The sequence below is a fragment of the Scyliorhinus canicula genome, unplaced genomic scaffold, assembly GCF_902713615.1.
Source record: "Scyliorhinus canicula unplaced genomic scaffold, sScyCan1.1, whole genome shotgun sequence".
In the NCBI taxonomy this organism is placed as follows: domain Eukaryota; kingdom Metazoa; phylum Chordata; class Chondrichthyes; order Carcharhiniformes; family Scyliorhinidae; genus Scyliorhinus; species Scyliorhinus canicula.
In genome coordinates this window covers 54283-120681 of record NW_024056025.1, presented here as the reverse complement: position 1 = coordinate 120681, position 66399 = coordinate 54283, and the positions used below count along the sequence as shown (strand labels likewise).

Sequence of the window (66399 nt, the reverse complement as noted above, 5' to 3'; positions counted from 1 at the left end):
TCTAAAAAACTCTCCTGGATGCTCCTTACAAACTCTGCTGCATACTCGCCTCCAACACTACACGAATCCCATTCAATGTTGGGGAAGTTAAAATCCCATCACAACCACCCTATTGCTCCTACATTTTTCTATAATCTGTCTGCATATTTGTACCTCTACTTCATGCTTACTTTTGGGAGGCCTGTAGTAAAGTCTGTTGGTCGTTCTAAGTTAGTGTGATTAACACGCCTCCAATAAAGGACGTGTGCTTAACATTGGCTTGGCTCTGTATCTGTATCTATGCTCTGGAGTCGCCAGGTGCCGTTATAGACACCGTCACAAGTGTATCAAGGTCAAGTTCAAGTCAATAAAGTCATACACCGATTAGTAAGTCCAAAACAATAGAGTTTATTATAACAATTATAATAATACTCATGCGCACGCTAAAAGACTAACTACTTCTACTATTAACGACTAATACTTATCTAAGTAGGAACAAGCAAGGTCAGGAGAACAAGGCCTTTGTTCCTTTGGACTGTAACTTCTGTTCGCTAATAGTCAACAGAGTACAAGCAATGCCTGGGTCACGTAGCGATCGTCGTTGGCACTTACTGATCGATGGCTGCTACTCGTGGCTGGTGTAAGACAAGGGTCTGGAGGCTGAAGACAAACAGGAGACAGCAGACCGGAGACAGCAGGCCGAAGACAGCAGCAGGCCGGACCATGTGCGGGACCTTCTTTTTATAGGTCCCCAGAGGTCCGTGCCCCTTGGGGCGGGCTCTCTCACCTGCTGGGATCGATTGGGTCTTTCCCAATCGATATGATTCGAACCCCTATCCTAGGGTCCTTCCTTGATGGCTGGGGCGGTTCTTGGGGCTCATTGTTCTGGTTTCTCTGGCGCCATCCTGGCTGGGTAGCTATGAAAAGTATCGATTGATACTTAAAATGTTTCTATTGTATCTGGGACTGGGCCGGTATCACCTCATTAGTATGCAGATCGTTTTCCTATTGCACCTTTGGCTGAGTTTCTGCAGCTGCCTTGAAACCGGTTTTTGTACGTGCTAAATGCTAAATGCTTCTGCAAGCTGTGTGTCCTTACTAGGCTGTTTTTCCCTGTATTCTTTGTGGTTCTCCATTTTGTAGACTGGTGTCCATCTTAGATGGCTACAGTCCCAACAATGTTACTGCACACTTCCTTTCTTAGCCCACCCATATTGCCTCAGTGCTCGAATCCTCTATCGTGCCCTCCTTACTCACAGCTGCGAAATCATCTCTGACGAGAATGCAACTCCTCACCCTTCTACTCCCTCTCTATCCTCCTGAAGCATCTATACCTTGGGATATTCAATTGCCAGTCCTGCCCTTCCCTCAACCAAGTCTCAGTAATACCAATAACATCATATTCCAGGTACTGATCCAAGCCCTAAGTTCATCTGCCTTACCTGCTACACTTCTCGCATTAAAACAAATGCACGACAGACCACCTTCCCTTTGCGTTCATCATCTCTTCCCTGTCGACTCTTCCCCTTAGTCACATGGAGTTTATTATCTCGTACCTTACGAGCTTTAGTTGCTGCTTCTTTACTGACCTCTAACTTCCTAAATCTGGTTCCTATCCCCTGCCACATTAGTTTAAAACCTCCCCAACAGTGTTAGCAAAAGCACCCCTAGGACATTGGTTCCAGTCCTGCCCAGGTGCAGACCATCGGTTTGTAATGGTCCCAACACCCCCAGAACCGGTTCCAATGTCCCAAAAATCTGAACCCCTCCCTCTGCACCATCTCTCAAGCCACTATTCATACTTACTATTCTTGAATTTCTACTCTGACTGTCCCATGGCACTGGTAGCAATCCTGAGATTACTACCTTTGAGGTCTTACTTTTTAAACTTGTCTCCTAACTCCCTAAATTCTGATTGTAGGACCTCATCCTTTTTTACCTATATCGTTGGTGCCTATATGCACCACGACAACTGGCTGTTCACCACCCCCTTTAGTATGTCCTGCGGAGACATCCCTGACCCGAGCACCCGGGAGGCAACATACCATTCGGGAATCTCGTTTCAACCACAGAAACGCCTGTCTACTCCCCTTACAATTGAATCCCCTATGACTATAACCCTGCCAGTCTTTTTCCCGCCCTTCTGTGCAGCAGAGCTAGCCACGGCGCCATGAGCCTGGCTACTACTGCCTTCCCCTGGTGAGTCATCTCCCCCAAAAGTGTCCAAAACGGTATACCTGTTTTGGAGGGAGATGACCGCAGGGGACCCTGCACTGCCTTCCTGCTCTTTCTCTGCCTTTTGGTCACCCATTCCCTGTCTCCCTCACCAATCCTAATCTGCGGTGTGACCAACTCACTGAACGTGCTATCCACGACTCCTCAGCATCGCGGATGCTCCAAAGTGAGTCCACCCGCAGCTCCAGAGCCATGCGGTCTAACAGGCGCTGCAGCTGGACACACTTCGCGCACATGAAGGAGTCAGGGACATCGGCCGCATCCCTGAACTCCCACATTGAGCACCAGGAGCATAACACGGATCTGGGATCTCTTGCCGTTTTTACCCTTTACCTTAACTGACTACAAACTATACTATCTAATTAATAAGTGAAAGGAACGATTTTACCGACAATCACAATACTTCCCAAACACACGAAGAGTTAATTTCTCCCAGCTGCTGCTAATTGGAGCACTTTCCTTACCAGCCAATCAGATCTCTGCTTTGCTGTGATGTCGTTCTCCAGGTAAGTTTTTAAAGTTTTAAAGAGGTAAACTTACCTTTGCAAAGACCACTCGCCACTGCTCCCGCCGAGAATCTGGTGTCCGCTGCTCCTTTTCAAGTCTTTTTTTTGGTTAGAGGAGGGCGGGTGGGGACACTACACGGGTAGTGTCTCAGGTTTAGCCGCTGCCCAAATATATCAATTCACTCACCTTCCCAGAGCGCAATTTGCTCCTCCCACTCACTGCAAACTGCAAGTTAAGTTTTTTTTTAAAGTAGGGAATCTTACCGCTCCCTTTCAGCTCCTCCCACGCACAGGTTGGCCAGGTTAGGTGGATTGGCCAGGTTAGGTGGATTGGCCAGGTTAGGTGGATTGGCCAGGTTAGGTGGATTGGCCTGGTTAGGTGGATTAGCCATGCCAAATTGCCACTTCGTCTCCAAGGACTTGGATGTTGGATGGGGTTATGAGGATGGAGTGAGCATGGGTGGGGTGGGCCTGGGTGGGGTGAAGAAAATCTTCTATCCTTACCTGGTCTGGCCTACCATGTGACTCCAGATCCACAGTCAGCGGTTGACCCTTAAAATGCTCTGACATGCCCTCAGTTCAAGGGCAATTAGGGATGGGCAGTGAATGCTGGCCCAGCCAGCGACACCCACATCCCGAGAATGAACAGAAAAGAAAATCTGCCATCCTTACCTGGTCTGGCCGAGTGCAGACGGAGGCCATTCAGCCCATCGAGTCAGCACCGACCCACCTTAAGCCCTCATTTCTACCCTATCCCAGTAACCCAATAACCCCTCCTAACCTTTTGGACAATAACGGCAATTTAGCATGGCCAATCCACCTAACATGCACATCTTTGGACAGTAGGAAGGAAACCGGAGCACCCGGAGGAAACCCACGTAGACACGGGGGGAGAACGTGCAGACTCCGCACAGGCAGTGACCCAGCGGGGAATCGAACCTCGGACTCTGGTGCTGTGAAGCCACAGTGCTATCGATTTGTGCTACCCAATCCATTCTCTTATTTCCTCTAGATCCAACTATCCTAACGTACCCTCAGATGACCTCCCACATTCAACCTCCCTGTAATATTGAGTTAATCCAGTGGCTCAGTGAACCTATAACATTTCCTGTTTAAGAAGCACCTTTTCTCACCAGGGTTGTGTCTCCCTACTCTGTCATCTCATCCAGCCACCGAGATGTTTGCTCTCATCTAATTCTGGACTCAGACTGAGATAGACAATTGCATAATCAGGAAGGGAATCAAGGAAATTATGGGATAAGACGGGAAAGGTGGAATTGAGGATGTCAGATCAGCCACCATTTTCATGGAATGGCAGGGCAAGACTCGATGGGCCGAATGGCCTACTATGCTCTACATCTTACATGTTATGGTCATGAGCATTCTCAATATTTTTTGCTTTAAAAAAATAAATTTAGAGTACCCAATTCATTTTTTCCAATTAAGGGGCAATTTAACGTGGCCAATCCACCAAAGATGGGTTATGGGGGCGAAACCCACGCAAACACGGGGAGGAGAGAATGTGCAAATTCTACACGGACAGTGACCCAGAGTTGGGATCGAACCTGGGACTCGGCCGCTGTGAGGCAGCAGGGTTAACCCACTGGGCCACAATGCTGTATTTAGCATTTGCAATATTAATCGCTTTGACTGGTGCCTGTTTTTTCAGTTGCCTGAAAGCCAAGCTGTGGAAATTCTTCCTTAAACCTCTCCTGCTCACTCCTTCACTTTCCTATTTTCAGAATCTCTTTAAAACCTACCTTGCAGACAAGCTTTTGTCCACCTGCTCTGATATTCCCCTATGTGGCTCAGTGACAAATGTTGCTGAGAATTGAGCGACACCGCGATGCCTCATAACAAAAATGCATCGAATTGGGACATGTTTCTCGCTTTCAAATCCTCGACATGTTGCATAATTACTCTCGGTGGCTGAGGATGCACCAGGATGCCCATCACCACCTGAACCAGTGTCGCCTCTGCGTCCACCTGAATCCAGCTTGAGAACAGAAATGTCCCAAAGGAAACTCTTCCCTGGTCACCTTGACCCTGAGGCCCCGCCCACACTATTGCGTCACATAACGGCGGATGCGCGTCACTCCCCACTGATCCAAGGTGGCGGCCGGTCGTTTGGGCCTGTTCATGGGGAAAAGCCTCGGTGTTACAAACTCGGGGCTTCAGGTTCCTATTGAGGTTGTGAGACCTGCACTGGGTGTTTATGAAGCCTCGGCTCCTCCCCACCCCCACTCCCGGCTCCATTCCGCCCTCCGGCCCACCAACTCTCACCCGTTCAGAAAAGCGTCTCCCGCACGCACAGGGCCCTGAGCAAAGTGACACTGCGCATGCTCCACATACAGCCCAGCATTGCGCCTGAGCGGTTTGCTCCTGTGTAGCGAATAGGGCACTTGCACATACGAAGGGAATACTGGGTAATTACAGCGCCATTGAACCGTGACACTGCAGTGAAAATAAATTTGTTACCCAATTGAGATCAATTGCTTTTCAAAAAAAAGTCACACCCATTTTTGTAAATAGGTGCTCGCTATATACATTTTTCCAATTAAGGGCAATTTAACGTGGCCAATCCAGTTACCCTACATATTCTGGGATGTGGGGGTAAGACCCATGCAGACACTGGGAGAATGTGACCTGGGGCCGGGATTGAACCCAGGATCTGGGAACAATGAGGCAGCAGTACTAACTGCCGCACCATCATGCCGTCCCAGTACTCTCTTATATTTCATTTCTGGGAATAAGGAGAGATTTTTAAGCGTTTCCAACCTTGCTTTCAGCTCCCCGGATTCTATTTGGACTGGGTTCTGTCTCAGAATCATTGCTTTCCCTCTCTTTTTCTCTCTATTCCCCTCTCTTTTTCTCTCTATTCCCTGAAATTGACTGTTCATTCCATTATCGATGGAAATAATTTGGCCCTTCATCCCTGTGCTTGCTGATGATACGACCATAGTGGGCCGGATCTCAAATGACGATGAATATAGAAGGGAGATCGAGAGTCTAGAGGACTGGTGCAGCTGCAACAATCTCTCCTTCAATGCCAGCAAAACGAAAGAGCTGGTCATTGACTTCAGGAAGCAAACTACTGTACACACCCCTGTCAGCATCAACGGGCCGAGGTGGAGATGGTTAGCAGTTCCAAATTCCCAGGGTACACATCTCCAAAAATCTGTCCTGGTCTACCTACGTAGACGCTACCACCAAGAAAGCACAACAGCGCCTATACTTCCTCCCGAAACTATGGAAATTCGGCATGTCCACATTAACTCCTACCAGGTTTTACCCGATGCCGGTGTTTATGTAGTTACATTGTGTACCTTGTGTTGCCCTATTATGTATTTTCTTTTACTTCCTTTTCTTTTCATGTACTTAATCATCTTTTGAGCAGCTTGCAGAAAAATACTTTTCACTGTACCTCGGTACACATGACAATAAACAAAATCCAATCCAATCTTTGGACATTCAATCAAATTATTTACACCAGGTGGCACTGTCAGAACAATATCTATCTGATATATCAGGAAATGAAATGAAATGAAAAATGAAATGAAAATCGCTTATTGTCACGAGTAGGCTTCAAATGAAGTTACTGTAAAAGGCCCCTAGTCGCCACATTCGGCGCCTGTTCAGGGAAGCTGTTACGGGAATCGAACCATGCTGCTGGCCAGCTTTCAAAGTCAGCGATTAGCCCTGTACTAAACAGCCCCAGGATGTGAACAGGATGTGAAGATGCCGGCATTGCACTGGGGTGGGCACAGTAAGAAGTCTTACAACACCAGGTTAAAGTCCAACAGTTTAGTTTCGAAATCAGCAGCTTTCAGAGCGCAACTCCTTTACCAGGGCAAAAGGTGAATGGATCGCGGGGGCCAGACCCCTTTTGAGCCCACCCCTGGTGCTGTATCCCCCCCCCCCCCCTCCCCCCGCTGTTCCCGCCGGCAGCAAACAGGTGTGGACTGCACCAGCGGGAACTCGTCGTATTGGGCCGGCCGTTCGGCCCAACCGGGCTGGAGAATCGCCGCTCGCTCATTACAAAAGGCGAGCTGCGATTCTCCCAGCGGCCAGCCGTAAATCGCGCCACGCCGGTTTTGGGGGGCTGGGAGAATCATGTGCGGGTGCCGGGGTGGGACTCACGTGGCACCCCCGCGATTCCCCCACCCTGTGTGGGGGGAGGGGGGGGGGGAGAATTCCGCCTATTATTCTGGCAATAGTATTAAAGACTTGTACCATACTCCTAGCCATGCTGTTCTAGTACAGCTAGAACACTGACATCTACCCGGCAACTGGAGGATAGCCCAGTGGTTAGCACTGTTGCTTCACAATGTCAGGGTCCCAGGTTTGATTCCCGCTTGCAGCACTGTCTGTGTGGAGTCTGCAGGTGCTCCCGTATCTGCGTGGATTTCCTCCGGGAGCTCCAGTTTTCTCCCACAAGTCCTGAAAGATGTGCTGTTAGGTAATTTTGCATTTCTGAATTCTTCATCTGTGCGCCCGAACAGGCTCTGGAATGTGGCGGATCGGGGTTTTTCAAAGTAACTTCATTGTAATATTAATGTAAGCCTAAGTTGGTATGAAGTGTGTCGTGAGGAGTGATGACTGAATGAATTTTTTTACCACAGATGGAACAGGTGAATGGCCTCTCTCCAGTGTGAGCTTGCCTGTGTGTCCGAAGATCAGATGAATTTGTGAAACCTTTCCCACAAATAGACCAGGTCTACGGTCTTTCCCCAGTGTGAAGTCGCTTGTGTATCAGCAGGTGTGATATGCGAGCTGGAGGAGCATGCTCCACACTCCAAACACACTCAGAGCAGATAAATGGTCTCTCCCCTATGTGAACTCGCTGGTGTGTCAGAAAATCAGATGAATTAGTGAATCCCTTCCCACATACAGAGCAGGTGAACTGTCTTTCGCCAGTGTGATTGTGTTGATGAATTTGCAGTGTGAATGGATAACTGAATACCTTCCCACAGTCCCTACATTTCCACGGTTTATCCATGCTGCAGGTGTCTCTCCAGTTTGGATGATCACCTTGATTCTTGTTACAGATGAAGAATTCAGAAATTTGAAATTACCTAACAGCACATCTTTTGGGACTTGTGGGAGAAAACTGGATCACCTGTACGATTTCTCCCCACTGTAAATGGTGCAATGTTTGTTTCAGGCTGTGTAACTGGTTAAAGCTCATTCCACAGTCAGTTCACTGGGACACTCACACTTGGTCTGTATGTATCTCGGTGCTTTTCCATTCACACTAATGTTTAAGATCCCTTCCCACAGACAGAACAAACATTCTCCTTCCACATTCAAAGGCTGATGATAGTCAGGTCCTGGTGTCAGATTTCCTGTCTGCAAATTACACAGAATATACAGAACATTGATAGATCTACCATGCGGTTTTAGCAGCACTTTGCGATTACTAGAACTCGGTAGAAATTTAAGTTAAAACTTCTCAGGTGCAAATAAGAATCGTTTAATTTGTCTTCTATTGATTACAATTGAGAGTCATTTAAAAGGCAACTTGTAGACAATTGAAACTTTCAAAGAATCACATAAATGATTTTCTTGCTTAGGCAAATAGCTGGCAATAATTTCAAAAGTCAAGTCAAGTGAAATATGAAAGACAGCGAATAGTTAAGTCAAAGAATAGATTGAGTCCGGAAAGAGAGAGTAATCCAGCTAAAAATGGCCGAACAAAACTTCACAGTTATACTGTATCATATCTGTCTTTAGCCATCTAATTAAACCCTAATGTAATCCTAATTGGTTTAGGTTAACATCAAATAAATTTGATTCGAGGGTTAGTTGTCACTCATTTAATAGAAAACATTCTTATCTGTATTGGCTGTTAGCCACCTCGTTGCCATGGAGCTTCCCCTTGCCCTTGGAGAAATGTATTCATTAAAGCACATGCTTTATCAGAAACTATGTATTTAAAGTTGTGTTAGAACAATGGCATGCTATCTTGTAAGCTGTATGTTTTAAAATGAATTGTGCTGAATGTGTGTTTTGCTATGAGTGAGTTTAAAAATGGTATTTAATTCTAGGGTATTAATGCTCACTTTTACCCATCATAGATTATCAGGTGCACTAGAAAATAGCTGGCTTCTACAATTCGGCCCTTTGATAGTTTGGGGCAGCAGGGTAGCATGGTGGTTAGCATAAATGCTTCACAGCTCCAGGGTCCCAGGTTCGATTCCCGGCTGGGTCACTGTCTGTGTGGAGTCTGCACGTCGTCCCCCTGTGTGCGTGGGTTTCCTCCAGGTGCTCCGGTTTCCTCCCACAGTCCAAAGATGTGCGGGTTAGGTGGATTGGCCATGATAAATTGCCCGTAGTGTCCTAATAAAAGTAAGGTTGGGGGGGGTTGTTGGGTTACGGGTATAGGGTGGATACGTGGGTTTGAGTAGGGTGATCATGGATCGGCACAACATTGAGGGCCGAAGGGCCTGTTCTGTGCTGTACTGTTCTATGTTCTAAGTGAGATATTATCACAATAAGATAAATGCGATAGGATAGGTAAAAGCGCAATGATTAACTCATTGTCATTGCAGTTTTAAGCATTGTATCAGGCATTTCAGCAATAATCATTATAATTCTCAAGAATAACAATTAATAAATTAATCAAATTTGATACGACTGATTCAGTATTAATAAATTGTACAATATGTTAATATAGTCAAATAATAATTTCCGTGTACAAATAAAATGATTATACAGTAAAATGTTGAGTATATGATTTAGTAATAATGGTAAAATTATCAAAGTTGATAATGTGATTTAGTAATAAATTATTAATAATAATTCACTAATAAATGAATAATAATGCAGTAAATAATACTTCAGCAAAACCTTCCATTTTGATGTTATTGGCTAGTGGTGTATTTGAATAAATATGAACCATGTGGATTGGTGGGGCACTATGGGTAGGCATGCATTAGCTAAAGTATCTGATCAGCAGCAATAGTAAGTAAATGATAAGTCCAAATATGCAAAATAGGAAAAGTCCCTAAATGATGTTAATTCCTGTGCTACCCAACCAATTGGAAAGTCAACCCCAACAAGTGTAATCAAAGGGTTGGTCAAGTTTTTTTAAAACTTTGTATTGGATGTGAATTGCTAAGTCTTTGACATCTTCTGGATTATACACAAAAGCTTGTTGAAAGGGTTAATTTTCCTGCAGAGACAAAAAGGGCGGACAGTGGGTGGATAAATTGGAATGATGCCATTTGCATCTCTAAACGTTTTTCATATATGTCACTCAAATGGACTGGGAGTAAAAGTTGGATTGCTGCCAAATTCCCGTTATCAAATGTTCTAGAATGATGTGTTCTTTTGGAATATAGATTTGCTTTTAATCAGAGTTTTGTTTTTAACAAAACAACTTCCTCATTGTCTGAAGTTTTAATTTCCAGGCTAATTTTAAACATTTATTTTAAAATATCAAATACAATAACATATTGAATATATGACTGAACCAATCTTGCGCTGAATCTTGGTTTTCTGCAGATGAATTCATCGATTCTGTTAAAGGAGGCACAACTAACAAGATATGTTAATTTCTTAATTTTCTTTTATAAATTTAGATTACCCAATTATTTTTTCCAATTAAGAGGCAATTTTAGTGTGGCCAATCCACGTAATCTGCACATTTTTGGGTTGTGGAGGCGAAACCCACGCAGACACGGGGAGAATGTGTAAACTCCACACAGACAGTGACCCAGAGCCGGGATCGAACCTGGGACCTCAGCGCCGTGAGGCAGTTGTGCTAACCACTAGGCCACCGTGCTGCCCTTAATTTCTTAAAATTAATAAAGCAACATTCAAAATAATGACAGTTTTCTCAAGTTGACAGTTCTTGGCAACTTTTTAGCGATACGTGACTTATCCCATATCCCTGTAGCCAGGAGGCGGGCCTTCATCGTAAGAGTCCAGTGTGTAATCATGAAATCGGAAACTCGCTAAATGGTCGTCTTCGCAAAATAGTCGTCTTCAACACGAGAAAGGAATCTTCTGGATTTATTTTTTTAAGTGAGTGTAAGGGCTGGATTTGTCATTAATGGAGGAGGAGAGGCAACAATTAACGTGTCTTTGTTAGCAGTTTAGGTTTCGGACTGAGGTCAGGGTAGGATCAAGTTTAAAGCTGCAGACAGTTCTGGTTTTAAACCAGTGACAAAAACAACTCCAAGCTGTTTGGTGCCTAATGGGCTAAGTTGTATTACACTTTGTTTGCCATTAGGCTCGTCGCTAACTGAACAGGCTTTTCTTGTTTAAAAATCTCACAGTCTATTAAAACTGCCATGAGAGGCTTTTGGATCGGGGCCAGCAGCATTTTGTGGTCGGTCTCAGAATAAGATAACGGTTTGTTCTGGGGTTTACAAGTTTGAACTTCTCTCCAAATTTCATCATCATACGGTTGAATACATGATTCTAACCATGTCCATTTTTCTTCCATTGTACAAACATCCTGCATTTCACATAAATCATGTAATAAGGTGGTTACTCCCAATTTGTAAATGTGACTGAATTCTTGATGCCATTGAAAGGCACAAAGGGAGGCAGCTTCCCTTGCTGCTTGGTCCGTAACAGCATTTCCTCTTGTTTCCATAGTGTCCTCATGAGTAGGGGCTTTACATTTTAGAACTGATACTTCTTTGGGCAAGGTCATAGCTTCTAGAAGATCTCGTACTTCCTTTGCATTTCGCATAGGTGTACCCGCTGTTGTGAAAAATCCTCTTTTTCTCCCCAGATGGCCAAAATCATATGCTACTCCAGAACCATATCTGGAGTCAGTATAGATGTTAGCAGTTCTATCTCTTGCCATATGGCATGCTTCTGTTAGTGCTTTTAATTCGGCCTGCTGAGCTGATGTACCTGGGTTCAAACTTCCTTTAGCTAATACTTTGTGTGGGCTTGTGACTACCCACCCAGCTTTTCTGATACCCTTGTCAATAAAAGAGGAACCATCAGTGAACAGGATTAAATCTAGGTTCTGCAGTGGCTCTTCTTCTACTAAGCATATTTCTTCCATTTCCTCGATTATTTTCACACAGTCATGCCCTTCTCCCTCCCCTCCCTTTTGTTCCTCGGGAAGCAGGAGCAAAGATGATGGGTTTACAGGACTGGCTTTGCATAAATGTAGGTTGGGAGCTTCCAGAACTGCTGTCCATCTAGCTCATGTAACTTGTGACACTGTTCATGGATAGTAGAGAATGGATTGAGTGTGCACATTTAATGGTTAACTTTTAGTTCAGGACAAGCCCTGATGTTGCCATTACAGCTCGATATGTGGCTTCCATGGCTCGTAAACAACTGCCAAATGCTAGTGCCACATTGTCAAGTTTAGTATCCAACCGGTCTTAACTGATCACCATGTTCCTGAGCTAGTACTGCAGTAATGTAACCATCTCTTTCATGAACAAACATGGTAAAAGGTTTTCCGTTGTTTGGAATACCTCAGGCTGGTGCTGAACACGGGGTCTTTTTCAAATTCAGAAATGATTGTTTTTGTTCAGAATTGAGTTTAACTCGATCTTTTGATTTTCTGTGTCTTTTTAAAAGATCATTCAATGGCTGGCATAACTGAGTATAAGAATCAATCCAATTTCTGTTAAAATTACAGAGTCCCAAGAAAGATCTGACTTCCTGTACAGTTGAGGGTTCTTTAGCTGCTTTGATGGCAGCTGTTCTATCCTGAATAAGTTCCCTTTTGCCTTTGGAAATTTTCTGACCCAAGTAAACAACTTCTTGATGGGCAATTTGTACTTTGGTAAAGCTAAGTTTGTGACCATTAGTACTGAGGTGGTCCAAAACCACCCGTAGATCTTTCTCATGATCATCTTTATTGATGGAGGCTATCAGAACATCACCTACATACAGGATAATGGTGGAAGGCAGATCAGGCAGTTCCCCGAGATGATTCTGCAGAGCCATGTGGTAGATAGATGGGCTATTGTGAAAACCTTGCGGTAGTCTAGTCCATGTCTAGTCCACTGTTGCTGATTAACTGTAAAAGCAAACCATGGTTGTACTTGCTTAGCTAGTGGTACTGACCAGAAGCCATTTGCCATATCAATGACTGAAAACCATTGAAGGTCAGGAGTTAAAGAGTTAAAAATTGTAGATGGATCTGCCACTAAAGGAGCTTTTCTGACAATGAATTGATTTGCTTTTCTGTAGTCAATAGTAAGGCGCCATGTGCCATTAGCCTTTTTTACAGGCCTGTTTGATGAACTGTGAATGCACACTAAAATACCCCTTTCTTCAAGTTGTTTTATTATAGGTAGAAAGCCTTGAATTGAAGTTCTATTAATAGGGTATTGTTTGGTATAAGATGGAGCAGATCCCATAAAAGTGACTGGTTCCATTTTCAAAAGACCACAATAATTTTTGTCAATTGCCCAAATTGGATGATTCTGTATTTCATTTTTTGATGTGTCTAATGGACCAGGTGATTTTTCCATTATTGAAATTGAGTGAAGAATTTATTGTGATAAGATGTCCATACCTAGAAGTGTTTGTGTTACTGGACCTACCCATATTGATGTCATCAGTCGATGTGGTCCAAATTCTAAAATCAGTGGTTTAGTCTTCCGAAGAGTAATAGAATCTCCTCCTGCAGCAAAAGCTTCAATTTTTCTGCAGTTAGGGGAAAGAAAGCAGCATTCTGTTCAGTAACACAGGTAAGTTCAGCTCCAGTGTCAAATAATAAATCGATATGAATACCTCCCACTCTTAGTGAAATATATAGTCCATAATTTTTCTGTTCCACGAGTGCATGTAGAGAAAAATGGAGAGAATCATCAAGAGTGGGGTCGAGTAGTTTTTTGAATTATCATACAGAGAACGTCTTTGAACTGGAGGACTGTTGTTTAACATTTCATTCACAGCATTGTCGTCATCGTGTATGTCCCTACGTGGGTAAGGCTCCCCCTACATGGAAACAGCTGGGAGGGTCTAGAATCCCTGTACGCAAGTCTGGGTGCATCTTGTTTGTGTGCGTTACGTGATTGACCACGAGGTGGAAACGTATTGTAGTGAACATTGTCTACTTCATTATCATCTCGCGAATCCATCCGTTGTTTGATAGCATGTAGCCATCCAGTGTCCGACTCTACCGCAGAAAATACATTGTGGTATTTTCTTATGCGATTTTAATGGAGCAAGGGTACATGTTTACCCTGACACTTGTGGTGAAATTAGTTATTGCTGATATTCCTGTAGGTGCTGCAGCAGCCGCCGCTGGAGCAGCGGGTAGAGCAACAGTCGCTGCTGGAGCAGCAGATAACACAGGCTGAAATTGAGCAATGGGTAACATCGGCTGAACTTGAGCAAAAGGTACCATGGGCTGCATTTGAGCAGCTGCAGTGTTTAAGATTGCCTGGTTGTGCAAATCACGATCTATCTGAATGCATCGCTCAACTATGTCGCGATATGTACCAGCTGTGGCCCAAGCCGGTAAAACCAAATTCAAGGCAGCAGAAACTTCAGGTTAACACCGGCTAGAAAAGCCGTTTTAAATGGACTTAAAGTGCTTGTGTCCGATGTGTCAGTTTCATTCCGGAGTGTTCTATCCAAGTTTGTAAAAATCTTTCTTCGAAATCCTGAACATCTTCATTATATTTTGAACGCAAGATGTGATCTTAGACCAATCAATTCTCGAGGAGTGAAATTTTAATAGCCAATTTTTGATTGCCAGTCAACCAGCTTCTAAATTTTGCAAATCCTGTCCGAGGGCAATTTCTACGTCGAGTCCAAGAGTTGCACTGGCACGAATGCCTACTACAACAGTCAGAATTTGTACTCCATCAAATGGGTGGAGATGATAAACGGATTGTAATCTGTGAAGTTGATCCCATGTCGTCATACCACCCTTTTTAGGGTGTTGAAGATCTTTGGACCAATTGTCAGTTTTTTCAGGGTCTGCTGGTTCATGAATCCAATGGTGGTCAAATATGTTTTTAGTGACAGTTTCACCTTCCTCTTCTACTTTCTTGCTTCCAACTCTAATCCGTTTGCGTTTTAATGGGGCTAGTCAAATTAATTTAGTATTTTGCATTGTAGGAAAACGTGTTGCATCACTATTTTCATCTGATTCAACTGGCAAATGAATTTTAGATTTTAATTTAGTCCTGACACTTGATCTCGGCTGTGCTATTGCCAATTGTGCCACTGGGGCTGCTTGCTGAATTTGAACTGTTTGTTCAGCTGCTTGTTGAATCTGAGCTGTGCTTTGGTTTAAATTATGAGCTGCAAGACTGTCAATCAGGATTTTGCAGTGTCCTTTTAAATTGTTCATTTCTCCTTCTAAAACACACCTTTCTTCGATTAACTTGCAATTTTCAATTTCAATTCGCTCAGTTTTGATGGCAACTGTTGGTATTTTGACTTAATTTCAAGAACTGTATGTTGCAATTCTTCAATTTGAAAAGATAGTTGCTGGACTTTAAAGGATTTGTTTTCAAATCTTGTTCTAATTTCATCATAATGCTCAAGTTTGGATTTTGCATCTCGTAATTCCTCAACAACTCCAATCAGTTGATCTTTAATGGACTTAAGCTCATGATCACTTTTATTTTTAATAGTTATTTCTTGCTGTCTGCATATTTGTCCCATAATTGCCAGGGACCATTTTCCACGTTCTGCACCATGCAATCGTGTGTATTTTCCCCATGCCCTCTTGATATTATCAAGGGACCACTGTCCTCTGGGGATATCATATTTTGATTCAATTTTTCTTGAGATTTCACATGGTCTAAATTGTCTATGAATGAAAGATCCAAAATCTCCCAATATATCTTCAATAGAAACATCTGGTACAGCACTACCTCACTTGGACGTTGTGGGGAGTAGTTCTCCACCATTTGAAGGTCTTGAATCTATTTTGGGACTCATGTCCAACATAAACGCAGCCTTACACCCAATTTTTTGGTGGTCAATTTCCTTTGTGTATCTGTGTACACTACCGTGACTATTTTTTTTTCCAGTCCCTTTTTATTTCAGTTTCAACGACCGGTACCTGATTGATTTAGCACAGTCTATGAAAATATTCTTTCCAGGGGTCGAAGCACTGATTGATGCGGCTTTAAGACTTTTAATGGGTGAAAAAGATGTTTATTACCCCAGTCTAGCCCTTTGTCCTTGGATCTTCTGTCCTCGTGGGCCTCCTCCGATTATTCCCGAAGGTTCCTGAACCTCTCCGATTTTGTCCGATCTCCTTTCAGAGCTCCTCCCCTTTTGCCGAACTACGCCAGGTTGTTAGATCTACCATGCGGTTTTAGCAGCACATTGCGATTACTAAAACTCAGTAGAAATTTAAGTTAAAACTTCTCAGGTGCAAATAAGAATCTGCTTTATTTGTCTCTATTGATTACAATTGAGAGTAATTTAAAGTCTTATTCACTAATAAGTCCAGGCAGCATAGGACTCACAGGGAGGCAATCTGTAGACAATTCAACTTTCAAACAATCACAGAAATGATTTTCTTGTTTAGACAAACATCTCGCAATAACTTCAGAAGTCAAACTCAGAAAGTGAAATATGAAAAAAAAACAGAGACAGCGAATAGTTAAGTCAAAGTATAGATTGATTCCGGAAAGAGAGAGAGATGGCCGAAAATCCATCACGGTTATGCCAAATCATATCAGACTTTAGCCATCTATCTACATCCCAATGTAATTCTAATTGGTTTGGATTAACATCAAATGAGTTTGATTTGAGGGTTAGTTGTCATTCATTAATAGGCAACATTACCCTAAAATGCATTCTTGTATGAGCTTATGGAATGCGATTCGGCTTCCTTATCGAAAGCTGCTTGAACTGGATTCTTGCTGCGGACAATAGCACCTTTAGGTTCCTGCCCTGTTGTTACGGAGCCTGCCCTGTCCTTGGTCACGTTATCTTGCAAATGTATTTGTTAGCTGAATAAGAATGCTGTTTTAATTCATCAGTTTCTGTGTTCTGTTGAAGCTATGTTTTGAAATGCTGAATGTGTGTTTTGAAATGACCTGAGGTTACGAGTGAGTTTTAAAATAGTATTCAATAGACTCGGGGCTTAATGCTAAATAGCTATCTTTTACCTATAGAAAATAGCTGGCTTCGACACGCTCCCACGCATGGGCGACACGGTAGCACAGTGGTTAGCACAGTTGCTTCACAGCTCCAAGGTCCCAGGTTTGATTCCTGGCTTCGGTCACTGCCTGTGTGGAGTCTGCATGTTCTCCACGTGTCTGTATGGGTTTCCTCCGAGTGCTCCGGTTTCCATACTCCAAAGATGAGCAGGTTAGATGGATTGGCCATGCTAAAATGCCCCTAATTTCCAAAAAGATGAGGTGGGGCTATGGGTTAGGTTGGAGGTATGGGCTTAAGTAAGGTGCTCTTTGCAAGGGCCTGTGCACTCGATGGGCAAAATGACCGCCCTGCACTGTAAATTCTATGATTCTGTTTCAGTGTGAACTCGCTGGTGTTTCTGCAGATTCTGTTTACTTGTAAATCTTTTTTCACAGTCAGAACAGTTAAAAGGTTTCTGATCAGTGTGAACAAGTTGGTGTCTAGTCAGATCGGATGACTGAGTGAATTTCTTCTCACACACGGGGCAAGTGTACGGTCTCTGCCCAGTGTGAGCTCGCTGGTGTTTCAGAAGCTGGGATGACTCAGTGAATCCCTTCCCACACACGGAGCAGGTAAACGGCCTCTCCCCAGTGTGAGTGCGTAGATGTATCGTTAAACACCTTTTACTTTTAAAGCTCTTCTCACAGTCAGAACATTTAAAAGGTCTCTGATCAGTATGAACATGTTGGTGTGTCCGGAGGTTCGATGACTGAGTGAATCCCTTCCCACACATGGAGCAGGTGAATGGCCTCTCCCCAGTGTGATGGCGTTGGTGGAACAGTAAATCATTTCTGCTTTTAAAGCTCTTCTCACAGTCAGCACATTTAAATGGTCTCTGGTCGGAGTGGACCTGATGGTGAGTCCGGAGGTTTGATGAAGCATTAAATCCCTTCCCACACACAGAGCAGGTGAACGGCCATTCCCCAGTGTGAGTGCGTTGATGTGACAGTAAATCGTTTCTGCTTTTAAAGCTCTTTTCACAGTCAGCACATTTAAAAGGTCTCTCATCATTATGAACAAGTTGGTGTGTCAGGAGTTCGGATGACTGAGTGAATCCCTTCCCACACACAGAGCAGGTAAATGGCCTCTCCCCAGTGTGAGTGCGTTGGTGTATCAGTAAATCCTTTCTGCTTTTAAAGTTCTTCTCACAGTCAGCACATTTAAATGGTCTCTGGTCAGTATGAACAAGTTGGTGTGTGCTGAGGTTGGATAACGTAGTGAATCCCTTCTCACACACAGAGCAGGTGAACGGCCTTTCTCCAGTGTGAATACGTTGATGAGTTTCCAATTCAGACGGGTAATTGAATCCCATCGCACAGTTCCCACATTTCCATGGTTTATCCATGGTTATTGACAGGTTATCAGGTGTAGGTGGTATGCAGATTTGAGGTCACTATCAGATCAGCAGTGATATTATTAAATGGTGGAACAGGTTCACGGGGCTGAATGTTCTATTGCTGCTTCTTGATTCCTTTGGTGCGAATGTCCTTATGTCTCTCCAACTTGGATCATCAGTTGAAGCCTGAGTACGGTGTCTCCCTGATGTAAATGTTGCAATTTAATTTCATGCTGTGTAATTGGTTAAAGTTCAGTTCCAGCTAACTGTGGAAAATTACTTAGATGTCTGTGTCTCGGTGCTTTTCCAATCACAGTGATTTTTGAAATATTTTCCCAAAGACAAAACAGACGAACATTTCTCCTTCCACGTTGAAAGGCCGGTCCTGATGAATCAAGTGATTCTGTCAGATCTCAACATGATGTTTGCATCTGCAAATATTCTGTAAAAGGAGATTACATTGAAATATTGTGAATATATAAGACACAAACAGGCCATTCTGTCACAGATTCTGCTGCTGTCAATACTCGGCACACATCTCTGACTGTCACACCTATTAAATCTCAGCCTTTCAGCTGATTTTCAATTCCATTTTCACTCATGTGCTTGTCCCGTTTCCTTCTGAAAACATCTCAGCACTTTCCTCAACTCCTTTCCATGGTAATGAGTTGCACATTCTGAACCTGTGGGTAAGTAAATTTGTCCGTATTGCTCCCTTGGATTTATTCGTAACTATCTTGTATTTATGGCTCATTGTGTATTGATGGTCCCTGGTTTTGGACTCTCTCACATCACCCCTCTCCAAACTACTGATAATTTTAAAGATCTCTATCAGTTCACTGCTTAATTTGCTGTTTTCGATAGAAAAAAGGCCCCATTCCATTTTATCTTTCCTGAGAGCTGTAATCTCTCATTTTACAAAGTTATCACTGTCAATGCAGGATAGAATTCGCAAAGAGACAAACCTTTCTGTTGGGTTCAGTTTGTTGTGTGCAAATTCTCCAATTCTTTTTAAAAAAATAATTTTTATTGAAAAATTTTGAATTTATACAACATTAAACCATACTAAAATACCAACGATAACAGTAATGGCAACAATCATGAACCTTCGCCCCTCCTCAATGAACAACCCAACATATTAACAACAACTTAAATTGACACACTGTTAAGTTACAGAACCGTAGCGAAAAAATATAGAAACTATAATAAGGAACACCCCCCCTTGTCCCCCCCCCCCGCTCTCTCTCCCCCTCCCTTCCCTCTCTCTCTCCCCGCAACCCCCCCCCTGGTTGCTGCTGCTATTGACCAAGGTATCTATCTTTGAGTCAGAAAGTCCAGAAAAGGCTGCCATCGTTTATAGAACCCTTGTACTGATCCTCTCAGGGCAAATTTGACCCTTTCCAACTTTATAAATCCCGCCATGTCATTGACCCAGGTCTTCACACTTGGGGGCCTCGCATCCTTCCACTGCAGCAAGATCCTCCGCCGGGCTACTAGGGACGCAAAGGCCAGGACACCGGCCTCTTTCGCCTCCTGCACTCCCGGCTCCACCGCAACTCCGAAAATCGCGAGTCCCCACCCTGGTTTGACACTGGATCCAACCGCCCTCGACACCATCCCCGCCACCCCCTTCCAGAATTCTTCCAGTGCCGGGCATGCCCAGAACATATGGGCATGATTCGCCGGACTCCCGAACATCTGGTGCACCTGTCCTCACCCCTAAAGAACCTACTCATCCTAGTCCCGGACATGTGGGCCCGGTGCATCACCTTAAATTGGATGAGACTAAGCCTCGCACATGAAGAGGAAGAGTTGACTCTCTCCAAGGCATCCGCGCAAGTCCTGTCCTCTATCAGCTCCCCAAGTTCCTCCTCCCATTTAGCCTTCAGCTCCTCCACTGACGACTCCTCCACCTCCTGCATTACCTTATAGATGTCAGACACCTTCCCCTCTCCGACCCACACCCCCGAAAGCACTCTGTCCATCGTCCCCCGCGAGGGCAGCAGAGGGTATCCCTCTACCTGTCGCCTAGCAAACGCCTTTACCTGCAAGTATCTGAACATGTTCCCTTGGGGAAGCCCAAATTTATCTCCCAGTTCCCCCCGGCCCGCAAACCTCCCGCCAATAAACAGGTCTCTCAATTTACTGATGCCCACCCTTTGCCACCCCCTAAATCCCCCATCCTTGTTCCCCGGGATGAACCGATGACTGCCACCCAATGGAGCATCCATCGAGCCCCCTGTTTCCCCCCTATGCCGTCTCCACTGTCCCTAGATTCTTAGGGTCGCCGCCAACACCGGGCTCGTGGTAAACCTCTTAGGGGAGAGCAGCAACGGCGCCGTTACCATGGCACCCAGGCTCGTACCTCTACATGACGCCATCTCCATTCTTTTCCACGCCGCCCCTCCTCCCTCCATCACCCATTTACGCACCATTGACACATTGACCGCCCACAAATTCTCCAATTCTAACCCCTTGTAAAAGGAGTTTACGAAAACGATCAGTCAGTCACGGATAGAAGGGACAGCAAGGTAGCATAGTTGCTTCACAGCTCCAGCGTCCCAGATTCAATTCCCCACTGGGTCACTTTCTGTGCAGAGCCTGCACGTTCTCCCTGTGTCTGCATGGGTGCTCTGCTTTCCTTCCACAGTCCAAAGATGTGCCGGTTAGGTAGATTGGCCATGCTAAATTGCCCATCGTGTCCAAAAAATGTTAAGTGGGGTTACTGGGATAGGGTAGATACGTGGGCTTCAGTAGGGTGCACACGGCTAAATTGCTGGCTTTGAAAGCAGGCCAGCAGTACGGTTCAATTCCTGTACCAGCCTTCCTGAGCAGGCGCCGGAATGTGGCGACTAGGGGCTTTTCACAGTAACTTCATTTTTCTCGTGGGGCTCGTTGGTCTAGGGATATGATTCTCGCTTTGGGTGTCTCGCTGTCGGAATTTGCGAGAGGTCCCGGGTTCAAATCCCGGATGAGCCCTTTGATGAGGTTTTCCGTTGTTCAAGCAACATGTTTTCTTCATTCATGGGCTGTTTAGCTCACTGGGCCAATCACTGGCTTTGAAGGCAGACCAAGGCAAGCTAGCAGCACGGTTCGATTCCTGTAACAGCCTCCCTGAACAGGTGCCAGAATGTGGCAACTAGGAACTTTTCACAGCAACTTCATTTGAAGCCTACTTGTGACAATAAGCCATTTTCACTTTCTATAGGTATATCAGGAACAAAAGAATGACTAGAGTAAGATTAGGGCCAATCAAGGATAGTAGTGGAAAGTTGTGTATGAAATCAGAGGAGATAGGGGAAGCGTTAAATGGATATTTTTCGTCAGTGTTTACACTGGAGAAAGACAATGTTGTCGAGGAGAATACTCAGGTACAGTCGACCAGGCTAGATGGGATTGAGGTTCACAAGGAGGAGGTGTTAGCCATTTTGGAAAGTGTAAAAATAGATAAGTCCCCTGGGCCTGATGGGATTTATCCTAGGATTCTCTGGGAAGCCAGGGAGGAGATTGCAGAGCCTTTGACCTTGATCTTTATGTCGTCTTTGTCGACAGAAAGACTGGAGGATAGCAAATGTTGTACCCTTGTTCAAGAAGTGGAGTAGAGACAACCCTGGTAATTATAGACCTGTGAGCCTTACTTCGGTTGTGGGTAAAATGTTGGAAAAGGTTATAAGAGATAGGGTTTATAATCATCTTGAAAAGAACAATTTGATTAGCGATAGTAAACACAGTTTTGTGAAGGGTAGGTCATGCCTCACAAACCTTATTCAGTTTTTTGAGACGGTGACCAAACAGGTGGATGAGGGTAAAGCGGTTGATGTGGTGTATATGGATTTCAGTAAGGCGTTTGATAAGGTTCCCCAAGGTAGGCTATTGCAGAAAATAAGGAAGTATGGGATTGAAGGTGATTTAGCGGTTTGGATCAGTAATTGGCTAGCTGAAAGAAGACAGAGGGTGGTGGTTGATGGCAAATGTTCATCCTGGAGTTCAGTTACTAGTGGTGTACCGCAAGGATCTGTTTTGGGGCCACTGCTGTTTGTCATTTTTATAAATGACCTGGAAGAGGGTGTAGAAGGATGGGTTAGTAAATTTGCAGATGACACGAAGGTCGGTGGAGTTGTGGATAGTGCTGAAGGATGTTATAGGATACAGAGGGACATAGATATGGTGCAGAGCTGGGCTGAGAGGTGGCACATGGAGTTTAATGCGGAAAAGTGGTTCACTTTGGAAGGAGTAACAGAAATGCAGAGTACTGGGCTAATGGCAAGATTCTTGGTAGTGTAGATGAACAGAGAGATCTCGGCATCCAGGTACATAAATCCCTGAAAGTTGCCACCCAGGTTAATAGGGCTGTTAAGAAGGCATATGGTGTGCTAGCCTTTATCAGTAGGGGGATTGAGTTTCGGAGCCACAAGGTCATGCTGCAGCTGTACATAACTCTGGTGCGGCCGCACCTGGAGTACTGCGTGCAGTTCTGTTCACCACATTATAGGATGTGGAAGCTTTGGAAAGGGTTCAGAGGAGATTTACTAGGATGTTGAGTGGTATGGAGGGAAGGTCTTACAGGGAAAGGCTCAGGGACTTGAGGTTGTTTTCGTTAGAGAGGAGAAGGCTGAGAGGTGACTTAATAGAGACATATAAGATAGTCAGAGGGTTAGATAGGGTGGACAGTGAGAGTCTCTTTCCTCGGATGGTGATGACCAACACGAGGGGACATAGCTTTAAATTGAGGGGTAGTAGACATAGGACAGATGTCAGAGGCAGTTTCTTTACTCAGAGAGTAGTAGGGGTGTGGAATGCCCTGCCTACAACAGTAGTAGACTCGCCAACTTTAAGGGTATTTAAGTGGTCACTGGATAGACATATGGATGAAAATGGAGTAGTGTGGGTCAGATAGGCTTCAGATGGTTTCACAGGTCAGCACAACATCGAGGGCCAAAGGGCCCGTACTGCGCTGTAATGTTCTATGTAAGGGTTGGTGCAGACTTGATGGGCCGAATGGCCTCCTTCTGCACTGTAAATTCTATGTTAAATTCTGAACAGTCAATTCTAGTTTATCGAGAACATTTTTTCCTCAAAGCTGTAAATGCCTGTCCCACGCACTCTCCCTCCTCCCTGGGCTGAAATCCAAACCCATCTCACCATCTGCACCATTTCTTTCCTCCACTCCCAGTTTCCTCCCTCCCTCTCCTCTGCCTGGGTTCAGTTCTCCAGCTCCTGTCTGCAGATTGACAATAAAATCAATGGGTCTTATTGGGGGGTTTGGGTTCTCCAGCGGGTGTTTGTGAATCCTCCCCGCCCACCTGCCAGGGTTTCCTTCCTTGCCACAGATCAGAGTCCTCATAGATTTGAGTGCAAAGTGTAAGCTCTTATTTATTATCCCCTCCCCCATCCTGTGATGTGAACCACCCTCCAGTGTGTGAAGCAGGATGGTGCCCGTTAACCTGGGCCTGTTCCCGGGAGGGAGGGAGAAGCTCCGCAGCTGCAAACCAGGGAGCTGACAATGATGGTGAAGGGTTTGCTCCAGCTCACAATGCCCGGGACTGATTGACGGCGGGTTCGGACCAATAGGGAGAGGGGGCGGGGCTGGAATACCTAACAAGAGCAGCTGATCCTCCAGCCAATCAGAGTGAATGGGAGGCGGAGCAAAGCTCTCGCTCCTTCCGCATGCGCCCGTCCACCCGGGCCTGTCTTGGGAAAAAGCCCGAGCAGCTTTCGCCGTTCAACTGCTGTACGCGAGCTTCGTGTTCGGGGTTTGCGGCCTGCGAGAAGTTTTTATGAAACCTCCCGACCCATCCACCGGCTCATCCCTCCCTCAGGACTCACCTCGCGGGATCTGACCGGCTAAGGATTTCCACCCGACAGCCTGAATCCTGAACTGTCATCGGCACTGCGCATGCTCTAGTTTCCGTTGGTGACCGGCCTCTGCCCCGCCCCTCATTCACTCCGATTGGCTGGAGGACCAGCTGCTCCGCTCAGCCGTTCAGAGCCACCCCTCTCTTCCAATTGGACGAGAGCTTCCGTCAATCACTCCCTACGCATTGTGAGCTGGAGCATGCGCAGTGCCGATGCTGGACTCGACGACGACGACGGGCGGGAGGGGGGGTTCACTGAAACCCGGTGGAGGTTCCAAACCCCAATAAGAAATTTCCAGGCCCGGGTTTGCATCGAGCGGGGGGGACAGCTGACAGGCCTGAGTTAACGGCCTCCGTCTTTATAGAGGCTGCAAACCCGCAGGGGGCAAAACATCAGAGATAGAGTTTGTTGTGAAACCAATGGGATATTGTAAAACAGGAGGTCAGGGTGACAGTCAACAATAACTTCTATTTATATAACACCTTTAACATCAGAAATCATCCCAGTCAACTTCACAGGAACATTATAAAACAAAGTGAGACACCCACACACAAAAGGAGATATTAGGGCAGGTGACCAGAAACTTGGTCGAGTTTTAAAGAGTCTGAAAGGAGGTAAGTGAGGTGCAGACGGGGAGGTTTCGGGAGGGAATGCAATGCTTGGGGCCGAGGGAACATAAAACCATGGCAAAGTAATTAGAATCGGGAGTGTGCACGAGTCGAGGATCAGAGCTGTGCACATTTCCCAAGAGGGTTGTGGAGCTGAAGGAGATTGCAGAGATCGGGAGAGATGAGGCCATGGAGGGATTTGAAAACAAGGGTGAGAATTGACTGGGAGCGAATGTAAGTCTCGGAGCACAGGGAATTAAGACATGGGTTGCAGACGTTTGGATGGCCTTAAGTTTACAGAGGTAGAATGTGGGAGAGCAGCCAGGTGTGCAACGGAATTGTCGAATCGGGAGGCGACAAAGCCATGACTGAGGTTTCAGCTCCAGGTGCACAGACACAGGAGAGAGGCCGGATAAGAACATAAGAACTGGGAGCAGGAGTAGGCCATCTGGCCCCTCGAGCCTGCTCCACCATTCAATGAGATCATGGCTGATCTTTTGTGGACTCAGCTCCACTTTCCGGACAGAACACCATAAGCCTTAATCCCTTTAATCTTCAAAAAATTATCTACCTTTACCTTAAAAATATTTAATGAAGGAGCCTCAACTGCTTCACTGGGCAAGAAATTCCATAGATTCACAACCCTTTGGTTGAAGAAGTTCCTCCTAAACTCAGTCCTAAATCTACTTCCCCTTATTTTGAGGCTATGCCCCCTAGTTTTGCTTTCACCCGCCAGTGGAAACAACCTGCCCACATCTATCCTATCTATTCCCTTCATAATTTTATATGTTTCTATAAGATCCCCCCTCATCCTTCTAAATTCTGAGTACAGTCCCAGTCTACTCAACCTCTCCTCGTAATCCAACCCCTTCAGCTCTGGGATTAACCTAGTGAATCTTCTCTGCACACCCTCCAGTGCCAGTACGTCCTTTCTCAAGTAAGGAGACCAAAACTGAATACAATACTCCAGGTGTGGCCTCACTAACACCTTATACAATTGCAGCATAACCTACCTAGTCTTAAACTCCATCCCTCTACCAATGAAGGACAAAATTCCATCCGCCTTCTTAATCACCTGTAAACCAACTTTCTGTGACTCATGCACTAGCACACCCAGGTCTCTCTGCACAGCAGCATGCTTTAATATTTTATCATTTAAATAATAATCCCGTTTGCAGTTATTCCTACTAAAATGGATAACTCACATTTGTCAATATTGTATTCCATCTGCCAGACCCTAGCCCATTCACTTAACCTATCCAAATCCCTCTGCCGACTTCCAGTATCCTCTGCACTTTTCGCTTTACCACTCATCTTAGTGTCATCTGCAAACTTGGACACATTGCCCTTGGTCCCCAACTCCAAATCACCTATGTAAATTGTGAACAATTGTGGGCACAAGGATCCCTGAGGGACACCACAAGCTACTGATTGCCAACCAGAGAAATACCCATTTATCCCAACTCTTTGCTTTCTATTAATTAACCAATCCTCTATCCATGCTACTACTTTACCCTTAATGAATTGCATCTTTATCTTTTGCAGCAACTTTTGAAAATGAAAATCGCTTATTGTCACAAATAGGTTTCAATGAAGTTACTGTGAAAAGCCCCTAGTCGCCTGTCTGGGGAGGCTGGTACGGGAATCGAACCGTGCTGCTGGCCTGCTTGAAAAGCCAGTGATTTAACCCAGTGAGCTAAACCAGCACCTCCAGTGAGCTAAACCAGCCCCTGTGTGGCACCTTGTCAAAGGCTTTCTGGAAATCAAGATATACCACATCCATTGGCTCCCCGTTATCTACTGCACTGGTAATGTCCTCAAAAAATTCCACTAAATTAGTTAGGCACGACCTGCCGCTTTTGAACCCATGCTGTGTCTGCCCAATGGGACAATTTCTATCCAGATGCCTCGCTATTTCTTCCTTGATGATAGATTCCAGCATCTTCCCTACTACCGAAGTTAAGCTCACTGGCCTCTAATTTCCTGCTCTGTGCCTACCTCCTTTTTAAACAGTGGTGTGCTAATTTCCAATCCACCGGGACCATCCCAGAGTCTAGTGAATTTTGGTATATTATCACTAGTGCATTTGCAATTTCCCTAGCCATCCCTTTTAGCACTCTGGGATGCATTCCATCAGGGCCAGGAGACTTACTAATGTAACGTAAGTGGAAACAGGCAGTCTTAGTGATAGCACAGACAGGGGTCCAAAGATGTTCAGGTTAGGTGGATTGGCCAAGTTCCACACGCATGGGTACGGCCTCAACCGGGACTTTGGATTCATGTTGCATTACATTCACCCCCTCACCATCTGGCCTGGGCTTGCGAATTCCTGCCAACTGTGCTGGCTTGAGACAATTCACATCTCTTTAATCTGTGATTATCCCTCTCTCCAGTTGCACCATCTAGACCTGTAAAGATTTAATTACCTGCAAAGACTCGCATTCAAAGTATCATCTCGCATCATTGAATTTGTCTGTATATGTGGTTGTGGAACCCACCTCTTCATTCACCTGAGGAAGGAGCTGCGCTCCGAAAGCTTGTGATTTGACACAAACCTATCGGACTTTAACCTGGTGTTATAAGACTTCTTACTGTGCTCATCCCAGTCCAACGCCGGCATCTCCATATCTAGACCAGTAAAGCAGAGAACCAGGCTGAAGCTTTGGGGATCGGGGTTCCACACGGCAGATTAAGTCAGCAACCCAATTCAAGGGCAATTTGGGATGGGTGTAAATGAACAATGAAAATGTCAATCATATAACTTTTCCACACACAGAAATGAATGGGGGTTGAGAATGTTTCTGTGCGGGTTTAAACCGAGGACCTTTAAGCAAACATGATAATCACTACACTACAGGAACAGGGAACAGCGCTTAGCGCACTGACCGAGAATAGTAAACTATGCGTCCTTATTGCACTGAAGAACCTGCTGTTGTGGGAGTACAATTTGACTGAAAATTAGGCAACTGGCGGAGAAATTGATCTGACATTAGAATCATAAAATGCCACAGCACATTATAAAACCATTCACAACTAATACATGTGAACTCTGAAAGCGATTCCTGCCATTCCCCATCACAGAGTATTTTGCAGGGTATCATTTGGAACTTTTCAGGTGTGAGGTAATGCATTTGTTTAACTATTGAACAATAAATAACAATGATACAACTTATCTGCAAATTTTAATGTGTAACGTCAATAATGTTTCGAATAATAATAATGAGGGACATTTGGTGTGTGAGGGAAACGTGATAACCAGTACACTGAAAAAACAGCTGATTGGCAATGAGCCCATTGGACTGGTGTTTGGAAAATCTGTTGTGCTATCTGTAAAAGTGACAAAAATCGAATCAAAATATAGATTGAAAAAGAGCAAATCGATTAGTCTCAATGCCTTTCTTTCTTTCTGTGATCTTGAGGATTCTCTATTCCAATTATTCTTCCAATTTGCTTTTGAAAAAGGAGTTTCTGCAGAATCCTTGCTCAGTTTGATTTAATGACAATGTTCCCCATGTCCAATGACCAGAAGATTTGGACATGAAGATGGTGTAGTTTACGATATAAACATTATGTAATCATGCAATTGGTTTCATATTGAATTTACAAAAGTGTATTTTTCTGCTGAAGCATCTTGTCATTATTTCTGAGTTGATAACAGAATTTAATACATTTGATCTACATCCTGTTTACAGAGTCTGTCTATTAGAGAGGGATTTGTAAAGTGTAACAAAGCCTTCTAGAGATGACTTTGCTGAAGTAGTTTACCTTATTAGATTTCAAATTAACTATGAAATGTAGACATGACCGCCCAGCAAATATCTAAGGGCGAAATGATTTCCTCTCATTCAGTAATAATATCATTCTTATGTTCCTTTGAAAAACATCAAACAATTTTGCTCAGTATTTGTTCCATTACTCCAAACGTGATATTATTTGATATTTATGTCCTCATCCTAAAATGTGACTCTCTGAAATATACAACATTTAATTGCAAACATGACTGACAAAATAAATCGAGTCACTTGGTGATATAAGTTCTGTTGAGTTCATTTGAGATTGCCCATGTCAGTTTTTAAACACAATCAAATATCTTCACAGGTAGGAGATTAAAGAATGATAAGTTTATTATATTTGACCCTCTTTGTTCTGGGTATGAAATGAGATGAGGAGAAATTTCTTCAACCAGATAGTGGTTAGTCTGTGGAAATTCTTATCACAGGATATAGTTGAGGCCAATACGTTCTTTGTTTTCAAGAAGCAGTTAGATATAGCACTGAGGGCGAAAGGGATCAAAGGATATGGAGGGGAAAGCGGGATTAGGCTATGGAGTTGTATGATAAGCCATGATCATAATGAATGTCAGAGCAGGTGCCAAAGGCCAAATGATCTCTTCCTGCTCCTATTTTCTATGTAATCCCTTCCCTCACTAAGAGCAGGTGAACGGTCTCTCCCCAGTGTGAACTCGCTGATGTTTCTGCAAACTGGATAAAGCACGGAATCTCTGTCCACACTGAGAGCAGGTGAATGGCTTCTCCCCAGTGTGAACTCGCTGGTGTGTCTGCAGATTGAATAATTGTGTGAATCCCTTCCCACACTGAGAGCAGGTGAATGGCCTCTCGCCAGTGTGAACTCGCTGATGTCTCCGCAGACTGGATAAATCACTGAACCCCTTCCCACACTGAGAGCAGGTGAATGGCCTCTCTCCACTGTGGACTCGCTGGTGTGTCTGCAGACTGGATAACCAAGTGAATCCCTGCCCACACTGAGAGCAGATGAATGGCCTCTCCCCAGTGTGAACTCGCTGGTGTCTCAGCAGATTGGATAAATCATTGAATCCCTTCCCACACTCAGAGCAGGTGAATGGCCTCTCCTCAGTGTGAACTCGCTGATGTCTCCGCAGACTGGATAAGTCACTGAATCCCTTCCCACACTGAGAGCAGGTGAATGGCCTCTCTCCAGTGTGAATTCGTTGGTGTGTCCGCAGGTTGGATGAATCAATGAATCCCTTCCCACACTGAGAGCAGGTGAATGGCTTCTCTCCAGTGTGAGTTCGCTGGTGTGTCTGCAGATTGAATAATTGTGTGAATCCCTTCCCACACTGAGAGCAGGTGAATGGCCTCTCCCCAGTGTGAACTCGCTGGTGTGACTGCAGACTGGATAACTGTGTGAATCCCTTCCCACACTGAGAGCAGGTAAATGGTTTCTCCCCAGTGTGAACTCGCTGGTGTGCCTGAAGGTTAGATAACTGAGTGAATCCTTTCCCACATTTAGAGCATGTGAACGGCTTCTCCCCAGTGTGAATGCGTTGATGAATCTCCAGCTTAGACGGGACTCTGAATCCCTTCCCACAGTCCCCACATTTCCACGGTTTCTCCATGTTTTAGGTCTCCTCGTGTCTCTCCAGATTGGACAATCAGTGGAAGCCTTGTCTGCACACAGAACATGTGCACTGTCTCTCCTCACTGTGAATGGTGTGATGTTTTTTCAGGCTGTGTATCTGGTTGAAGCTCTTTCCACAATCAGTTCACTGGAACATCTCTCACTCGGGTGTGTGTTGTGTGGGTCTCGGTGCTTTTCCAGTCACACTCATATTTAAAATCTTCTGAAGCCGATAGATCGGACAAACATTTCTCCTTCTCGCCGATGATATTCAGAGCCCGATGATATTCAGATCAGAAGGAATCGAATTAGTTTGTCACATCACAACATGATGTTTGAGATTATGTCTATAATTCCAGCTCTTCCAATATCCTTTAAAAACAATTAACAAAAGTTATCATTGTTCGTACCGGATAGAAATTCAGAACAGACAATTCTAGTTCCTGTGGAATATTATTTCCTCTCTCATTGTAAATCTCCATCACACACAATCTCCCTCCATTCTCACTCTGCCGTATTTAATATTCATCCTCCCAATTCTCCTGAAGGTGCTGATTCATGTTGATTGACAGATCCAAGCTCAGCTCACTGCTTCCTGACCAGGACACAGAGATTAGAATAGGAGCAGGAGTAGGCCATTCAGCCCACCGATTCTGCTCAATCATTCAATGAGATCCTTGGCCGATCTACCTCAACACTATTTTCCCACACAATCCCCATATCCCTCGATATCTTCAATATCTAGAACCCTATCAATATTTGTCTTGAACTACCTGATGACTGAGGCTCCACATTCTTCTGGGACAGAGAATTCCAAAGCTTCACCACTTCCTGAGTGAAGACCAAGATTGCCGATTTCCACCTCAGGAACATAGCTCAACTCCACCTTAGTCTCTGTTCATCTGCTGCAGGAACCATCATCCATTTTTCTGTTACCTCTCAAACAAATTATTCCAACGCACTTGCAGCCGGACTCCAACATTAAACAACCCCCTCCATCCCATCCCAAACTCTGCTACCCATGTGCTTACTCACGCCAGCATCTGTGCCCACTGATCCACTGAAATGCTTCCTTTTAAAAGGCACAAAAAGTTTAAATTTCTCATTATTCTTTTCCTCCATGGTAATGATCATCCCTGATCTCTGTAATCTCCTCCACACACACCCCTTTGAGATCTCTGCACTCATTTAATTCCAGCCATTTGAGAATTCCTGATTTGAATCTGTCCACCATTACTGCGTTGCCAAGGCCTCAATTTCTGGAATTTCCTCCTTAAAACTCCGACTCTCAAACTCACTTTCCTCAGTTAAGATTCGCCTTAAAATCTAATATCTCCTCATGTGACTCTGTGTCAATTGTTATTTTGTAATGTTTCTCTGAACTTTTCTCTGAAAAGTTATATTCTGTTCAAGTCATAATATAAATTCGAATTATTGACACTGTTCTGGACATATATTTTTCCCCATAAATAGGAATTTGTAACTCAGAGTGCTGGACATTCTGTCATGAAGAAACGTTTAAAAAATGTTGCCCCCAACAATGATGGCGACTGAGCATGCGCTCTGCTGTTCGTGCCCCAATAAAGATGGTGGGTGCGCATGCGCACCACTGCCAGTACCAAATAACGATGGCGGCCGCATAGTCTGATCTGCAATAAAGCTGCGGCCTCCGCTCAGTTCCCCAGGCACCGGTAGGTTATTTTCCGGATTTTCGGTGCAAATAACAAGTTCCCGAAGCGTGCCTAACGACCCGCGTAATCGAGCTCTCCCTCCGTCCCGCCATTCCCACCTTCACGGATTGTGGATCCGAGAACGAACGTTTTTCTGCATCGCCATTAATCACACTGCGCATGCTTCACTCAGTTCAGTCCCGCCCCCTCGTTCACGTTGATTGGCTGGAGGACCAGTCACGACCGATCGGTCCTCCGGACCCGTCTACTCTTTGCCTATTGGTCGGTGCTGCCGTCAATCACTTCGCGCATTGTCAGGTGTCGGGGGCGGGGTTTACAAATCCCGGGCGCGGCCCCAGAGCCGAACGTGAAACAATGAACATTCTCCACTCTCACGGTCCGTCACTTCCGGTTTCTCTCCACAAACAACCTCATGGAGACCAGGGGGGGAGACACTGACCCAGTGACAATGTCCCTGCATTGGTCACCCAGAGAGACAGGAAAATGTTCTGGGGACATCGGCTCCAATCCATTCAATTAATAAAATCTGGAATTTAAAGTTAGTCTCAATGATGGTGACTGAGGGTCACTGAGAAAATCTCCAATGTCACTGGATTAGGTCAGAAAGTAGGAAACTAGTTAGTTTAATGCGTGTTGTTGGGAAACTATTGGAATCCATTATTGAGGAAGTAACTGGACATTTGGAAAGTCGAACTCCAATCCATCAGAGTCAGCGTGGTTTTGTGAAGGGTAAATCATGTTTGACTCATTTTGAGCAGTTCTTGGAAGATGTAACAAGCCAAGTGGATAATGGGGTCCTGTAGATGTATTTGGACTCCCAGAATACATTTGATAAGGTGTCACACAAAAGGTAATAACGTAAAATCCCACGGGGTTGAGAGATAATATATTAGCTTGGATAGAGGATTGGCTAACCAACAGACAGCAGAGAGTGGGGATTAGATTTGTTGACAAATGTACTGAAGACAAATGTTTTTACCCAAAGGGTGGTGACGGCCTGGAATGCGCTGCCTTCGGAGGGTGATGGAGACGGTTTGCCTCACATCCTCTAAAAAGGTACCTGGATGAAGACTGGCATGTCATAACATCGAAGGCTGTGAAACAAGTGCTGGCAAATGGGATTAGGTAGGTGGGTCAGGTTTAACACGTGTCAGTGCTAACTTGATGGACTAAAGGGCCTCTTCTGCACTGTGAAAAAAGTGAAAGGAAAATGAAATGAAAATCGCTTATTGTCACACGTAGGCTTCAAATGAAGTTACTGTGAAAAGTCCCTAGTCGCCACATTCGCCTGTTTAGGGAGGCTGATACGGGAATTGAACCATGCTGCTGGCCTGCCTTGGTCTGCTTTAAAAGCCAGCGATTTAGCCCAGTGTGCTAAACCAGCCCCTCTGAGCTGCTGATGATACAAAGTTCGGTGGCATCATAGACAGCATAGATGATTGCATTAAATTGCAAGAAGATATTGACTGACAGACAAGGTGAATGGGCAAGATTGTGGCAATATAAACAAGTGTGAGGTTATCTGTTTTGAACCAAAACAGGATCGAACTGAGCACTTTCTGAATGGAAAGAGGTTCAGTACAGTCGGTGTCCAAAGAGACTTGGGGTTCATAGAATCTACAGAATGGAGACAGGCCCTTCGGCCCAAACTGGTCCATGCCAACCAAAAGGCCCATCTAAGCCAATCCCATTGGCCTGTATTTGGCCCATATCCCTCTGAACCTTTCCTATCCATGCATCTGTCCAAATGCCTTTTAGTGTTGGAAATGTCCCTCCTCAACTCCTTCCTCTGGCAGCTCATTCCGTACTATCCTCTGTGTAAAACCGTTGATTCTTAGGTTCCCATTAATTCTTTCCCCTCTTAACATAAACCTGTGCCCTCTGGTTCTCGATTTCCCAACACTGGGGAAAAGACTGAGTGCATTCACCCTGTCCATGCCTCTCATGATCTTATGCACCTCAATAAAATCACCCCTCAGTCCCCTACGATCCAAAGATAAAGGTCCTGGCCTGTCGAATCTCTCAGTCCCTTGAGTCCTGGCAACATCCTTGTAAATCTCTTCTGCGCTTTCTCCAGTCTAATAACATCTTTCCTATAGCAAGGCGACCAAAACTGAACACCTGCCGACTGGGCCGTGAATCCCCGAGGTAAGTTATTTATATTAACTGTTCCGAAGCTCCTCCTGCTCGGGTTCACACCAACTCCGCTCCCTGTGTTGGTGAGATTCATACCTGGGTGTCTGGAAAATCGTTAGGACAGTAACTGTCCTGTAAGGTAATGAGTCCTTTTCCCAATTGGCTGAGGAAGGCAGTGTGTCACAAGGATGGATGTGTTGACCGATTAATGGCTGGAGGATGGGGGCAGGTTATGTGATCAAACCTCCAGGAATACATTTAATCAAAGTTGGCGAGGAGAGAATGTTGTGAATTTCTATCCTAAACTGACAGTAAGGTTTCTGTAAATTTACAGGATACTGGAAGAGGAGGTTTAACAGACGGGAAACGCAAACCAAATGTCACATCGCGATCTGACAGAGTCACTCGATTCATCAGAACCTGAATATCTGCAGCAGCTGGGTGTGGAAGGTAAAAGGTTTGTCTGTTCTGTCTGTGAGGGAAGATTTCAGGTCTCAGTGTGACTGGAAAAGCCCCGAGATTCACAAACCCTGGTTAGACCAAACCTGGAGAACTGTGTTCAGTTCTGGGCAACAGACCTGAGGAAGGATAGAATGGCCTCGGAGGGAGTGTAGCACAGATTTACCTGAGTGATATCTGAACCCTCCGTGGTTAAATTACAAAACTAGATTACACAAAAGAGTCAGAGACATGATGCACAGAGAATGGCATTCGGCCCATTGAATCCATGCTAGCTCTCTGGAGCAATCCAGTAAGTCCCATTCTCCTGCTCCCTGTATCCTCACAGGTTTATTTCCCTCAGATGTCTATCCAATTTCCTTTTGAAATCAAATCATTCATTGTGTCTATTTTCAAACTCCCTCACAGGCAGCAAGTTTCAGGTCATTGCCGCTCGCTGTGTAAAAACATATCTCATATCACCTCATATCTCCTGTATCTTTTACATACAAACTAGGAACAGGCCACTCGGCCCTTCGAGCCTGCTCAGCATTCAATTAGATTGCGGCTGATCTCATTCTAACCTCAACTCCACATTCCTGCCTCCCCCCCGATAACCTTTCACCCCCTTGCTCGTCAAGAATCTATCCAGCTCTGCCTTAAAATATTCAAGGACTCTGCTTCCTCTGCCTTTTAAGGACGTGAGTTCCAAAGTCTGATAACCCTCAAGAGAATAAAAAATCCTCATCTCCATCTGAAATGGGTGACTCCTTATTTTGCAACAGTGACACCCTCGTTCTCGATTCTCCCACAAGAGGAAATATCCTCTCCACATCAGGATCTTGTGTAGTTCAATCCAGGTTTTACCCAAAACTTTAAATCTGTGTCCCTAGTGCTTGTACGATCAGTGAATGGAAACAGTTTCTTTGCCCACCTGATCAAAACTTGGCAGAACCTTGTGGACCTGAATCAAATCTCCCCTCAACCTCCTTTGCTGGAACCATTCTGGTAAATCTCCTCTGCACCTTCTCCAAGAATCTTCACATCCTTCCTGAAGAGTGATGACCAGAGCTTTATAAAGATTCATAGAATAGAATTAGAACCATAAAATTTCTACAGTGCAGAAGGAGGGCTATTCGGCCCATCAAGTCTGCACTGATTCTCTGAAAGGGCACCCTGTCTAGGCCCACACCTCTACCCTGTCCCTGTAACCTCATAGCCCCACCGAACCCGCACATCCCTGGACACTAACGGACAATTTATCAAGGCCAATCCACCTAACTTGCCCTTCTTTGGACTGTTGGAAGAAACCTGAGCACCGGGTGGAAACCCACACAGACACAGGGAGAAACTGCAAACTCCACACAGACAGTCACCAACGCCGAAATTGAACCTGGGTCCCTGGCTCTGTGAGACAGCAGTGCTAATCACTGTGCCACCAGAAGCATTGTTTCGGTATCAGTATTACTGTTTATGAAGCTCGAGATCGAATTCACTTTGCCAACTATTCTCTTATTATGTCTTGTAGATATACAAAATCCCTCTTCACCTCTTTCTCTCTCCTCCCAAAGAGGCCAGTTGGATTTTTATGACAATCCAGCAGTTTTCATGGTCACTTTTTCCCAGAGCCGGCCCCACAAATGACCAGATTCATTCAGCTCAATTTCACAACCTGCCTTTGTGTTTTTGTGGGTTTTCTCTCATTCCCTATTTTCTGTTTTCAATCAATTTCACAGGGTGTTCGAAGGGGAGGCTTCAAAGTCCGGAAACGCAAACCAAACATCACATCAGGATCTGACAGAGTCCTCAATTCATCATATCCTGAATATCATCGATCATGGAAGGAAAAAGCATTGTTCTCAGTGGGGAGAAACCGTACACGTGTTGTGTGTGTGGACGAGGATTCAGTCGATCATCAGGCCTCACGAGACACAAATGCAGTCACACTGAGGAGAAACCGTGGAAATGTGTGGACTGTGGGAAAGGATTCACTTCCCCATCCAAGCTGGAAATTCATCGACGCAGTCACACTGGGGAGAGACCATTCACTTGCTCCAAGTGTGGGAAGGGATTCACTCAGTCATCCAACTTGCGGAATCATCAGCGAGTTCACACTGATGAGAGACCATTCACCTGCTCAAAGTGTGGGATGGGATTTGCTATTTCAGCCAACCTGCTGAGTCACCAGCGAGTTCACACTGGGGAGAGACCATTTCAGTGTCCAGACTGCGGGAAATGCTATAAACATTCTGGGGAACTGAGGAGTCATCAACGTGTTCACACTAATGAGAAGCCGTTCAAGTGCTCTCACTGTGGGACTGGGTTCAGACAATCATCTGACCTCATTGTACATCAGCGAATTCACACTGGGGAGAGGCCATTCACCTGCTCCAAGTGTGGGAAGGGATTCACTGAGTCATCCGCTCTGTCCACACACCTGCGAGTTCACACTGGGGAGAAACCATTCACCTGCTCAGTGTGTGGGAAGGGATTTACTATTTCAGCCAACCTGCTGAGTCGCAGGAAGTGCTTTAAACGTTCTGGGGATCTGATGAGCCATCAACGTGTTCACACTGACGAGAGACTGTTCAAGTGCTCTCACTGCGGGACTGGGTTCAGGCACTCATCTCACCTCACTGTACATCAGCGAATTCACACTGGGGAGAGGCCATTCGCCTGCTCCGATTGTGGGAAGAGATTCACTGAGTCATCCAACCTGCTGAAGCACCAGCGAATTCACACTCGGGACAGGCCATTTACCTGTGAGTGTGGGAAGGGATTCACTCAGTCAGCCCACCTGCTGAAACACCAACGAAGCCACAAGTAACGACAGTGATTGGGTTTTTCTGTTCCTCACATTCAGGACTGAACCATGTTCATTTGGGTCTCTTTCTGCTGATAACAAACTCCAGCCCATTTACAGAGGCTAATATTCTGGCTAAAAGTCAAATAAATTAGATTTGTGTTAAATGCGCAGTGTGTTGAAACTTTTTAATCTCTCTGACACAAGTTATTTCCTTTTGAAGTTCTCTCGCTCTCCCCTGTCTCTTCCATCCTCACCTCCAACAAGAAGTGTGAGGAGCTTGTGGAGCTTCTTTGTGACTGAGATTGAGTCAATCCGATCAGCTGCCTCTGCTGCTTCCCTCCCTTCCACGAGCCGAGCGGACCAAACTGTCTCTAAATTTCATCCTTTCCCGAGCCCTGAACCCACATCTTTCTCTAGTTTCTCTCCCATCTCCCCTCATGCCCTCTCAGAGCTCATCTTGTCCATGAGACCCAGCTCCTGCTCCATCGACCCTATTCCCACTGAGCTACTGATCGGCCAACTTTCCTGTGTCCATGGATATTGTCAACATTTCTCCCTCTTCAGGTACTGTCCCTCTGTCCTTCAAATCTGCCATCCTGCTTCAACCACTGGAGGATGGTTCACATCAGAGGATGGGGGAGGAGGGATAATAAATAAGAGCTTACACTTTGCACTCAAATCAACGAGGGATCTGATCTCTGGCAAGAAAGGAAACCCTGGCAGGTGGTCGGGGAGGATTCACAAAAACCCGCTGGAGGCCCCAAACCCCCAATAAGACCCATTGGTTTTATTGTCAGTCTGCAGACAGGAGCTGGAGAACTGAACCCAGGCAGAGGAGAGGGAGGGAGAAAACTGGGAGTGGAGGAAAGAAATGGTGAGATGGGTTTGGATTTCAGCCCAGGGAGGAGGGAGAGTGTGTGGGACGGGGAATTACAGCTTTGGGGGAACAAGAGAGGAAAAAATGTTCCAGAGAAACTAGAATTGTCTGTTCAGAATTTATATGCTCCACTGACAGTGATGGCTTTTGTAAACTCCTTTTGCAAGGTATTAAAAGGGGAGGATTCAAAGACTGGAAACTCAAACCAAATATTACAAGAACATTTGGCTGACTTAATGGCTTTATCAATATCCACGGCCTTTGAATGTGGAAGGAGAAATGTTTGTCTGTTCTATCTGTGGGAGAACAGTTCAAACAGCAGTGTGACTGGAAAAGGACAGAGGCACAGACACATCTGAGTGACAAGTGTTCCAGTACACTGACTGTGCAAAGTGCAGGTTTGGTGGATTGACTATGGTGAATTGCCCCTTAGTGTCCAATGGTGAAGTGGGGTTACGGGGAGAGGGCAGGTGAAGTGCGCCTGGGTGGGGTGCTCTTTTGCAGGGTAGATGCAAACCCAATGGGCCAAATGGCCTCCTCCTGCACTTGTAGGGGTTCAATGCCAGACCTGTTGAGTTAATCTCGCATTTTCTGTTTTCACTCTACATTACACACATTTTTAATCCACTAATTATATTTATTGGACCACTGAACCAGCAACTACTAGGAGCAGTGTGTTGATGTTTCAGCTACTTTGTAGGATTTTCTCTCAGTCTGATGGGTCTGCCTGGTGGTATTTCCCTGGTACTGTCCATGTGTTTGTGTATTTTAGGGAGCAGGTAGAACTTTCTTGGTTCTACTTGTTGTCCCCTCAGATATTCCACCTGTTTTTGGTTAATGTGTCTGGAGTCTGAGTTCTTCCAGTCTGTCTCCAATTCTCCTTCCTGTCTGGGGTATATGGGTCCAGGTAGCTTGGTGTGATTCATGTTGTTTGGTTCTCTGTCTGTCTCCAGCAGGTATTGTTGTCTCTCGATAATGACTGTGCTGCTACCCTTGTCTTCTGGTCTTATGGACATATCCGTGTTGGAGCCAAGCTCCCGGATTGTCTGTCTTTCTCTCTGGGTACGATTCTGTTTGTCTCTTGTATTTTACAGGCAGAGACCTGATTGAAGGGTTCAAACATGGGAATTCTGGGAAAGATAGCCAAGGATTTGGGAGGTGACAACATGTTTAAAGAGTTTGGAGAGGAGAGGGAGGTTGAAGATGAGGCAGTAATTTGTAAGGATGGCTTGAACCAAATACACAGCCTGCACCATTCACGTGGAGGAGGAAACATCCATGTATTCTGTGTGGACAAGGCTTCAACTGGTTGTCTGAACTAGAGATTTACAAGGACACCTGGATCATGAAGACATGGAAATGTGGGGAATGTGGGATGGGATTCGATTATCGATGCCTGCTGGAAACTCACCGACGTATTCACACAGGAGAGAGACCATTCACCTGCTCTGAATGTGGGAAAGGATTTACTCAATCAGCTGGCCTCATGTTACACTAATGAATTAACGCAAAAGGCAAACCATTCAGCTGCACTTCCTGTGAAAACAGGTTCAGGCATTCGTCTGCCCTCACTGCACATCAATACACTCACACTGGGGAGCGACCGTTCGCCTGCTACACTTGTGGGAAGCAATTCACGTATCCATCCACCAGCACAACAGTGAGTTCACACTGGAGAGAGGCCATTCACCTGCTACAATTGTGGGAAAGGATTCACTCAGTTATCCAACCTGCATATACACCAGCGGGTTCGTGCTGAGAAGAGGCTGTTCACCTGTTCTGTGTGTGGGAAGGGATTCACTCAGTCAGCTAGACTCATGTTACACCATGAATTCACTCTGAGGACAGAGCATTCAGCTGCATGTCCTGTGGAATGAGGTTCATATTTTCATCTCAGTATACACAATTGTGTTCACACCCCAGGGAGAGACCATTTATCTGCTCAGTGTGCGGGAAGGGATTTACTCAATCATCCAGTCTGCTCAGACACCAGCGAAGTTACTATGGAGAAGCCGTTCAGCTGCAGTTTCATTGGAAAGACGCTCAGGAAGTCATCCACCTTCAGTGCGCACCAACAAATTTACAAAGGGCCGAGACCGACCATCGACACTGTGGGAAGGGATTCACTCAATAACGATATGAGCTGAGACATCAGCAAGTTGGCAAGTGACTGCAAGGGTTGGATTTTGCTGTTTATGCTGCTGTTATTCACATCCAGGATTGATGGTGTGACAATATCTGGTTTGATTCTGCTGATATTAACAAACCCTGCAGTTTAATATTTTCAGATGTCACTGATTCTCGGGGCTGCGATGTCCCATTTTAAAAGCAGCATCTGTGATATTCTCCTTCATTCAAGAACTCTTAACAGGATCGTCCTAAATTGATGTTTGATCCAAAATCTACAATTCAGAGTTTGACAGGTTCTACTAATTAACTTCTCCAATTAGAAAGTGCTGATTAATCCTTGCTGACAATTGTTAGGGACTCACACATTCCTACAGTAACATGTCCATTGTGAAATTACATTATCAAAGAACATTAAACAAAACAGTGAAATATTTCATACTCACATCAATAAAAACTTCATTAATCAACATTGATATTGAAGCTTGGAAGTCACTGAGTTCAATCATTTCTGACACAGCAGCACCAGCCAGGGTTGGGGGATAGAGCGGGGGAGTGGGCTGAGGTGGAGTGCTCTTTCACAGGGTCGCTGCAGACTCGATGGGCCAAATGGCCTCCCTCTGGACTGTAAAGACCTACAGCATTCTATGGTAAAGGTGGAACTCAACACAGACTGGTTTGAGATCCAATCAGCAGAGGTAAATGAAATGAAATGAAAATCGCTTATTGTCACAAGTAGGCTTCAAATAAAGTTACTGTGAAAAACCCCTAGTCGCCACATTCCTGCACCTGTTCGGGGTGGCTGGTAAGGGAATTGAACCATGCTGCTGGTCTGCCTTGGTGTGCTTTAAAAGCCAGTGATTTAGCCCTATGCGAAACCAGCCCCTATAACATCTGTCATTGAAGCAAAAAGCAAATGTGCAACATGGACCCAACACCGAGAACACTGCATCACTGAAAGCAGCCAAGGCAGTTATGTAAAAAATGGCAAGATTGTGCAAATAAACACTAGACAGCCAACGTCAGTAATTCCACACTGCCTGTGATAACAGAAATCTAGGGCTGCACAGTGGCTCAGTAGTTAGCAGTGGGGCTGAGGACCCGGGTTTGATCCCGGCCCCAGGTCACTGTCTGTGTGGAGTCTTCGCATTCTCCGTGTCTGCATGGATCTCCCCCCCCCCCCCCCCCACAACCCAAAGATGTACCGGTTAGCTGGATTGTCCACGTTGAATTACCCTTAATTGGACAGTAATTGGCTACTCTAAATTTATATAAAAAATGATAACGGAAATCTATGTGTGATGGGAAGAAGAAAGCTCCGCGTCTGACCATCACCAAAGTCATTCCCCTGAAATCCAACATGGTGACATCCTGACAGATGTAAACAGATGTCCCGCTGGGTTGAACACGACTGTCAGCTGTCCTCAGTCAGACGGGCATCTCCCAGTCACTGTCTGACTCTCCTGCAGCTGCCTCATGGCTGAGCTGGAAAAGGCCATTGATGCTGAGCAAGCAGAAAGGTGCCCGACAAGGATGGAATTCCAGCTGAACTGCTCACACACAGAAAGTCCCATCGACTGTCGCACCGTCATGGCCTCCTCTGTTGGGAAGTCCACCCTATCCCTGCAACGCAGAAACCTCATTTAACCTTTTTGAACAGTCAGGGCAATATAGCATGGCCAATCTACCTAACCTTTTGGCTTTGCAAGGGTCGATCCAAACCCAATGTAAGTTCTATGAAATCAACTTTCAAACTGATGCAGAGTTCCAGCCAATGAGGGAGTCCGGGCTCAGCCTCGCCCCCACATTCACTGATCGGTGGGAGGAACAGCTGCCTCTGCTCGGTCTTCCAGACCCGCCCCCTCTTCCCATTGGTCTGGAGGTGCCATCAATCACTCCCTGGGCATTGTGATCTGGAACATGTGCAGTGCCGATACTGGAGTGATGTTGTTGGGGTGGAATTATTATTTTTAAAACAAATTTAGAGTACCCAATTCATTTTTTCCAATAAAGGGGAATTTAGCATGGCCAGTTCACCTACCCTGCACATCTTTGGGTTGTGGGGGTGAGACCTACGCAAACACGGGGAGATTGTGCAAACTCCACACAGACAATGACCCAGAGCCAGGATCGAACATGGGACCTCGGCACCCTGAGACAGCAATGCTAACCACTGAGCCGCCGTGCTGCCTTGCTGGAGTGAAATGCTGAGCAGTTCAGAATTAGAAACTGCAGTCGAGCTGGAAGCAATAGTACTGCCGTGTGGTTTGAGGGGCTTCATAAAAATTAAAAGCTACTGATCCACGCTTGCAAACAACGGGCTGCAGTTGCAGTTCTCCGATAACAGGCCCAGGTTAACAGCCCCATCTTGCTGAGGAGCGATATGGTGTAGTGCATGTGCGTGGTATTGGGTAAGGGAGCCGTTGAGTGAGATTCAAGCCCCGGCCACTTGGCGCCCAAGAACCGCCCCATGACGGGAACATCGTTTCATCTCCAAGGTAGGAATTTGTTATTTCTTCTTTCATGGGATGTGGCGAGGCCAACATGTATTGCTTGTCCCTAATTGTCCTTGAGAAAGTGGTGAGCTGCCTCCCTGAACCACCTCAGTCGGTGTGGTGTTGGGACACCCACTGTGCTGTTTGAGAGGGATTTCAGGAGCTTGATCCAGTGGCAGTAAAGGGACAGTCAGTGGTTAGCACTGCTGCCTCACACTGCCAGGGACCCGGGTTCGATTCCGGCTTTGGGTGACTTTGTGTGCAGTTTGTACGCTCTCTCTTTGTACTCCTTTGCAGACTCCTTAAATCCACTTTACAAATTACTTCCTTGCCTGTATTTGAGTCATACATTCAATCACTTCATCCAACACATTCATATAGATTATAAATTGTTGGGAGCCCAACACTGATCCTGGTGACATTCCACTTGTCACATCTTACCCACCCAGAAATGACCCATTTATACCTACTGGCTGCTTCCTGTTCGCCAACCAATCCTCTATCCATGCTGATATGTTGCCCCCACACCATGAGCTCTTATTTTGCGCAATAACCTTCGATGTGGCACCTTGGGAAATACCTTCTGGAAATCCAGATAAAACACATCTGCAGGTTCCCCTTTATTAACATCCCTTGTTATTTCCTCAAGGAACTGATAAATTAGTCAATCACGATTGACTCCCTGAACCCCATTCTCCAACACTATCAAAAGAAAAATCAAATCTCCTCTACCCCTCTGGCTCCTTTGCCAATTACCTTAGATGGACTCACTTTCTGTTAAAGAGCCTGTCAACCCCTCTCACCCACTTTCCCAAAAGTGAACAAATTTAATCAAGAAAAGTCCAGCAAATTCAAATATTTTCCGGTTAAAAGATTATTGACGAAACAGAACATGGTTAAAAAAACTAACAGAAAATTACTTGAGGATGAAAGACAACCAGAGTGACAGGATGTTCACAATGTTCTGGATCCCAAATGGTTTCCCCTCGGCTCCTCTGTACCCTGTTCCCATGACTCCCCACTTTGGACACAGGGGCACTGAACCCTGGGGGTCACATCACCATCAGCCCCTGTCACCCCCACCCTGATGAGTAGGAGATCCATTTCCCAGTCAGGCCTCCAGCACCTTCCTGTCTCTTTTAGTGCTCAAGCCTCTTTATCCTCAGCTAAATTCAGCCCTCAGCTCCATCACCTGGCTGTCATTGACACGAGCAATACAGACAGAAAGGTGCACGAGGCTCAAACGGGTAGTCAAAATTTGTGGATTGGAACCTCCATACAGGTCAGCAAGAAAAGGAAATTGAATTCTCAGTCAACAAATTAAAGAATCACAAAACGAGACTTCAAGATTTATGACTTTTAATGTGACAGACAAACTAGAACTTTGCTCGTTTTTACTTTTTCACAAATTCTCATATTTTCCTGTCCGCGTACTCATGAGTCCCTTGGTTCGCGAGTGTTTTGGGGAAATTTTTGCATCTTCCTCCGTGAAGACAGACACACATTGTTTAGTTTCTCTGCCATTTCCTTACTCCCCATTATAAACTCTCCTGTCTCTGCCTGGAATGGACCCACATTGGTCTTTGCTAATCTTTTACTTTTCACATTCCTGTCGAAGCTTTTCCAGTTGATTTTTAAGTTTCACCCCAGTTTTCTCTCATATTCTATTTCTCTTCATCGATTTATTGATCCTCCTTTGCTGAATTCTAAAGCAAACTCCTAATCCTCAGGTTTACTAATATTTTGACCACATTATGAGCTTTTCCACTGATCAAACGGGATCTTTAACTTTTCTTGTTAGCCAAGGTTGCATCACTTTTCCTGTTGGATTTTTATCCCTCAAAGGAATCGATATTTGTTATTTATATGTGAAATAAAAGTCACAAAAATCCCAGAGGACCATCGGCTGCTCTCCCCTTTGACAGAGAGAGAGCTGACTGGAGGTGATTAACCCGAGGGTCAGCACACCTCAGGCGAGGGGCCTGGTTGAGAAGGCGCGGTCTTCATGAATAAACTCAGCCAGTACAGGAGTTGGATCCATGGTGTTGGCTTTGCTCTGCATCACAAACCACTCGTCCAGCCAACTGAGCAAACCTACCCCGATAAATATGAAATCATTCCTTAAATATTAGGTATTCCCTGTACCAATCAGTTTCCCATCCACCTCAGACAACTTGCCCCTCATACCCTGATAGTTTTCTTCTGTGAGGAACACCCAGATGAATTAAACAGAAGAACCATGTAACCACCAGGGCCCATCTCCATGGCAATGTGGCATGTTTTGTGGTGTTCCAAACAGAAATGGAAACTAAATATCTTCAACCTTCCAAACACCCTTGTACAATTTGAAGCCAGGTATTAGCAACAAGGCTCAGAGAGAATCAGCCCACTGGAGGCAAAGTGGTGAGACCGGCCAGTCCAGCAGAAAGAAACCTTCCGACCATCCCCACTGACCACCTGTCAGAATGAACAAAATGCAGTCCTGGATGTAGAGCAGAAACAATAACAGCAGAATCCAACTCCTGTAATCAATTGTGAAATTGTTGGTGTCACTGCAGGTGTGGTGAAACATGCCATCCCATTTCACATTGAGAGCAGGTGAATGGACTCTCCCCAGTGTGAACTCGCTGGTGTCTCCACAGGTTGGATAACCGAGTGAATCCCTTCTCACACTTAGAGCAGGTGAACGGCCTCTCCCCAGTGTGAACTCGCTGGTGTCTCTGCAGGGTGGATAATTGAGTAAATCCTTTCCCACATTGGGAGCAGGTGAATGGCCTCTCCCCCGTGTGCATTCGCTGGTGTGTCTGCAGGTTATTTAACTGAGTGAATCCCTTCCCACACTGAGCGCAGGTGTATGGACTCTCTCCAGTGTGAACCTGCTGGTCTGACTGCAGGTTGGCTAACTGAGTGAATCCCTTCCCACACTGAGAGCAGGTGAACGGCCTCTCCCCAGTGTGAACTCGCTGGTGTGAATGCAGGTTGGCTAACTGAGTAAATCCCTTCCCACACTGAGAGCAGGTGAATGGCCTCTCCCCAGTGTGAACCCGCTGGTGTGTCTGCAGGTTGGATAACTGCGTAAAGCCCTTCCCACACTGAGAGCAGGTGAATGGCCTCTCCCCAGTGTGAACTCGCTGGTGTAACTGCAGACTGGATAGCCAAGCAAATCCCTTCCCACACGTAGAGCAGGTGAACGGCCACTCCCCAGTGTGAACTCGCTGATGTGAATGCAGGTGAGATAACCGACTGAATCCCTTCCCACACACAGGGCAGGTGAATGGTCTCTCCCCAGTGTGAACTCTCTGATGTTTCTGCAGGCTGGATAACCGAGTGAATCCCTTCCCACACCGAGAGCAGGTGAATGGCCTCTCCCCAGTGTGACCGCGTCGATGAGTTTCCAACTCTGATGGGACTCTGAATCCCTTCCCGCAGTCCTCACATTTCCATGGTTTCTCCATGTTTTGGGTCCCCTGGTGTCTCTCCAGGCTGGTCAATCAGTTAAAGTCTCTTCCACAGACACAACACAGGTATGGTCTTCCCTCACTGAGTATATTGTGGTGCTTTTCAGGTTGTGTAACTGGTTAAGGATCTTTCCACAGTCAGTTCACTGGAACACTCTCACTCGGGTGTGTGTTGTGTGGGTCTCGGTGCTTTTCCAGTCACACTGATGTTTCCACAGTCAATTCACTGGAACACTCTCACTCGATTGTGTGTTGTGTGGGTCTCGGTGCTTTTCCAGTCACACTGATGTTTCAAATCTTTAGCTGACAGTCTGGGCAAACTTTCTCCTTCTAGATTCAAAGGCCGATGATATTCAGGTTCCAGGGAATCGAGTAACTGTTAGATCAAGACGTGACGTTTGAGATTTCTGTCTGTAATTCCTCCTCATCTAATATCCTGTAAAAACAATTTACAAAACTCATCACTGTCAGTACAGGATAGAAATTCAGAACAGACAATTCTTGTTCCTATGGAACATTATTTTCTCTCTTATTCCCCAATAGCTGTAAATCTCCATCCCACACACTCTCCCTCCATTCTCACTCTGCTGTATCTAATATTCACCCTCCCTATTCTCCTGAAGGTGCTGATTCAGGGTGACGGACAAATCCAAGCTCACAGCTTCCTGTCCAGGAGATCAAAACAAATATGAGCTGCAGTCAGCCATTCGTCCCATCCAGGGAGGCTTTGGTGCCTGGGGCCAATGTGGAATGCTGTTTAGGCAGGGATTTGCCCAGATGGGATACCACCACTCAACTGTGCGTCCTCCAAACCTCAAGTGCCAACGGGTCCGAGCACGACCGTTTCGAGGTCTCGGATGGCACTGGTTGCAAGCCGGATGTCCACTGCCGCACGTTGTGCTAACCCGTGGGGTAACAACCAGCCCATTCCTCCGCCACCCAGCAGGTCCAAGATCCTGGTTAGCCCAGCAGCCACAGCTTGCTCCTCCGCCAGCCACTCGAAATGGTATTGGTGGAGGTGCAGATTCCTGAGCAGAGCAGGTGCTGGTAAAAGATGGGCAGCGCCAGCGGAGGGTAACGAAGACCCTGCAGATCTATGAATAGGAGCTATACGTCATAATTCAGGCCGTCCACTTGGCAGAAGAAATGCGTCGCCAGGACACACTATCATGGAGGGGGTCAACGTAAAGGTATCACTGCAGAGTCTGAAGGCGGAAGGTCGCCACCTGGCCGCCCTCCCTACATGGGAGACTCAGAATGTCAGCAGCGACCCAGTGCAGTCTCTTGTCCCACAAGAACTCTACAAGCATTCTCTGGAACTTTGTGACAACGTCAGGGGGAGGGTTCAAAGTGAACAGCTGGTACCACAACATGAAGGCTATCAGCTGGTTTATGACAAGAACTCGACCCCTGTAAGACAGCACTCGGAGCAGTCCTGTCCAATGTTTCCTGTGAGCGGTGACCTTAGCCTCCAGCTCCTGCCAGTTAGCCGGCCAGGATTCCTCAGCCGGGCAAAGATGGTCTCCCAAGTAGAGGAGGCTGGTCCTGCTTCAGGTCAAAGGCCTGAGCTCCTCTGGGATGGGGTCCATTTGCCACAGACCAACCAGGAGTCTGGAACACTTGGCATAGTTGATCCTGGCAGAGGATGCGGCAGACACCCAGCCTGGCACTCTCACATCCTCCGCAGGTCAGCAGGGTCAGTGAACATGAGGAGCACGTCATCCGAGCGGACCACCCCAATGCCCAGCCCACGCAGAAGCAGCCCTGACAACCTCCTCTGCATGAAGCGCAGGAAAGGCTCCACGCAAATAGAATACTGTTGACCAGACAAGGGACAGCCTTGCCGCACTCCTCCCCCAAAGTGAAGAGGTGCCATCAGGGACCCGTTCACCTTAACGAGTCACTCCGCGGCAGTTTACAGAAGTCGGATCCCGGCGACAAAATGCATCCCGAACCCGAATGCTTGCAGAGTCCTGAATAAATATTCGTGATCCACCCTGTCGAACGCCTTCTCCTGATCAAGGGGCAGGAAGATGCTCGACATACCAGCCCTCTGGGAATGATGGGCCAGGTGCCGGACCAGATGAATGTTGCTACGGATCGTGCGGCCCGGAACCGTGTAGAACTGGTCGGGGTGGATCATGTGGTCCAGCACAGTGTCAAGGCGCAAACACATCACCCTGGTGAAGATCTTGTAATCTGTGCTGAGGAGAGAGACCGGACGCCAGTTTTTAAGATGGCGGAGATCCCCCCCTCTCTTGGGCAGCAGGGCAGGTGGCTCTGCGCCATGAGAAGGGCATCTCCCCGGTCGCGATACTTTTCCCCAGGACCGCTGCATGGTCGCTCCACAGGACGTCTCAGAATGCCCTGAGGAACTTCACGGTCAGCCCATACACCCCTGTGGTTTTGCCCCTGGACAGACTGTCGAGGGTGCCGGTCAGCTCCCCAGGAGCTCCCGGCGCCCTCTGGGCCGACCTGCGACAGGCCCTCCTAGAAAACTCTGCAAGCACCTGCTGCACAGAGGCCATCGGGACACGGGGCAGGTACTCCCTTGAAATGTACAGCGGTCGATTCTGGATGCTCCAACCCCAGGCCTCACAAAAGTGCAGATGCTGAAGTCAGGATGGATAGTCCACCAGACATCCGCCAAGTCAAAGAACCCGAGCAGGTTCCTTAACTTCACCACCGCACGAGAGCTGCACTGGGTACTGAGGCGGTCCTTTGTCCCGAGGGTGCAATTAAAATTCCACCCCCAGGATGATGCACCCGCCTGCGGCAATGGTGCCAAGGTGAGTGGACACTTGCTCGAGGAAAGTCGTCTGCTGCTGTCCAGCTTGGGGAGGGTAGACATTCACAAGGTGAAGTACCTCGATCCCTTCACGGACCGTCAGGTCTGGCACTGGCCCTTTGACCCCAAAGATCTCCGCTGAAAATGTGGGGCCCACAAGATAGCCACTTTGCCTGAACACGAGGTTAGGTGCCTCATGTAGAACCCCCCCCCCCCCCCCCCCCTCACCACTCCAGCAGCCACGTGGCTTCATCTCCCGAGCGGTGTGGGTTTCTTGCAGGAAGCACACCGCGCACTTCCTGTTCCAGAGGACCGAAAAGTTCTGGAACCTGCAGAGCATGTTCCCGCTGCCTTTGATGTTGAGGTTGACTATGGTCACCTCCATGTCAGCAGTAAAGTGCTACCTTCATGTTTTTAGTGTTTGGAGGGAGCAGATGTGTGCGTGTCCCTCTTCTCCCTCAGGAGTCCGGCGAAGAAAGATTTCAGCCAACTCTGCTCAGTCACATTCGTGTCTCCCACCTCTTTAACGTAGGCGAGGGAAGACGCAACGAGCAGTGCTACAGTAGCACAGTGGTTAGCACTGTTGCTTCGCAGTGCCAGGGTCCCAGGTTCGATTCCCAGCTTGGGCCATTGTCTGTGCAGAGTCAGCACGTTCTCCCTGTGTCTGCATGGGTTTCCTCCGGCTGCTCCAGTTTCTTCCCACGAGTCCTGAAAGACGTCCTGTTCGGTGGATTAGACATTATGAATTCTCCCACTGTGTACCCGAACAGGCGCCGGAGTGTGGCGACTAGGGGCTTTTCACAATAACTTCATTGCAGTGTTAATGTCAGCCTACTTGTGACAATAAAGATTATTATTATATTATTATGTCCAACCACCGGTCGAGGACTAGCTGCACTCGGTTTCGGTGACTAAGGTTGGCAAATAGAAAATCCCGGTGTTCCCCTCAGGGGATGAGGGGCGACTTGGTCTCGGGCGCGAGGGAAACCACCGCCTCGCTACAGAGGGACTCAAAATCATCCCTCTTGCTCCCCACCAAACAGCCGTTCTCATCGGGGCAGCCGGACCAACTTCTCAAGAGCAATTACTGTTGAGCAATGACTACTGGCAAACCAGTGAAGCCCACCTCCTGTGAATGAATAAAAGAATATTTAATGCTGATTTATATAGATTTTTGATCGACAAGAGAGTCAAGTGTAATGGGGACAGACAAGAAAGTGGAGTTGGGGCCATAATCGGGTCAGTCATGATTTAATTAAATGGCAAACAGGCTCTTGGGTTCAAATGGCATGTTCCTGCTCCCAATTCCTGTGTTCTTCTGGTTTTACAGAAATAATGGGGGAAATAGGACAAATTGGATTACTCCATCAAAGAGCTGGCACAGACCTAATGGGCCAAATGGCCTCCTTGTGTTGCAGTATTCTGTGACTTTTAAAAATTAATTTGTGGGAAGTGGGCTTCGCTGGCTAGGCCAGCATTTATTGCCCATTCCTAAAGGCCCTTGAACTGATTACTCATCAGCATATCCTTCCTTTTTAAATACTCTATGCTCAATCATTATTGCCTTAATTTGCAGCTATTTTCTGACCATCACCAATTTCACAGATCCCACCTTTCCCCATTTACCGACGCTCCCTAAATTATAATTTGCCTACATTTTTACAGTAAGAAGTCTAACAACACCAGGTTAAAGTCCAACAGGTTTATTTCAATCACAATTTTTCAGAGGACTGCTCCTTCCTCAGGTGAATGGAGAGGTATGTTCCAAAAAGAAATATATAGTCAAATTCAAAGATGCCAGACAATGACTAGAATACGAGCATTTGCAGGTAATCAAGCCTTTACAGATCCAGAGATATGGGTAACCCAGGTTAAAGAGGTGTGAATTGTCTCAAGCCAGTGCTCCGAAAGCTAGTGTTTGTCACAAACCTGTTAGACTTTAACCTGGTGTTGTAAGACTTCTTATTGTGCTCTGTCCAACGCTGGCATCTCCACTTCATTTTTACAGATGCTCCCTGAGTGAGCTCCACACTGCGCATGCAAGAGAGGGACCTGGAAGCCAGGGACGTAAGCGGGGAGTTGAGATTGATGCGGGAAACAATATTGATGGTTTTATAGTCATGTGTGAGATAGAAAATGTTGACGATTTTATTTTGGACTCGGTCCACACTCGCTCTTCGGACAATATCCGTTTTAAACCCGCTCGCTCGGCCGCACATACCAACTGCTGCCATGGCCTGCGCATGCTCAGTTCACCCTGCCAGGGAGTGATTGACAGGAAAAGGGGCAGGGTCGGAGGACCAAGCCGGTGCGTCCGATCCTCCAGCCAATCGGAGAGAATGAGGGGCGGGGCTGAATGTGAGCAGTTTCTTCCAATAACAGCTGATGGAAAGCTGGACCAGTCTCTTAGTGTCAACTTGCTCCTGTGACAAAATGCGCATTAAATTGCTCCCCATATTCAACACAGTTCTCTCCAGATGAACTCTCTGGTGTTTCAGAAGGTTGGATTATAGAGTGAATCCCTTCCCACAGGCGGAGTAGGTGAACGGCTTCTCCCTAGTGTGAATACACCACATAATTTCCAGGTCAGGTGGGCTAAATCACTGGCTTTTAAAGCAGACCAAGGCAGGCCAGCAGCAGGGTTCGATTCCCGTACCAGCCTCCCCGGACAGGTGCCGGAATGTGGTGACTAGGGGCTTTTCACAGTAAATTCATTGAAGCCTACTCGTGACAATAAGCAATTTTCATTTCATTTTTTCATTTCATAATTAAATCCATTTCCATAGTCCCCACATTTCCAGTGGTTGGGAAATGTTTCTTGGACACCCCAGGTTTATCCCACATCTGATTGAAAGTGAAGAGAGCCAAGAAAGACCAAAGTGCCTTTTGTCACTCAGTATAGCTCTTATCCAAAGAGGTGCATGTATATGAGGAGAGGGAATCAGGAATGGCCCACTCCCACGACCCAAAGGACAACAGTGCATCACACAATCCTTATTTCCATTTAAATAGTTATTTTGAAAAATTATTTTTAAATCTAGAGTACCCAATTATTTTTTTCCAATTAAGGGACAATTGAGCCTGAGCAATCCACCTATCCTGCACACCTTTTGGTTGTGGGGGTGAATCACACGCAAACACGGGGAGAATGTGCAAACTCCACACGGACAGTGACCCAGGGCTGGGATTGAACCTGGGACCTCGGCGCTATGAGGCAGCAGTGCTAACCAAGGCACCACCGTGCCGCCCCTTGTTGAAAACAGTTTTTTTTAAATTTTAGAGTACCCACTTATTTTTTCCAATTAAGGGGCAATTTTAGCGTGGCCAATCCGTCTATCCTGCACATCTTTGGGTTGTGGGGGTGAAACCCACGCAGACACGGGGAGAATGTGCAAACTCCACAAGGACAGAGACCCAGGGCCAGGATTTGAACCCAGATCCTCAGCGCCATAGGCAGCAATGTTAACCACTGTGTCACCGTACTGCCCCTTGTTGAAAAAGGTCTTGATTACGTTTTTGGATGAGGTTAACAGAGAGACTGGATGACAGCATTGTCATTCTGAAGAAGAGTCAGACGGATTCAAAACGTTAACTCTGTTTCTCTCTCCACAGATGAATCCAGACCTGCTATATCTTTCCAGCATTTTCTGTTTTTATTGCAGTTTATGTTGTGTATGTGAATATTAGATCAAGTACCATTTATTAAGCATCTAGCAAACTTGAAGCCCACAGGATTAAATTGTCAGCAGAAGCATGGATACAAAATAAGCCATGGGATGAAATCAGAGCTGTGGTGAATGGTTGTTTTTCATAAAGGAGTACAGTGGACCTCGCTATGGTTAAGTATCAGGGTCACTGCCTTTTTGATTCGATATCACTGACATCCATAAAAATCAAGAAACCTTAGAAACCTTACAATGCAGAAGGAGGCCATTCAGCCCATTGAGTCTGCACCGATCCTCTGAAGGAGCGCCCTACCTAAGCCCTCTTCTCCACCCTGTAACCCCACCTAACCTGCATATCTTTGGACACGAAGGAGCAATTTAACATGGTCAATCCACCTAACCTGCACATTTTTGGACTGTGGGAGGAAACTGAGCACCCGGAGGAAACCCACCCAGACACGGGGAGAAAGTGCAAACACGGAGAGTCACCCATGGCCAGAATTGAAGCTGGGTCCCTGGCTCTGTGAGGCAATCATGCTAACCACTGTGCCACTATGCCATCCTTCTGACTTGGATTAGAGGTTACAGGAACAATATCAATATTTTCAGATGACACAAAAGTTGAAAGTATCGGTGAAGAAGAGAGTGAGAGATTTGAGTAGGACAGAAGCGGAATGGTGAGCTCACGGCAGATGAAATTCAACACAGCAAACTGGGAGGTGATCGACTCTGGGTGGAGGAATGAGGAGAAATAATCCAAAGAAGAGCAGAATTTTGTTAGAATTTCGAATGCACAGCCTGATCAGATGGTGGATACAGATTCAATAATTACCCGCAAAAAGGAATTAGATTAAAAATTCAAAGCCGCAACTAGGGAAATGGGGAAATTGGACAAACTGGATTGGTTTTATAAAGAGATAATACAGAATTGATGGGCTGAATGACCACTATTTTACTGCATTATGATTCTTACAATTCTGCAATATTGTCTTTTTATTTGGGTCTTGCTGAATAGAGCAAACTCAGGGGCTGCGTTTCTTTCCAATCAGAGAGGCTTCTCTGTGTATCAATCCACTCCCTGAGATTGTTAAACTAGCTGCAGCCCCTCAACCAATTTCCTGTCTGTTCAGACATGTCCTGTTTGTTTTTCCCAATGGCTTCAGTCAATGCAGTTTTGTTTTTAAACAACACATTACTCTATATCCGTCCTGTGGGATCTGACTTATTTCCTCCTTATCAATTGTTTTTAAACACTGTTCCTGTTTTTATCCTGAATCAAACTGCACAAACTGTTTCATTTCAGATTACATTCACCAGGGCTTCCTGGGTCCTTTCTCTCCTTCTTCACGGTGTCATAGTCAGTTTTAGTGTGCTCTTTCCAAGGGCCGGTGCCGACTCGATGGACTGAATGGCCTCCTTCTGCACTGTAAATTCTATGATCTATGATCCTATGTTCCCCTTTAGCTTTCTCTGCTCCAAGGAAAACAATCCCCGCCTATCCAGCCACCCTGAACCGCTCCAGCCCAGGCAACATCCTGGTGAATTTCCTCTGAACTCTTTCCAGAAAAATCAAATGCTGACTCTGACATGGTTCAGTTCTACATTCACTGGTCACTGGTTCTACTCCAGCCCCTTGTTCAAGTGCTCAATATTACAGAAGCTCAATTCTCCAGCCACTTGACCCCGGGGGCCTGATATCAGCATCTGGAGTTGACCTGACTTGATGCAATGCACCATGTAAACAAAACAAGGTCCCTTTAACTACGGTGATTGAAAATTGTGTCTGTCTCTTTAAGAGCTGATCTCACTCCCTACTTTCCTTCAATGTGTGGAATATGTCCCTTTAAGAACTGCTCTCACTCCGACGCTTCCTGCGATGTTTGAAAAGCAGCACATTTTACTCACCAATGTTAAACTATGCCTCCACTCCAGCAAGTTGACTTCTTGAAACAATAGATTGTTGAACTATTTCTGAGTTGGGTAAAGCTAGAGGCGGCAGGAGATCCTGGACCCTGATCCACTAAACCCGACCCCACCCACTGACAGTTCACAATGGCCGGGGAATGATTGACGGCAACTCCGGACCAATAGGGGGTGGGGAGGACCGAGTGTGACGATTGGTCGTCCAACCAATCGGAGTGAGTGAGGGGCGGGGCTGAACCCGGACCCTCTCATTGGCTGAGACTCTGTATCATTTTGAAGCCGATTTGTCTCCAACTCCAGGAGAAAACTGGACTTTTCTATTTCTGGCTTTAAACAGATGAAACCCAGTGGGTGTGGAGCAAACATTTCAATATTTGTTACTGAAATGGATTCCTTCAGAACAGACAGTCGAGATTACTTGAGGGTTGTGGGGTCAGTCAGCTGAGTTGGCTGGTTCATGCTGTGGAGCGTCGCCAACAGCGTGGGTTCAATTCCAGTGCCTGCTGTGGTTATTCATGAAGGTCCACCTTCTCAACCTTGAGAGTGATGAGCATCGGAGATGTGCGAGGTCCAGACTTGGAGGAGCAGAAAGATCTGGGTGGGATGTCGGGCTGGAGGTGGTTATAGAGAGAGGGAGGAGCGACATCAGGCAGGGATTTGAAATAAAATCTGAGCATTGTAAAAAAACTGATGCATTGTTGGACCGTGAACCAATGTCGATCAGTGAGTACAGAGGTAATCAGTGAATGGGACTAACTGTGAGTTAGGATACAGAGAGATGGAGGGGTCACGATAATGTCACTGGACTAATAATCCAGAGGCCCAGATAAATATTCTGGAACATCGGATTAAATCCCAATATGGATTGGTGGAATTTAAATTCCATTAATAAAATCTAGCCTCAATAATGGCGACCATGAAAATAACATGAATTGTCGTAAAACCCCTGGTCTAGCCTACATGTGACTTCAGACCGAGAGCTATGTGATCGACTATTAACTGCCCTGAAATGGCACCCCCCTCCCCCCCCTCAGGACTAAGAAAAAGGAAATCCACACAAAACAAATGTTCCAGTGCTCAGCATCAGTGCAGAGGACAAAGCCTAACCTCCAATATTTGAGCAAGTGATGTCTACTCACACTCCTTTCCCTGTCTCTGGACATTTTTGATCTGAAACACCGTGAATTTTGTGAAGTACGTCAGGTAACATCGAAAAATACATATATCGAATCCCAGGAAGTCCCGAAGCCTTTAAAAAATGAAATGCTGTTGAATTTGACTCACTGTTGCAATGCAGAAGGCATGGGAGCCCCCACAGCAATGTGCTGATGACCAGCAAAGCTGGTGGCCACCCAATACAGTCAGATGGGAACTCACTGGTGTGTCTGAGTGAATCCCTTCCACACTCAATGCAATGAATGGTTTCCTTCCTGTGTGAGTTGGTATTACAACAGATATTTATCACATTTAAAACTTTTCACACAGTGCGGACACTTGAAGATGTCTCTTTTCAGTGAATAACTTGAAGGGCAGTGAGGCTGGAAACACAAGTGAATCCTTTCCCATATATGGAGCAGATGAACAGGTTCTCCCTGGTGTGAACCCATGGGTGTATCCGGAGACTGGATAACTGGTTGAATCTTTTCCCAGACACAGAGTCAGTGTTGCGGTTTCTCCTCACTGTGAATGTGCTGGTGTTTCTGGAAGCTGGACGATTCAGTGAATCTCTTCCCACCCACACAGGGCAGAGGAACAGTCTCTCCCTGGTGTTGTGATGTCAATGAGTCATCACAAGAATGTTGAATATTTCTGTCTGCTCTCTGTCATTAACTGTGGCATTATGCTGTCTATCCCTTAATGGTCCATTCACATCACATCTTTTATTGTATCAGTAAAATATTTTATTGTTTTGCTTCATGTTCCTTGACAATTTATTTTCACAACGGAGGTGTCACTGTGAATAATGTGCAAATCAGTAAGAATTCTCAGCTAGGATTAATCAGCACTTTCTAACTGGAGATGTTAATCAGTGGAACCTTTCAGAAACTGAATTGTAGATTTTTACCCAAGATCAATTTCAGATTGCAGTAAAGGTTCATGTGCTGGATTCTACATCCCGCCGTGCCACATTTCTGTTTCAGCACGCCTGCTGGATGCTCTGTTACGCTGGCCGGTCAATGGGGTTTCCATTGTGGGGCAGCCCCATGCCGTCGGGAAACCCCCGGGCGCCGGCAAAAAGGGAGCATCCCACCGGCGGAGAATCCAGCCCCATAATTGTATTAGAATGGAGTATCTGTCATGGGTTCTTGAATTAAGCAGAAAATTCACAGATGACGTTTTTTAAAAGGGAGACTGTGGTCCTCAAAATCAGTGGCTTCTCCAGAATATTCAACTCAAGCCAATTATTCTTAATATCAGCAGAAACAAACCAAATATTCTCAGATGACCAATTCTTGACGTAATTAACAGCAGCAGTTACAGCAGAATTCAACAACTGCTGTCGCTTGTGAACTTGCTGAGGTGACAGTAGGTGTTGTGACTGAGTGAATCCCTTCCCACTCACAGAGCAGGTTCCCCAGTGTGAACTCTCTGGTGTGTTAGCAGATGAGAGCATTCAGTGAATTCATTCCCACACTGGAAGCTGATGAATGGTCTCTCCCCAGTGTGAGTGCGCTGATGTGCAGTGAGGACAGAAGAATGTCTGAAGCTCTTTCCACAGATAGTGCAGCTGAATGGCTTCTCCTCGGTGTGAATTTGCCGGTGTGACCAGAGGCCAGATGAATGAGTGAATTTCTTCCCACATACGGAGCAGATGAATGGTGTCTCTCCAGTGCGAATTCGCTGGTGTCTAGTGAGGTCGGAAGACTGCCCGAACCTCTTCCCACATTAAGAGCAGCTGAATGGTTTCTTCCCAGTGCGAGTGCGTTGGTGTACCAGCAGGGTGGAGGACTGAGTGAATCGCTTCCCACGCACGAGGCAGCTGAATGGCCTCTCCGCGGTGTGAACCCGCTGGTGTTCAGTGAGGTTGGTTAACTGCCTGAAACTCTTTCCAGTCAGTACAGCTGAAGACCTTCTCCTCAGTGTGATTTCGCTGGTGTCTCAGCAGAGTGGTTGACTTCATAAATCCCTTCCCACACACAGAACAGGTGAATGGCTTCTCCCGAGTGTGATTGCATCGATGGATTTCCAGCAGACATATGAAATTAAATCCTTTGCCACAGTCCTCACATTTGTACAGTTTCTCCATGGTCCCTCCCCCAGTGTGGCTGCAGTGATGGTATTCCAGCAGGGATAGATAATTGAATCCTTTCCCACATTTCTCACATTTCCATATTGTCTCCCCAGTAGGACTGTCGATGGTTTTCCAACAAGCAGGTATAATTGAATCCTTTCCCACATTCTTCACATTTCCTGGGGCTCTCTCCCGTGTGACTGCGTCGGTGAATTTCCAGCAGGGATGGATAATTGAATCCTTTCCTACATTCCTCAAATTTCCAGGGTGTCTCTCCCGTGTGACTGCGTCGGTGAAGTTCCAACAGGGATGGATAATTGAATCCCTTCCCACAGTCCTCACATTTTCAGGGTGTCTCTCCCATGTGACTGCGTCGGTGAATTTCCAGCAGGGAAGGATAATTGAATCCCTTCCCACAGTCCTCTCACTTCCAGGGTTTCTCCATTATGCCAGCCCCAGTGTGACTGCGAACATGGATTTCCAGTCGGGATGGATAATTAAATCCCTTCCCACATTCTCCACATTTCCACGGTTTCTCTCCAGGTTGGATGATCAGCTGAAACCTCGTCCACACACACAACACGTGTTCGTTTTCTCTCCACTGTCAGGCTTTGCAACCAGAGAAACCTCTTTCCAGTCAGTATACTGGATTCTTTCACTCCGGAGTGAGTGCTTCCAGATCCTGTTATAAAAGAATAGAATGAGACAAAGTCACAGCACAGAAGGAGACAGTCACCCTGAAGTTAGAATTCTTTTAGTTCTGAGACAAATCAGGATTTCACAAAAATCATCACTGTCAGTACAGACAGAAATTCAGAAACAATTCTAGTTTCTATGGACCATTTCTCCCTCACTTGTTGCACCGAAGTTTTAAATCCCCATCCTGCAGTTTTTGTTCCTTCCTGCGCTGAAATCATAGAGTTTTACACAAAAAGACGCCCATTGTGTCTGTGCTGACCATCAAGCACCCATCTATACTAATGCCAGTTTTTGGACTTGGTCCAAAGTCATGCATGCTATTCCATATCAAGACCACATGCCATAGGAGCAGGATTAGGCTACTTGACCCATCAAGTCTGCTCTGCCATTCAATCATGGCTGATATTTTTCTCATCCCCACTCTCCTGCCTTCTCCGCATAACCCAAGATCCCCTTATTAATCAAGAACCTATCTATCTCTGTCTTAAAGACACTCAGTGATTTGGCCTACACAGCCTTTTGCGGTAAAGGGTTCCACAGATTCACCACCGTCTGGCAGAAGAAATTCCTCCTTATCTCTATTTTAAAGGATTGTCTCTTTGGTCTGAGATTGTGCCCTTTGGTTCTAGTTTTTCCTACAAGTGGAAACATCCTCTCCACATCCACTCTATCAAGTGCTCAGCTAAACGATTCTTAAATGTTGTGGGTGTTCCTGCCTCAAGCACCCTTTCAGGTAGTGAGTTCCAGATTCCCACCAGCCTGTGGGTTAAAAAAACATTCCCTCAAATCCCCTAACCTAAATCTACATCCCCTGGATATTGATGTCTCTACTATGGGGACAAGCACTTCCCTATCTATGTCCCTCATAAATATTGTACACCTTGATTATGCCCCACTCAGCTTTCTCTCCTCTGGGGAAAACAACCCCAATTTAGTCAGACTCTCTTCATAACTGAAACATTCCAGTTCAGGCAACATACTAGTGAATCTCTGTACCCTTTCTGGTACAATCACATCTTCCTATAGTGTGGCAACCAGAACTGCACACAATATTCCAGCTGTGACCGAACAAGTGTTTCAAACAGATCGATCAGAACCTCCCTGCTCTTATATTATATGCTTTGGCAACTCGGGAATCACCTGGGGAAGGAGCAGTGCTCCGAAAGCTAGTGATTCGAAACAAACCTGTTGGACTTTAACCTGGTGTTGTAAGACTTTTTACTGTGCCCTCCCCAGTCCAACGTCCGCATCTCCTCATCTCGGCTAATAAAGCCAAGTGTCCCATCTGCCTTCTGAACCAGCTGATGTCCCTGTGCTGCTCCCTCTGACCCTCCACTACCCAGCGTCCTGCCCTTCATTGTTACGTCACAAAGATGCGTGCGCTCTGCTCCCCGCTGGAAAAAGATGGCGGCCGTTAATCTGGGCCTGTTCCCGGGGAAAGCACCAACGCTACAAACGCGGGAGCTGCAGGTTGTTATTGGGGGTTTGCGGCCTGCACCGGGTGTTAATGAACTCTCTTCTCACCCACACAATCGCAGGACCCCCCTCCCGCCGCTGCTACCGCCTCTTACCGGTTGCCGAGCGACAAACAGGCGTCTCGCCTTCACTATCATTCAACCTGCGCATGCTCGGAACACTGGAGGAATCGCGCATGCGTTCAGATCTCCAGCTGATGGAGGGCATTCCCACCGCGGGGAAGGCTGGGTAAACTCCCCGCCATTAGAGCTCCCTGTTTGTCTATATTCGCTGCTCCTGAGGCTGCGCTAATGATCGTCTCAGCTTCCTGCAGCCGCGCATGCTCCGGAAAGCAGGCTCTAGGGGGCGGAGCTTTCGTGGAATCACCCATTCATAGAGAGAAACATCGTGTGTCATTGAAAAATAAAATGTTATAAGTCATGGCCTCATTTTGTTTCATCCTCCAAGACCCTGAACTTTATCTGACAGTGTAATGTTAGCGAGTGTTGATCGATTGTCCTGGAAGCCAACAGGAAGAGAACTCAGAGGTCAGAGGATTAAGGGAGCAGCGAGTTCTGTAACAAATTACGGGGCAAGAACCTTGTTCCCAATTTATCTTTCGCCGTTTTATTTTCCATCTGGACCAAATCAGTTGTCCACCAATCTCCTGATTTGACAGCCTGTTTCTGACATTTTCTGTTCTTCTTCCTGGCTCTGAGCACAGTTGTAAAAGTCTTCAGTTCCATGTCGAAGAGCTGGGAAAGAGAGAGAAGCCGGGAAACATTTATTTTCAGTTACCGCACACTGTTAGTGAAGAGAGATGAGAAAGACCAAAGTGCACGTTCGTCTCTCTGTGTGACCGTGAAGAACTGTCCAGGCTGAAGCTCTGTTATTGCTGTATGATCCTCCCCAGATTATCCTTTCTGTGCTCCAGATAGTTGATGCTGAACCATCAGGTAGGAAAGACACGAGGTTCAAAACCCTTATGGGGATTATCAACAGAAGCAAAGGCGAACTGTCAGAATGAAAATGATTCAGTCCTAGATGGGATTACAAAGAAAAACACGGCACAGGATCAAGCCCTTCGGCCGCCAAGCCTGTGCTGATCATGATACCCTAACTAAAAACTTTCTGCCCTGACTCTGTCCTCTATTTCCTCCCTATTCATGTACCCATCCAGAAGCCTCTTAAATGTTGTTAATGTGCCTGCTTCCACCAAATCCTCTGATAACACGTTCCAGGCACTCACCACTCTGCGTAAAAAGCTTAGCCCGCACATCTCCCTTAAACTTTCCCCCTCTCACCTGGAGCCTGCGCCCCATTTGTAATTGACACTGCACCCTGTTGTTGAAAATACAGAAAAATGTGTCATTTGAAACATGGAAGTCTGGCAATATCTGGTCTGAGAGAAACATGAGAGGATATAGGGAAAGATCCCACGAAGGGTTAATAGCAGCTACAAAGAGCAGGATTATAAAATGCAAATTCTTTCTCTCAAGCAGGTTCAGCAAACACACAGGATTCTTGTATTAAGTTTAAAAACAATGGTTCACACCTTCATTGAAATTAACTCTCTTAGTAAACAACTGGAAAGGAAAGGATTAGGTTAGGTTGAATTTGGTGTCACATAGTGTTACATAGAATTTAAAGTGCAGAAGGAGGCCATTTGGCCCATCGAGTCTGCACCGGCTCCCGGAAAGAGTACCGCACCCAAGGTTAACACCTCTACCCTATCCCCATAACCCAGTAACCCCACCCAACACTAAGGGCAATTTATCATGTCCAATCCACCTAACTTGCACATCTTTGGACTGTGGGAGGAAACCAGAGCACCCAGAGAAAACCCACGCACACACGGGGAGAACGTGCAGACTCCGCACAGACAGTGTCAATTCTAGGTGTGAAATTCTACTAACATCAAGTAAATTGAAAGAACATTGGAGACTATCAGTCTATGAGAAACATAATTTAAAGTCAAAATCAAATGTAAAGTTATGAGCTGGGGACAATTGGAAAATTAAACTTTTGAAATGACAAGAATTAAAAGTAACACCTCTATTGAAACCAAAAAAGCATTTTGAACATCACAAAGGACAATTTAATCAGATCTGAGAGGTGAGGTCATGCCCAAAATGAATACTTAGTTGTATTAGAATGTTTAGATCAAAGATACTTTTTACAATCAAAGTGAAATAAGTTAATTTACAATAAGGTCATAAAAACTTAACTGTTAGAAAGAGAATATAAACCCAGAGACCAGAGCAGAAGCAGCATCACAACTCAGAGAGAGAAGGAACAAGAGAAGCAGATTCAGCTTTCACAGCTCGGTCATGGGAAAGATGAGACAAGCAGACGAGCGTAAACAGCTATACATCTAAGGAAGACTAGAATTTAACAGGAGTCAGAGTCAGCTGAGAGATAGCAAGCAGAGCCAGCTCTTATAGCTCAGTACATGGGATCGACAAGACACAGCAATGGAGCTAACCAGCGAATACATCTCATGAAGTCCAGACTTTAAAGAAGATTGATTGTGAAGGTGGGCCTGAAGGTCCCTTCAGCCAACCAGAAGGATCCAGAAGCAAGATGTTTTTACCTTTCTGTAAAGGAAGTGTTTGCAGCTTTTAAAAGAAAAAATATATATAATCAAATAACTTAATTGAACCTGAAATAGTGGTTATTCCTAAAGTCTACTTTACTTACTTAACAACGCAGGACCCAGGACATCGATGCTACTAAGTGGGAAGTAGATAAAATCTTCGGTGAAGGTATGGGTTATACCAGGGGATAACTTGAACATATAGTTTGACCTGAATAGCACCCACTGAAGCCTGCATCGGAGTCAGGGAGTGAGAATCTCTGTTCACCATTTAGAATGTCGGCCCTTTTTGGTATCGGGGGAATTCTAAGAATAATGGTGTGTTAACAACCTTTGGAAAAAACCTCCGCCTATCCATCCTGTCTATCCCTCTCATAATTTTGTAGGCCTCCATCAGGTCCCTCCTCAGCCTCCATCTTTCCAGTGAAAACAAACCTAGTTTATTCAACCTCTCCTCGAGATCAGGCAACATTCTGGTGAACCTGCTTTGCACTCGCTCCAAAGATTCCACGTTCTTCTGATAATATGGTGACCAGAACTGCACGCAATCCAAATGTGGGCTAACCAAGATTTTATATAGCTGCAACATGATTTCCCAACTCCTATACTCAATGCCCCAGCTGATGAAGGCAAGCATGCTGCATTATCAGCAGCAATGACAGCAGAATCGAATTCTTGCAGTCACTTGTGCATTGGCGGGTCAGTTAGTGAGTTGACAAACTGAATCTCTTCTCACACAGAGCAGGTGAACAGACTCTCACCAGTATGAATGTGTTTGGGTTCAGTCCTAGTCACTGATTGCCCTCTAGTACATGAAATGAAAATGAAAAGCGCTTATTGTCACGAGTAGGCTTCAATGAAGTTACTGTGAAAAGCCCCTAGTCGCCACATTCCGGCGCCTGTCCGGGGAGGCTGGTACGTGAAAACATTAACACATTGCCACATTAACAAGTGGTTATTCTGAGCTTGTGATCCTACAGAATGAGCTGCCAGCATTTCAACTTTGGGGCAGGGGGTGGAGACGGGAATCTGTATTCCTCGTCTGATTCTCACGTCCGGAACGATCTGCCCGGACTGCACGTGGAACAATACTTTTCACCGCACCTCGGTACCGGCGACAATAAATCCAAATCGATCCGTCAAAGGGCCGGCACGGGCACGAGGGGCCGACTGGCCTCCCGTCGCCGCCGTGACGCTCCAGCTCACCCAACAGCAGGTTGACCCACTTTGAGGCCTAACGTCAATATTAAAGCAGCACAGTAAATCAGGCGGGGCGGGAAACCCGTCCCCAGCGGGAAACCCGCGTGACTGGGTTAAAATCGCGCCCCATTCACCCCCCCCCCCCCCCACCCTTTGGCCGTGGATCCAGAATCATCCCCACCCCTTTTCCCTTTCCCTCTCTGTTTCCTCGAGTGTCGAATTTCCATCAAAAGTGTCTGTTTGTGCGGATGGGCTGTTCGACTGAGCGGGGCATCGCCGGCATGGAGGGCGCATGCGCAAGTACCGGCACCCGCCCGGGTCCGGTGGGAGAGGCGCATGCTCGGCGCGCGCTTGCCGGCACCACCCGGACCGGCGCATGCTCGGTGCGCGCGTTCGTGTGGAGGGTTGGTGGGGGACGCTCGCGTCCCTTTTAAAAGTCAACGGCTGAGCCCGGTGGCGTCGCAAGAAGGGGGCGGGTCCGGGCGATGTCACAATCGGCGGAGTCCCCTCCCTCAGTCCCGCGCCCTGGGACGCATGCGCGGACATGGCAGTGGCCCGAGGAAGGAGGCGCCGGTCGGCGAGGGGGAGGCGCTCCGTCGTCGCCGTTCAGAGATCAAAAAGGTAGAAAGGTTGTGGGGCCCCGCCCACTCGTGAATTCCCTCCTCTTGTCACTGACTCGCAAAGCTCTTTGATTATCCCGTCACGGGACCATCTCTCCCATTTAAAGGGGAGGTTCCTCTGGCCCCCCGCCGCCTTAAAGGGGAGGTTCGCCAACTGTCGGCCGTCTTGTTTTCCTTTTGGCCACAGCATTTATTCTCTCCCCCCCCCCCCCCCCCCCCAAAACACACCTACACAGTGAGGATATATATAAATATACAACAGGCAGGTCTGATTATAGAATTTACAGTGCAGGAGACCATTCGGCCCATCGAGTCTGCACCGGCTCTTGGAAAGAGCGCCCTACATAAGAACTAGGAGCAGAAGTAGACCGTCCGGCCCTTCGAGCTCTGTCATTCTATAAGATCACGGCTGATCTTTTCCTGGTCTCAGAACCACTTACCCGCATTCTCGCCATATCCCGTAATTCCTTTATTTTTCAAAAAAAAATCTACCGTATCTTTAAATATATTCAATGAATTAGCGGCTACTACTCCTTTCGGTAGGGAATTCTATACTTTAACCACCCTCTGAGTGAAGAAGTTCCTCCTTGATTCAGTCCTAAATCTGCTCCCCCTAATCTTGAGGCTATGCCGTCTTGTCCTACTTTCACCTACCAGTGGAAACATCCTTTCTACTTCTATCTTATCCATTCCCTTCAAAATTTTATATGTTTCTATTAGATCCCCCCTCAGCCTTCTGAATTCCAGTGAATATAATCCCAACCTACTCAACGTCTCCTCATACGATAACCCCCTCAGCTCCGGAATCAGCCTAATGAACCTCCTCTGCACCCCCTCTAGTGCTAGCACATCCTTTCTCAAGTGTGGAGACCAAAACTGCACACAGTATTCCAGCTGTGGCCTCACCAAAGTTCGATACAACTCCAACATGGCCTCCCTGCTTTTGTAATCGATGTCTCGATTGATAAAGGCGAGTGTCCCATGTGCCTTTTTCACCAGCCTATTAACCTGCCCTCCTGCCTTCAGATATCTTTGGACAAACACGCCCGAGGTCACTTTGCTCCTCGGACGTTCCCAGTATCAGGCCATTCGTTGAACACTTCCCGGTCACATTACTCCTTCCAAAGTGCATCGCCTCGCACTTTTCAGGGTTAAATTCCATTATCTGCCCAGTTGACCATCCCGTCTCCATCCTCCTGCCACCCAAGACCCTCAACCTCACTGATAACCACGCGGCCAATCTTTGTGCCATCTGCAAACTTACTGACCCTACCCCCCCCCCGCCCCCACATAGTCACCTATGCCGTTTATATAAATGACACAACATAGGGGCCCCAGCACAGATCCTGCGATTTGCGTGATGCCAGAGGAATGTTTTTCAATGGAGACAAGATCCCCACCAACATCAGGGACAATGCCACCTCTGTGCGCCGGAATTGAGGGCCTGCTGGAACTGGGTGGGGGCGGTGAGGCGGGAGGGGATTGTTGCGGAGGATTTCAGCTGGGGTTACGGCGATCGTGACAGCCCAGACACAGCCCATCCGCTGTGCCGGCGTCTTCTACCCCACACGGGCCTCCTTTCACACCCGCCCCCCCCACCCCGCCCACTCACACCGCCCCCCCCACTCACACCGCCCCCCCACCCCGCCCACTCACACCGCCCCCCCACCCCCCCCCCCCCCCCCCTCCCGCCCCAATCAGCATATCCTTCTTCCCAGGTGGGTACATCGAATCACGGAATCCGAAGCGCAGCCATTGGGCCATTCAGTCTGCACCCACCCTCTGAAAGAGCGCCTCCGTCTCGGCCACTCCCCCCGCCCTATTCCCGTAACCCAACCTAATCTTTTGGACACTTAAGGGGGCAATTTATCACGGCCGATCCACCTAACATCAGGGGCTGGTTTAGTACAGTGGGCTAAACAGCTGGATTGCAATACAGAACGAGGCCTGCGGCGCGGGTTCAATTCCTGTACCAGCCTCCCCAAACAGGCTCTGGAATGTGGCGACTAGGGGCTTTTCACAGTAACTTCATTTGAAGCCGGCTTGTGACGATAAGCGATTATTATTATTAATCTGCACATCGTTGGACGGTGGGTGGAAACTGGAGCACCCGGGGGAAACCCACGCAGATACAGGGGGAGAACGTGCAGACTCCGCCACAGACAGTGACCTGCAACAGTAATGGAAC

The 66399-nt window shown here is 46.3% G+C and overlaps 3 long non-coding RNA genes across 3 annotated transcripts; 1 reads left to right on the top strand and 2 right to left on the bottom strand.

Annotated features, from left to right (window-relative positions):
- Positions 1-31546: 31546 nt before the first annotated feature.
- On the top strand, positions 31547-34222 carry LOC119961655. Its single transcript, XR_005459705.1, has 3 exons — positions 31547-31696; positions 32682-32821; positions 34167-34222. It is a non-coding gene; the product is annotated as an uncharacterized LOC119961655 (long non-coding RNA).
- Positions 34223-46133: 11911 nt separating this feature from the next.
- On the bottom strand, positions 46134-55313 carry LOC119961657. The gene is made up of 2 exons (XR_005459707.1): positions 54392-55313; positions 46134-46469 (listed from the first exon to the last, which is right to left on the bottom strand). It is a non-coding gene; the product is annotated as an uncharacterized LOC119961657 (long non-coding RNA).
- A 737-nt stretch (positions 55314-56050) lies between these two features.
- Positions 56051-59956, bottom strand: LOC119961656. The gene is made up of 2 exons (XR_005459706.1): positions 59912-59956; positions 56051-58323 (listed from the first exon to the last, which is right to left on the bottom strand). It is a non-coding gene; the product is annotated as an uncharacterized LOC119961656 (long non-coding RNA).
- Positions 59957-66399: the final 6443 nt, after the last annotated feature.